Source organism: Pyrus communis, chromosome 15, assembly GCF_963583255.1.
Source record: "Pyrus communis chromosome 15, drPyrComm1.1, whole genome shotgun sequence".
NCBI lineage: Eukaryota > Viridiplantae > Streptophyta > Magnoliopsida > Rosales > Rosaceae > Pyrus > Pyrus communis.
The window spans coordinates 20,767,383-20,838,418 of NC_084817.1; the positions used below are offsets into that span (position 1 = coordinate 20,767,383).

A 71,036-nucleotide genomic window follows, 5' to 3' on the forward strand; every position below is an offset into this window, starting at 1 on the left:
TGTTTGTAAGAGAACCAGAGCAGGCTACCACAAAACAAAAGATCTTTCTAAAGAACTTTTATTCGGAACTATCATATGTCTATAGTTCAAGCCTCTTACTCGAACAAGTAAGCAAGTAAACCATGTTTTGGAAGGAGGAAATATGATGAGAGGACCAATCCACCAAACCACCTGAAATATTAGCAAACAAGACCTTGCACTATTATTCTTGTTATGTTTCCAATCTACCACTTTAACATTTTAATTTTCTTTAAGGTAGATGATTTCCACACTAATTTTCTCCGTCCGTTCGACAAAGCAATGTGATTCTGTTTCAAAACAATACCCAGAAAAGCCTGAAAATCCAAAGGAACGTCAATTTTATTTTAGTTGGTGATAGTAGGATCATAAGTTTGCCCTTTCATCTACATTCAGAATGTAATGGTTTCAGCATAAATAAAATTTGAAAATCAAGTCTGGTTAAGAACCCTAGATTTGTGGCCTTGACTGAACCACATAGATCACTCCATCTTTTACCACCCCTTCAATGTCCTGAGGATGACCGTAAATGCCTTCTACTATCTTTCCCGCCTCTGCAATTCTCGACAAGACTGAGACTTGGAAGGGTCTGTCAATAATCAACCGATCTCTCGAGTAATCCAATACAATCTTCTCCTCCTTATCCATGATCACACTGCAACAAGTTCAAAGACACATTATACGGAAAGAGCATGGGGCAACAGAGATGTAAACACACTAAGCGGTTGGAATCGATCATGGGTTCTATGTAGAATTCAAAATGCATTTTTACTATGCGAATACAAAAAGATGAAATGGCCGAATTGGCGGTCACTCTGTAGAACAGGCTGTTGAAAGGTAAATAGTAATGAATCCTTTTCAACAAAACCAGTTTTGATGAAACATTCATATGACAAAGGGACTTTTGAACAGAACAGTATCTACCTAGAACACTAGACTATGTACGGATTTGACCATTCCATCTGCCTGATAAGCTAATGAGTAACGACTGCCCGTTTCAAGAACATGTAGATTGAATGGCTACAAAAACAGCACCATACCAAACCTTTCTACATCCTTAGGGTTTTCTAGTCTTCAAAAATCTCGGTAAAACATCTAAAAAGTAGGCGAGTTTCTGATGCTTTCTCGTCTGGTCGTAGAGTAAAGAAGATGAAAAAGGGTACTCTTTGTTGTACATCTTACTACAAAATTCAAGTTCAGCACAAACCTGTCATAAAGCCCAGCACCTGCATATCCTTCCAGGTCCTCGGCATTTGAGTCTGATCTGAATATGATAGACTGCTTGCTATATAATCCTATTGGCTTGCTTGGATAACCAGTAACCTGAAAGTCAGATTCATGTTCAAGATGTAAAGTTTCATAACAACTACCATTTACATAACTTCTCTCCTGTAACCTGGATAAAGTTAATAATTAATAAAACAAGCTCAAAATTTTCATGTAATAAAGTTAAGAATTGGGCTTACAACAGGAGAATTTAGATTTGATTTTTTGGTAATGAAGCTCAAGGCACGTCCGGGATATGCACCCACCAAAGTCTCTCCCAAGCCCTTAACTATCTGTATTTGCATATAAATTGAATGAGAACAAAATTTTTATTGATTTAGATTCCAGTACATCCAACTCTGTGTGTGTGTGTGAGAGAGAGAGAGTGACAGAGAAATTTGAAACTCATAGACAATGCATACCTCTGTATATATCTCTGAGGTATCTCCTGATAGGGGATTCTTCGTGTGAATTACAAAAGCATAATCAGCGCAAATAATTTCTTGAATCAGTACAGCCATGCATATATTTTCATGATCTAAGTTAGCTTTCCTACAACTAATAAATGCTCTTTCATTCCACTTTGAAGCCCAAACCTGTTGAGAATAAGCAAGAAGAATACGTCTTTATATCAGCAATTGGCAATTTGAGATGGTTCTCAAGTCACAGTAATCTGAAAGTTTTGCAGCATTTCTAAAATACCTTCTCATATATACTAAGGACTTTGCTACAACCCTAGTTATACAAAGTGTAAGAGCCCTTATAGTTCTTTTAATGATAGTGATTGCAATTATAAAAAATGAATACTCTTTATTTGGTTTTCAAAAGTAGATCCTGCCCAAGTTACTAGAAAGTACCAGACTGTATTTTGCAAACGAAATGCCCCAAAAAGAATGACATAGACATCTAACATACAGACTTGAGAGACTTCCTACATCGATGCACTAAGATTTACATCTGCAAAAGATCAAATCACGTAAACTCGATGGACCAGCACAAAGCACATGATTGAAATTGATACCTTCTTTATTGCTTGCCAAGCACGAGTCCACCTCTCGCCACCTTCATCACCAGGCCAAGGTATTCCTGAACTTTTCATTTTGCTCTTAAGCTCATGGATCTGCCAAAAGGTAAAATGAAAGAGTAAATAATTAGGTTGAAACATAAAAAAAATAAAAACACATATAAACATCTGTATAATCCACCCACTCGAAGAAAATAATAAAGGTTACAAGAGATCCAATACAAAGAGAGAGGGGCTCTAGTGATATAGATGTTAGAACAACGTGATGATACCATCTATTATCTGTGAAAACAAAGCAACAAGGTTGCAGCTCACTAATGACACAGTGCGAAGTGTGATGAAGGACTTTAAGAGAGCATCAAATTAGTTGCGGACTCATGGATCCAGAGGGTAATCAAGAAGCAAGGATAAAGACGCATAGATTCATCCAGACTAAAAAATAAACCCTACCTGGAATAGCTGAGCAAACAGCCACTGAATACCCTAATTTGAATAAAATCCAAAGAAACCTAAGTCAAGAGTTTATAGCTTCTCTAAGAAGGGCCCAGCTAGGGTTGTTGGCCAATTTCTATGTTAAACCATATATCACTCTTCCATTTTTTTTCTTGTAATATTTGGGCATATTCTCTGAAAATTGAAGGACCATGTGGAAAAAAGTTTAAAATAGACTAATAGTTAAGATTCATTCGAAGAAATGATATCTGGAAAACTTACAGTGTAGCTTTACATCTCTACAGTTATATTTCAATGTTAGTAACTTCCCTATGGACTTGACATGCAGCAGGCAGCAACATTTACCAGGCATCAGACCAGTGTGAAAACTAGACAATACGTAGGAATGCCAACTAAGTTATCAATACAAATCTAGAAGATAGTTGAGGTACCAATGAAATAGGAGCATTCATTTGTAGAATAGTGTCTCGTATTGCTTGAAGTTTTGAGAGGTCTCCGCTCTTTACACATTTGTAAAATGAGGAAATCTTATTTGCTATATCCTGCAAAAGAGTGAAAAATTAACAGTTAATTTTGTTTTATTTTATTTTTTCTTTTCATTTAACAAATGAAATATATGAGATAAATTAAAACTGTGAACTCGAATGAAATTATGATTGAATAAATGACTGATGCAACCTTACAATGTTCAGATTTAGAAAGTAACCAGACCCATCTTCATTCCATATCCACTCAAGAAATGTGAAAACTTGTTTCAGGGCTTTTCTTTTTAAAATAATCCCTACAATAACAATAACTGAAGCTCTTGCAAATATGGACTTTTAAACTAGGCTCATCCTTCTTCCTCTATGTATGCACATGCACATGCACATGCACATGCACACGCAAACACACAAGACAGTAAAAATACACGAGGCAAATAAATTAATGAGATTCCCCTACCCTTCAGTAGCTGCTGCACACAATGGCAAGGGGAACAAAGAAAAAGGAGTGCGCAAGCTTTACAAAAAAAATGTAAGCTTGATTAGATCTGAGGAGGAGAGGAGTTATCATGTTTTTCTCCATTGTTCTTACTCAATTCAGTTGTGGTGGAAATTGTTCAAGGAAGTTAGAGCTAGTTGGGTTATTCCAAAGGGTTGTTTCGAGATTCTAAGCACCAACTTGGAGGCTTTAGGAAAGGGGAGGAAAGCTAAAGCTATGAGGGGTTGTTTGATGTTGGCAGTTTTTTGAACATTTGGTTGGACCGTAATCGAAGAGTTTTTGAGGATTATACGGGAGTGGGGGTAGAAGAACTATGGAGTAGCGTAAGATACTGGGCAGCCCTTTGGGCATTTTGAATGAGTTCAGGGATTATTCTCTTTCTCATATAGTGAGGGATGTGTTAGCAGCAGGAAAATGAATTTGGTTCAGCCTTGGTTACTTGTAAATAATAGCCCTACCTGAGATGTCATAGCTAGTTTTGCAAGATGGTGGATTTCTTATCCACTATTTTGTAATTCTTGTTATTGTTTTAATAAAATTTTATAGTTTCTTCTAAAAAAAGAAAAAATAGATGGTAGTTTATAATGCAACATGCATTCACATTAAATTTATGACAATAGGCTCTAGCAACAAACTATGGGCAAGAAAAGCAGAAACCCACAAGGAATGTCTCTTAGGAAAACTCCCCATTTTGATAGACCTTTTCCACTTAAGATTCAAAGAGGGACCTGAAGAGAGCATAATATGAGGTCGAGAATACTCAAAAACACCTTGATCACAACATTAGAATCAGCCCTTTTGTTTTCAGGTATGTGAATAGTTGTGGTTATGATGCCTACAATGTGATTGTGGTACATTATATAGACTTTAATATGTAAATCATAATAGGTTTAGGAAATATCTTCCAAAAAGGATAGGCAACCAATTATAAAAACGGCTTGATATCATAGACATGAATATGAAACTTAAGAATGAATCAAAAATATATGTGATGACTAATGCTAGCCGATAAACATTTTTGTTTTTTCAGTCGATTTGAATTAGTGAAGAAGTTGTGTGCTTTTAATATATCTTTTCCTGGTAAGAAGTTATGTGCTCCCAACTTCGCATAATCAAGCAGCCACTATTTTGAGCCTTGTGCATATGTTAGGGTCACCACCAAATTAAGCTAAAATGATGCCTCTTGAACAGAAGAAAGAAGAATGTGACAGTGGACATTTCAAAAATGTCTGCAATCAGAATTAAGTGTTTAACAAATTGATCACTTTTGAGAAAATACCTTATTAACATCTTCCAGTAGGACTTTCTCAAAGGCTCCAAACGGTATGGCTACTGACATTGGAATTTTAATCCATGTCGGCACCCTTTCTCTCAAAACTTTTATATTGAAAGATTTTGCACCAACCTATGCAATAGAAAATCATCAGATAACATGAATGCTTTAAGCTTGTATTACCTATTCAAGATTCAACAGAAATAACTTGAAAATTCAAGTACAAAAGAAAGTTTGTGGTATGTAAATGTCAGACAGAATCATTACTATAAACAGTTGCAAGAACCAAGAGATTAATTGGCCAAGGGGAAATATAAGAGAATAAAGAGATTAGTACAATACTTTGTTGCATTCTAATTTCTTGGACTACATTTAGAAAATGGATTAAAAGGTGATTAAATGTTAGTAGAATAGCTAATACTTTTGAAAGTATATGTTTCATCATAATTATGTTTCAATTATTATGATGCCACCGCAGTTTTTGTAATCTACACATAACTTGAAATGGCTTCTCCGTGCGATACAAGCAATTAAGAACATATCATAATCTGTAAGATATTTATTAAACAGTCTATGCTAGAGCAACATCATGAACAAACAGAGAATTAGATGGAGAAAAAAGTTATTCCGAGGACATACCACCTCACTAGTGAACTCCTGAATTGAGACAGCATATTTACCACAGAAGGCCTTCTTTTTTAGCGTTAATCCTGGATGATTGGAGGACTGAGTAGCAAATGACTTGTAAGAAAGATTGGAGCTACTGATGTCACTGCAAGTAAAACAAAAAAGGGTGAATTTGCAATGTAAAGAAGCACATAACTTCTAACACAGAAACAACCACTCCAGTGACCAACCTGATAATAATATTTGCCGACTTCACTTGTATTGATATTGGTTTGCCTTCCTTCAACTTGAGATCTCTGATAATATTCGGATCAAAGCATGTGGCAAAGCATACCTGCAGCATGCTCTACTCTAGTTAATAAATGTGTTGGTTTACACAAACTACGATATTGTTTTCACATCCTATCAAATGTATGCACTACAGTTTGGTTATTTGGGAATTGATAAATAAAGATGAAAGGTTATATGCCTTGTCATTTCTTGCTCTTATAGAGACATGAGATAAAACATCTGGTAAATCAGGTGTCAGAACAGCAACAACTCCATCAGGAATCTCCTCTTCTCCCGTTACTCTAGTTGCAATTAAAACGGTTGGCTTTTTATAGACTTTGTTCTGAATACTAATGAGCTCACTAACAGAATGTAAGAATCCTGACACTTCTACTGGGCTGATAACCTGCCAACTGCAAGGCACAACAAACGACAAGGAAGAGAATGACCAAAATATCAAGGCAAGTTTTTAAGGCAAAGTAATGGGAGCAGATTAAAGTGAACCTATAGCAATAAACTCAGACTCGTAGACAGAATTTTACACTTGAGCATGGAGTAATCCTCAACTTAATCTTACCTGCCCAAGTTTGCAGCTTTTCTAAGAATGGGGTTAAAGCGATTAATGAGGGTAGACAGAATAGCTGCTGATCCAGCCCTTATTAACTCCTCAGAGAAAGTATCGATCTGGAAATCAGGAAACAGATATTAAATAAAAGCTCACAGGTTGTCCACCAAGGATGCCAAAGTCAAACACCAATATCATACCGGCGATTTCTGAACACCAAGCAAATTGCCGAGATATTTTGCACTGGGCTGGATCTTCTTCTGGTAACACTGAGACCTCTCAGCAAGTACTAATTGTAATCTATCAAGAATGGCCCTTGTTTGTAAAGCCCACTGACCATCATTGGGTTTGTACAATTCGCAGGTACGGTACCAGTCCTGTGACAAGAACAAAACACCAAGATGGAGAACTGAACTCCATTAACATCAAAACTAAAAAGAGGATGAAATATCTAAATGATTGATTGCAAAAGGTTGGAAATACATGAGAGAAGCAAAACCACTAACTACAAGGTCCTCTTTTTGTCATTCTCTACATGAATCAACCAGAAAGGCAGTCGAAACTTAAATTCATGTTCAAAGAGAGATACCTTGGTACAGTAAATGAGGTCTTCATTGTCAACTGTTGACAGACATAAATTTTCGAGCACCAAGGAAATGAAGAACATAATCTCCTGTTTTTAGTTGCACGGAACAGAAGCATAAACATGTTTTGTTGCATAACTGTTATCTACATGATTATAATTTTCTGAGGTAAGCAGAGAGTATACATGAAACATAGTTTACCACTTACTGGTGGGTGTCCAGAGTTCAGATTTTTCAGTCCCCTCTCCATGGTTGTTCTGACAGCTGAATCCAAAGCAATATCAAGGAAGAGTATATCTTTCAATCTTCTGTGGTTGGTGATTAGAACAGGGCGTAGCTCAATTCGAGATTCTAATAACTTCTGAAAACACAAATCCAAACTTCACAATGATATTCCAATATAAGACATCAAAATTTGAAAGTTTGTAAAACAGAATGACCTCCATTAGTGGAACAATGTCTTCATCACCAACATGTGCTTTGACAAAGTTCAGGCACTCCTGTTATTTGATAGCAGTCACATAGGAAAACCAGTTGTATCACATTAAAATTTTCAATGCATAAGTTGAATTCAAATACAACAATTAAGTTACCTGCAACCTAGGTGACAAATCACAAACATAATTAACTCCAACCATGCTTGAGAAATTACGACTCTGAAGGTCAAAACAGAAAAGGTGTATCACTTATTAGCCAAAAGAACAAACATTTAATAGCGATGAAAGGGACGTTCAATAATCAGTGATCTTACCTCATTTGAGGGAACCAAAACTTCAATAGCTGATTCAAGGTCAGCACCTGAATGAACAGCCTGTGGGCATGATGATAATAGGAATAAGAAGTGGAAAACACATAAGCATTCTCCTATAGTTAATATGTTAGAGGAATGAAATATAAAAGCAACTAAAAGCTAAAGAAAACTTCAGGTGCAGTTAATTTGACGAGCGCCAACATTGTAAGGAGCTATCCGTTGCAATCCATCATAAAACAAAATGCCATGAAAGTCAATAATCAAGGAGACTGTAATCAAACATATTAGTTTTTCATTTCATCTATCTGCTCTACTTTCTTTCATTTTGAGACTAAATTTTGGGAAGCCCACATGCCAAACTTGTACGACAACATACCACATCCTGGGTCAGCCTTATACCAAAGCTTTGAGATCACCATTTAAGTAAAACTTTACTTATAAAGTACAATTTATTGTAGAAGGTTCATGAATTCACATCTTTAAGAATAGGCATTTCAGTTTACTAAGAAGGAAACCCTTTTCTCAGTATATGTGCACTTTCCCTATATCTGTAGCACACAATAGACCAGCACCTAACATGCATATTGGATGATAAACTTCCATCTAATCCCTACTTAGTACTAACAAATGTCAACCGAAACTCAGCTAGATGGCATCAGTAAAATATGATTGCTCCTATTTACTGTTTAGATTGCATTCTTACCTTTAATGTCTTCAAGTATGCTGTGAGGTCACGGATGAGTCCCTCCTTAGTATCAGCCCTGAAATGCGGCTCTGACACAATTGGGCGGTCATAACTTGCAAGTTTATCTTTTGTGAGACCATTGGCATTTAATGTTTTCCAATAAACACCAACTCTAAAACCAGACTTGATGAAATTTAAGAGCGCCTGTTACAAAACAGGAAGAATATATCATGTGAAATGATGAAACCGATAAACATTTGAGCATTTTTCAGTTACATAAAACACTACATGCCACACCAGTTGAACCAATATCCAATAACCTAAAACCATGTTGATGCCCAATCAGCTCTGGGTATGATACTGCACTAACGAAAACAAAAAATCGATAAATTACCATACCTCACAAATTATCACATCATCTGGGCTACTATTATTGTGCAACTTTTGGTGCCATTCCTCCATCATGCCACCCTTGCAGTCATTATTTCTCTGATGGTGGAAAATGTGCACATTATACTCAGAGGTGATGCAATATGAACTATATAATATATACACACATTTATATGCACCAAATAAATTTTAAATACCTGAATCACAAGTATTTCATCTCTAATTCTCTGTCCAACATCTCCCTGACCTCCACGACCAACATTTGTCATTAGTAATCTCACAATTTCCCGATCATTAGGCTGGTTTAAATATATTCTTTGTAGCAGATTGGTAAACCTATCCTGAGCTTCACTAATTTCACTGCAGATATATTGCAAATAAGTCAGTGCATGTCTCTGGTTGAAGATGTGCGCCATACTCGCATGGTCATTCAAAAGCTTGGCCTAATCACATAAGAAACAAAAGTCTCTACAGTGCAAACAAGGAATAACAAGGCAGGACAGAAGGGGGCGACTAAAAACACAAGTAAAAAGCTGTCTGTCAATGAAATGTCCCAATTATATGAGGAAAACTGAAACCAAATAGAGAAGGCTTTGTCAGGTCCCTTCTTAGTACAATACGTGCAGATGGATCATTCATACTGATGGAAACAGATGCAAAAATAAGTACTCAAATAACCAGAAGCTTAAAATGCCAACAGTGGGCCAGAAAGTCCTTTATAACTACTGTGTAGAGAAAATAAAAATAATTTGACATAGGACGATAACAAAAACCCATGTGGAGTCACCTTTCATCAGGAAAATAATTTATTAAATCTACAGTATGGAAATTACCGAGGTTTCACATTGTAGTTCTTGTTCCATGTTAGATGCCTGCATGACATGAACCTCAACCATACCAATATACCAACAAGCCCGAACTCCCCTTCACTTTTGCAGCGTTCTGTGAGTTCCGTTGCAATGTTGAATCTGTGTCAAATCAGTATAGTTTTGATGAAAGAATGAAGCTGAAGACAATTTTCCTATCTTATAAGAGCAACTTCACATTATTATCATATTAAGCAATTCTTATGCCCATCTAGGTGACATAAAAAGAAACTAATAACTGGCCCAATGATAATGAGCATCAAGGTTTCTCCATGCACCATGCATATTAGTTATAACTTAATTGATTATATATACCATATCTTGTCATTACCTGTGCATCAACGATCTCTCGGCCTCCTTCTCTCTTCGAGATATTTCATCAAGTAACCATTTGCAGATTCCATCGCCATTCCCACTAGCCTGCATACAAGGTGTAGTATTAGTCTTAACCATAGTTACAACACTAGTCTGAAAACTGCGTAGTGCATTATAAATGACTTGGTGAAAATTATATTTTTATTTTTTTGGTCAACAGTGAACTTTGTGTAGCCGTCACTTGGAACAAAATTTCTAATGAAAACTAACAACACAAAGGGCGAGGATTTGAACTTCAAATGTCTCCTTACCAGCTAGACTATGTCTCATTCATATTGCAAGATAAATAATCACACGACAGCATTAGTACAAAAAAGGGGACAAAAAGAAAACAAAAACCCTATCTTAAAAAATCTCAAAAAATTGAAAATAAAAAGTGATTCAGTTTAAAGAAAGAATGCTAAGCTCCATTGAAACAGGGACAGAGCTCATATGGCTATAATAATCATCTGGACTCTGGACAAGACAGGCATATACACAAGATTGTTTGGAACTAGGAGGTTCATCAATAAGGCATAATCCGCAAATGCTATCCCAGGGAATCGCAGCTCATGTCTAAATCATATAAATATAAAAAATTTAAGCAGCTAAATCGGTATGAGTATATATTTTAATTCATGCACGCTAGCAACCAATGCCATTATGGGAAACAACTATTATATTATTATTCGTTTAGTTAATTGGCAAGGGCTCATAAAAGGAGTCCTAATTCTCAGTACAAATCACATTTGATTACCTTTGCAGTAGAAGTCACTGGTGTCACACGACTCACGCCTACAAAGAAGTTTGCTCCGTTGTTTTTTATCCAAGAAGACCCACCAGACCATATCACAAATTGGATACCCACCAAATTGCTTTGCTGAAGATTAATATCTACAATCTTTTTTTTATGGTTGAAGGTAGATTGGTTAAACAATGATTTAGTTGAAAACAAAAAGAAAGTCAAAATCTAAATCACAGAATACACCCTTTGTTGATTTGCATACCTGAAAGGAACCCTTTCCAGTTGATATTTCTGTAAAATAAGTCTGACATGCTCCAGGAACTAAATTTGATTTTTTAGGCAATATCTCTGGTGGAGGAGCCTGCAAGACGTGACAAAAGCTGGACATAAGGTGAAGTACCATTCATACCTGGCAAACATATAGAAGTTTAATTATCTAGTAGATTGCATCTTACTAAGTCTGAAAACATAAACTCACCAACCAATCCCCGGGGGAACATTTGGAAACACCCCAGTGAAGAACTGTATCACCTCTCATATTTGTAGCAACCAATATGTGAAAGTCACCCCTATCCATTTTTGAAAGGACCTACAACCCACCAAAGATAGAATGAAAGTCAAAATGAAGTTTTTATTCTTTTCTTTTCACTTCTCTAAAGTATTCTTTATGAATTTCACCAACTTAAATCCTCCATGTATCTTGGGTTCACACGGGATCCACATGGTCTTACTTTGCTGGTTTCTCACATGCAAGGACTAGAATCATAGTGGACTGAAATATTTGACCGGATAACGTTGATCGAAATCAAACGGTCAATAATCAAATAACTTGATATTGATAAGTGCCAATCATATAAAAATTTCTCAGAAAATCAGACTGAGCTAAATGAATGTAATCATGCAATCTGATGTATTTCGTTTACTGTTCTACTTCAATGCTAAGCATGGCAAAAGGTTATGGAACTTACATTACAGAATGATTCTAGTTGATACAAATTAAGGGTTGAAATAGAAGAAAACTAACCACTATGTCATAGTTGCCAATTTGATAAGTTATCCGTGAGACCACATTGTCTCCTCCCATAGATTTTTCTACAAGATCCACGAGAGCTGAATTTGGCATACTAGCGTTTTTGGCAGGTTCTGTTGAATGCTTTTGCAACCACTGCTCAACATTATGTTTCCTTTTGTACGAGTATGGCATCCCACTCCTCAGTTTCTCTCCATTATTAACCATTCTTCTAGGACTGGAGGTTGAAAAACTATGCTGCAACTCATTAAAGGATATTCCCTTTGATATCTGACTTTGTAGCCCTATTAAAGTATCCCTGTAATCTTCCTACATGAGAAATCCAAAGTAACAATATGACAAAAGTTTCTAAAGAAGGAAAAAATGAGATCCCTAACGAGAATACAACAGAAAGGTATACCTTCAGCAACTTCCATACTAAAGCACATGTACAACACACATAGGTACAACAGAATGGGAGTCTATCAATTCAAAAATGGACATAGAGAATGTCATAGGATAGAGTCATAGACTGAATCAATATAATTTAAGTTCACAAGGCAAGAACTTGCCGATGAAAGAAATGTATAACCTTTTCTTGTTGTGGCGGGCTCATGGGCCTGCCCTTGCTTTTCTGTTCAATCAGCTCTTTTGGTATTGGGGGACTTAAAGTAGTTGGATCGGTCTCAGGGATTTCTACACGGAAGTTCCCGTGATTCATTTTCAACCTACCAAACACATATAAACATTTCCTTAGCATCTAGGCATGAGTTTGGCTAGACGAAGCAAATAACCAAGTGCAACAGGAGAAAGAAACCAAACCATCTCTCGTGACTGCCATCTTTAAGTACAAATTCAATAGCATGTACGTTGGGGTCCCGCAACTCGATGGTTAACAAATACAATTCTCCTTTCTGCAACTTAACATGAGAACTAAATGTAAGAAAACTACATAGTCTTGCACACAAACACACATATAGGGTACAACCCATCAACAACAGTTTAAAACTGGAAACTTTTAGCATCATTTTCCATTAGATAAAATTCTTTATCCGCTCAAATAACAACGTTTATCAAACAAGACAGTCCAACATATACAGACAACAATTCAAACTACAAGGGTCAATTCATAAACTGTACAACAAAAATATTATGGACAGGTATAGATGAATCTATATAGATACTGAATTGATTTGAAATTTGACCGCGAGTCTGCGAGCATGAGTACAAAGTTACAAACATTAAATTCAAGTTTAATCCTATATAGCAGGTGGTGTAGAACTTTCTACATATTGTAGAAATGTATATACAGTCACAAAGATAGAAAAATGAGGTTTTTAAGACCTTAGTGAATTGTGTCTGCAATGCGCCTTGCTTGTAAGCTTGTGAACCCGAAGAGCGATCAGCGGGAACGAACCAGTTCCTGTAGATGATTACCAAAATTGTATATTCCACACATACGCACACAGATATATTAACATAAAAAAAAATGGGGGTGGTGGTAAATTTACTTGTTTCCACGGAGAATGCAACCCCAGTGAAGAACCCAAGTGCTGGGGCAGTTGCTGAGCTGAAATTCAAGTCTTGCATTGCGTCCTTTCGAAGAACCCGAGACATTAATCTACCATAAAAAGCGCCAAGATATCAGAAAAGAGTAATTAATTATTAGTTAATTGAGTTTAATTAATTACCTGAAGTTGCATGCGGTCAATGAGATCAAACTGGTGGAGACGAGGAGGAGGAGGAGCAGGTGCCTGTGATGAGCCGGAAGGGTGGTTACCGGCGGCGGCCATGGCGGCGGCTCAGGTTGAAGCAATGAGAGCCTAAAAAAATCCGCGAAATTACGGAGATTTTTGTGTGGGTTTTGAATTTTGGAGAATAATATTAATAAAAGAAGAAAAGGTGGGAGAGAATTTAGAATTGGATGCTCAAGTATCGTGGAATTTGACAGAGGGACACGGAAAACGATCCGTGATTCCGACTTCCCACTCCGTTGATTCTGAAATCCTCATCTTTTAGCGATTCAAATTCGAGCAGATAGAGAGAGAGAGAGGGTGAGAGTGGGAGGGAGGAACGGCGCGCTTCAACGGTCCTAACGTTTTGTATCTTCTGCCGCTTTATAGACGTCAAAGTGGCGCCGTATTGTCAAAGTAATGCATTTCTGGTGAAATTTGGATTGATTCCGGTCCTAATCGGAATTCGACATCCCACAAGCGGTCGATTACTATAGTAGTTATGATCTTTTTTCAATCCACTGCGTTCCGGACAAAAGCATCCGTATTCCTTTTGATTTCGTATCATTAAACTATTTTGTATAAAACTTGTGTCTTTATAAGGAGTTTGCAGCTCCAGTGGTTAATAACGTTTTATCTCTATATTGGATCTTTTTTAGACCTTATTTTGAATGTCAATATGTGGCTCGTTTAGGAAGTGTTTTTAAATAATTGAAAGTGTTTTTAGGAAGCGATTCCTCCAAGAAGCACTAGTTATGTGCTTCTTGCATAAAATACTTAAAGTACTTAAAGTGCTTTTCTAAGATTAACTTACATTTTACTAAAAATTGGTTCCAAAACATTTATCTAAAAAAACTTTCAGTTGTTTAAAAGTACTTCTCAAACGAGTTAATAATATACAATAAACTAGCCTTTTGACTTACCGACTTCAATGGAACCGAATATTGATAAAGACTGGTAGCCCTCACAAATGATATGCATATGAGAAAATCGGTGGTGATAGTGGTCCTAGTGACTGCAAAGGAATAAATTCCCAATGGAGGTATATTTCTTACGAGGGTTTGTTGAGTTCTTCCAGCTCATGATGAGTTGTCTTAAGGCTATTAGGAGTTATAGTTTTAGAGGAATAAATAGTGGTCCTAGTGTGTGCAACTGAAAAGAGAAGAGATAAAGAGTGTATTTCTTGTTCTTCTTCTTTCAAGTTTTTCGTCAAATCTTAATTCTAGAGATTATGGCAAAATCATTCGTTGTACTCATTATCGATATAGTGAAAGATTATAATTACTACCCCGTGAACCATGTTAATTCTCGGCGTTGATTTGTATTGGTTATTTGTTTTCAATTTCCAAAGTTTGTTCTATTTTTCCTAAACACGATATTCACAACAGGTTTGACAGAACATGCTGCCTAAAATAATACTACCTTCTTTTTAGGAACCCTTCTCATAAATAATAGTACTTGTGTGAATATGTCCATAACAATACAAGCATCAAACTCTTCGATCGCCGGCGTGTTTCATCTTCTCAAAACAACAACAGAACTTCGAACGAAGATATATGAGCAAGCACACAACATCCTCAGTGTAACCATAAATAAGGATAGTTGTCAAAATGGAGGGATATTACAATTTATGTTCAATCTCCTATAGGTTCCAGTTCCTGCAGATAACCGGATTAACCGCTACATTTTCCTCACCCTCCATAGCAACAGATTACTAAATTCTTATTTAACGTTACCACCGTCAGTTTGGCATCTCATTGTGTCAGCAGCTTTGAGTCACATGCCACTATTTTAACACGGCCAACATTTTCCTGGTTATCCTCGTTCTTGAACAAAGCATCCTGTAAGATGAAGGTCCAAACGTTGTCGCAGAATCTATAGGTGTGCAAATGTCCCTGTGGAGGATACAAACTTCGTCAGAAATAGTTTGGATTTCACAGCCTAACTCGTATCTGTAACCTGTATTTATTTTGTGCAACGCGGTAGAAATATGAGATGCAAACAAGAATTGCAGTACGCGGGCAGGAAAGAAGAACAGCAGAATGGCAATCAAATCAAGAAGGAAATATGTCACACAACCAGTTGATAGCAGACTGCAATTTCCATCAAATCAAGAAGGAATCACGTCTCCAAAAGCCAAAAGCATACAAAAAAGCCTATCAATACTTACAGAAATAATTTTGGCATATCAAACCCGTTAACCATAATGCCATGTCCTAATATAGTATTGGATCTAAGTAAAAATAAAAAAATATGTGGCACTACCAAATACTAGATAAAGGACTTACACCCGTCTCAGAATCTACCACTTTAAAAAGTATCCAAGATATATTATGACAAGTTAGTGTCTATAAAAGATTATAAATCAATACGTTAGTATTGTTTAGTATTAAATGAACTGCTGACCCACATAACCCCTTGGCAGGCAAAGAAGTTGCCGAACTCCTGCTATTATCATACTAAGGACCAAGCCCTATGTGCGGACAAGCTCCCCAAGTGTAGGAACTTGCCAATGGTCCAAATGACACTTGTTAAATTGGCTTCTATACCATCAATGTAAAGCTTTTGTAGCATAATACGTGGAGCAGTGACTATTGACACAATTACTCAAGCAAAATACGAAGTTGGTGTTCTAGAACACATTTTGGCCTTTATACTACTAATTTAAAGCTTGTGTAGCCAAGCTAGATCAGTTATTGTTGACCCAAAACTTTCGAAACGAAACCTCATTTTTTATTGCAAATCAAACACTTGAGATTTGAAGACTCCCATAAACCCAACACAGACACACGCCTTCATGCAGCACATTCATTTAATACACTAGATTTGTTTGAATATAAATTACATACCAGTATAAAAAATAAAAAAATAAAAAAATTGGTGGCATGTTAATTTATTAAGTAAATGGAACCATCATCCAATGCTAGATTTAATAGTATGCATGCATGGAACATTCACTATAAGAGTATAGCTTAGGGGATCTACAAACACACGAAAGCGTCAGTTGTTTACATAACTCAATCTTGAAATAGGCCTCACGAGTACATATGCGCCTTTGGGGGCCCACCATTACACTTACTGTTTCTTAAGTTAATGGACGCAAGTAAAACAAGAGAAACAATAAAGGACAAATACAAACAACCATTAGTGATGTTCTTTTATGTTTGTTTTTTGACTTACATAGATATTCATTTGTTTATTCATCATCTATTATCTAGAGGGGAAAAAAGATCACAGAGGACATGTAAATACAAACAAAATAAATAAAGCACCCCTTGTTGAATGAACATACAACCAGTGGCGATAGCGAGACTTGAGATACAGTTTAAGGATCTCCTAAAAAATAGTCCGAAATAATCTAGAATCTCCCTAAATTTATTTCTTTGCAGGTTCCTATTGTCTTAAACAATTATTAAGATGTTTTGAAATTCAGATGTAAACTTCGTATTAAAAAATCAGCTTTTTATGCCTATAAGATCTGAATAGTCATAAAGTAAGCCAATCCTATTTTCATGAGAAACATTAAGGAGAAATGCTAAGGAGACTCTCAAAAGTGGGGCTCTCCATGGAATCTCTGCCACCTCATGTTTTTGGCACAATGTTTAATAATGTTGGCACGGGTATTACTAACAAAGCAATTTCGAACAAAAGGAACATTGTGAGGTGGCAGAGATTCCATGGAGAGTCCCACTTTGAGAGAGTCTCCTTGGCATTTCTCAACATTCAAATACTACTGAGGATGAGAAAGAAAACTGAGAAAAAGACAAACGAAATTTCCCTTCATTTGTTCATCTATGCCCGATAAACAATGCAGAAAGTAACATCACAAAAATCACAACTCATCCATAATTCCCATATAATCAAGATGAGTCAAACTAAAAGGTAGATCCTACGATTTCTCAAAATCTGATGCCCATAAGCTTGCCCCAGTCCGCCCAACTGATTCATAACCCGTGGCAATAAACATGCCAAAACTTCACCCAACTGATTCATTACATGATATCCGTACCTTGTAGAAGAAGCCCCGAAAAACACTGAAAACGTAAAAGAAAAGAGAAAAGGCAATGCCTCCCATGATTATTTTGTTGTGTAGACCACAGGCATAAAAGATGTAACAAGGAGAGATGCCAAAGCATACAACTATATAACTAGTCAAGATTTTTCCTGAAAGGAGGGTGTCATACAGAATGATACAAACAAGCACAGGGAAAACTAAGGCCAAAAATATAGCCACAGCAGCATCAGTCCTGCATCATATTCTTATAATTTCACATAACAATAAAATGAGACGTTCAACACACCAAAGGCACCGGAGAAGAGATAAAATTTTGAACAAAGCAGATAAACACCAAAGGTTCTCATGCTTATCTCAAAAGACACGGATCATTTCAAGGTCATTGTCAACTCTCTATCTCCCTTTTTAAACAGCAACAAATACTCACGGTGGTTGACCATTTTAGTGTTGGGCAAAGGAGAAGAAAAAAAAAGAAAAAAGAAAGCTTTTTCTCCACCAAATGCATTTGGTAAAACACCTGCGGGCTGCAGCGGGCACATCGTGTTTCCTTACATACTCTAATTCGCAAAATCTTCAACTTCAATAGTAACAAAGCAGCAAAAGATACATTTTAATAACACGAACAAGTATGCTAGAAAGAAATGGGAAGACATAATCACCCGAAGATTCAGTTCAGTACTACATAAGCCTAACTGTTCTAAGGCAAATTCATTCAAAAACATAATCATTACCACTCGGCTTTCGCAACAACCACGTTTAGAGTATCAAAGATGTAAACAAGCAAAACAAAACCCTTCCATTTAGAGACAAAGCCCACAACTTGGCCTGAAGCAATACCCAGAAATACAAAAAGTTAAAGGAAGAAAAATACCTTGATGGTGACCTTGCTCTTCACTTGGTTTTCAAGGGCTTCAGTCATCGACTATCCGCAACCCACAAACCCATCAAGAAGGTATAAAAAATAATTAAACAAACTAAATACATCAAATTCTAAATAAACAGAAAATCAAAAGGTAATATTAATACCTTGTCGAACTGAGTGAGAACTTGAATAGCGAGGTCTGGACTGAGAGTCCCGCTCTGAACCATCTCGTCCAAAGTCTCCGTTAAACACATTCCGATTGTCGACCTCCTATACAGCTCAAACGTCGCCATCTACTCGATCTGCAGCATCAACATATACACAAACAAAACCAAATATCAGCGCTGCGGAATCGAATTCCCGGGAAAACAATTGCGAGACCAAGTGTGTGAATTCGTGAGAGGAGTTGAAATCGAGAGAGGAATTGGAGTTACAGGGATTGGGGCGACGCTGCGGAAGAGTTTATCGGGTTTGGGCTGTGGAGCTTCTTCGCCCTCTCGCTCTCTCTCTCTGTGAACGTTGATTCCTCGCGAGGCGCAGAAATTTGGGGCTTTTATACCTAGCCATCGAAGCTGCCCGGTATATATAGTCGCGATGGATTGGGTAAGATGCAATGACCATTATACCCCTCAAGTCAGAGTTTATTTCTAGGAAAAATTTAAATACCGGTATCTAGTTAATTTTTTGCTTAAAAATGTTGACGCTCGTGGATGACGAATTCTTACACGATTGAGTTTACCATTTATACTTGAGTTTAAATTTAACAGAATTAGAAACTATTCATATATTATGTATGTGTTGAGTAAGTTCGTATAGAGAAAAATGATGAAGAGAAATTGAAATTAAGATAACTCACGAGTCGCAAATGTACGATCGAAATATCTAATATAGCAAAAATCAGTACGAGATCATACCCACAATGATTGATTATCCTTTCTTGTCAATTACCTACTTTAACTTACCAAACTCTAAACACTAACTAGAATAAGCAGATAACAAACTGAAAACGAGATCCTAAAGTTGACTTGAAGAAAAAATTGAAAATAGCAAAGAAAGTGAAAAAAACAAAGTTCATTGCGACGAGGGAATACTGTTGAGTTTTGGAAATCAGTTTTTGAGATCAAGAAACGACTTCACCGTAACAAAACTCATGGAAGGGCTTACAAAACCTATCTTACTATACACTCAACTAGAAGACAGTTTTGTCTCCATCTTTCATGCTCAATCTCTCTTCAGTTGAGTAGAAGTGGCATGACACTAACGCGGTAGTCAAACACTTTCTCCTCAAACACTATCTCTATCATTAAGCATAAAGTTTAAATTTGAAAGTTTATATGACACTTTGATTTCTTTTTTTCTTTTTTTTTTTTTTTTTTTGTTTTTCATCCGAAATGTCAAATTTAAATTATTATTTAATGTATTACTTTTCATAATTGTATGTTTAGTACAAATAATAATAATAATAATAATAATAATAATAATGATAAAAAACATTTATTAATCACTAAAAATAGATTTGAAGTTGCTGTCAAATTTGTCAACAACCACCTTTGTTGCCAATCCACGTTATGCTACATAGGAATTGGCATGTTATAGGTGATGTAGACTTTTTGATTCCTCATTTGGAAGTGCTCTAATCACAAAAACTTCAAATCCAATAGTCATCAAATAACGTGGAAAGATTTTGTATGTCAAACATGCACAATGACATCTTACATAGAATTTGATATCTTCTTTCAAAATGCTTAATAATCTAATCATCAACAATTACGTCATATAAGTTACAAAATTCAATTTAAAAATTTCATCCTCTAACACTACCCTAAATGATTGGGCTACAATGCACATGTCAACATGCCATAGCAGACTCGCTTTTACAAAAACTAATGAAAAATGACTTGAAAACTTTGAGTTTTAACGATAAGGACAAAATAAAAGATAAAATAAATAGTAGCAGAATTGACTTTTTAGTGTAAAAATATAATTTTTCGTTAAAAGTAAAGAGTAACGCTTTTTATTGCAAACACTTTCTCAAGAGAAAAACAGAATAATAAAAGAAAGAGAAAACCGGGCGCTACTCGTCGGAAACTCTTGAATGCATATATATAAAGGAATTTCAGAAGGGATGGGAAGCGACGGTGGAAGCGAAAGAGAATAGCAGCGGCGGACAATGGAGTGCTCCGGAGTCCTCCACCTAATCGTACTGGGATTACTATTCGCCGGCCTTCCGACGCTCTCCTACGGAAGAGAATCGTCCTCGACGTGCTTGGCGCTGTACGAACATGGTGGCGCTCCGGCGGTTTTTGAATCCCCAGAATGCCGTCAATTGAAGCACTCCAACGACTCCCAACGCACGTCGCTTTGTCAAACGGCCATGCTTCAAGGTCGAAGAAAGTACTTGGAGGATCGCATTCTCTGCGCTCTCGACGTTCGCATTCCCTTTCCTGGTCCGTCTCTCTCTGTATGTATTCTCTATATAATTAGGGTTTTCTTTAATCGTCTGAAGCTCCTGGATTATAATGCAGTTGGTATATGCTAAATTTTTTGCTGGCTCAATGGCTAAGTAATTAACTTAATTTATTATTAATCATGTTATGAGAAGGCTGATATATACATATATACATATATACATATATACATATATATATATATTGAATAATTGAAGTATATAAATATAATGTGATGATTTGGATGGAGGTGCAGGTAAAGTAGGGATTATGGAGGACGTTAGAGTTGGAGTTGCTGCTGTTTTTGATGGTCATAATGGTGCTGAAGCTAGTGACTTGGCTTCCAAGCTTTTCTTGGAGTACTTCGTTTTGCATACCTACTTTCTTCTAGATGCATCGCTTTTCGCTGCGTCACCTGGAACACCAACATTGCAAACTTGGGATGGCTTACTCGATCGGCACCAATTGGGCATTGCAAGGTGCTGCTATTTCTAAATTTTTGTATAAATAATAATTACTCTGTATATAGCTACTATTAAGTTAATAATTCTTGATTGATGATGTGATTCCTGGTTTAATTTGTCTCCGTTCCATGATAACAAGTTATTTGATTTAGATAGAGTGATATTTATGCTTAATTTATTAATGAATTCTCAGGTTTAAGCATTCGTTGCAAGGAATCTTTGACGATTCTTTTCGCTTTGACATCTTGAAAGAAGCATTGTTGAGGGCAGTTCATGATATCGATGCAAAATTTTCGAAGGTATATATATCTCTTCTAATTGGTTTTTCTCTGCTTTCTTTCAAACTGTTCTGCATATATAGTGTTCTATCTTCTTACTATTGTATTGAGGTTCCTGGTATTGATTGTTGAAGGTTGCATTTATGGAGAATCTAAGTTCCGGTTCTACTGCCACGATTATACTACTTTTGGATGGCCAAATCTTAGTTGCCAATATTGGAGACTCAAAGGCCTTTTTGTGCTCGGAAAAATTTCAAACTCCTGCAGAGGCTAAAGGTACTTTTCTTTTTTCGGTGTAAAGGTGCATCTGTTTTAGGTACCATGGTTTATTGTGAACTTTATGTGATGCTTCTTCTCTCTCATTCTCTTAAAATCATTGTATTTGTCTGCATATATGTGAGGATCATTGAGCATGGGACTATTTAGTTTATACGTGGAAAGATTAAAAGCCCAACAGAGCTTATTTACCTTCTGATGTTTGTGGTTATTGCAGCTGCTTATTTAAGAATATACATGGAGGAAAGGCGTAATGGTGTTATCTCACATCGAAGGCGCAATAAAAACTTTGAATTGGCTCCTGCGTATGAGTTGGTGCATTTATCTGTTAAGGAATTGACAAGAGATCATCAACCGGACAGAGATGATGAAAAACTTAGGGTGGAAAGTGCTGGTGGAAATGTTCTTGAATGGGCTGGTGTGCCTCGAGTAAATGGTCAGCTGGCTGTTACCCGATCTATTGGCGACATCTCCCTTAAAAGGTAAGAAGTCAAAGAATAATAGGAATATATCTAAAGTTTGCATTCCTTCTTCTCTTGATGCTATTGATCGAACAATGAAATTAAAAGATGTTCTGGTTTAAATTTCTTGTCTTTTGTGACATGTAATACTAATTTAAGCTGCTCTTGATTGTCATCAGTTTTGGCGTTATATCAGAACCGGAGTTGACAGATTGGCAACCCCTGACTGTAAATGATACCTATCTGGTTGCTACATCTGACGGAGTTTTTGAGAAGCAGAACTTGCAGGATGTTTGCGATCTGTTGTGGGAAGCACGAAGTCATCATCCTACGAAATTGGAGCTCTCTTCCTCAGGTTCATACTCATTAGCTGACCGCATTGTAAGTACTGCATTTGAAAGGGGAAGCATGGATAATATGGCAGCTGTTGTAGTTCCATTGGCATCTTCTGGTTTTTCTCAACCGGAGCCATTGCTACGTGTTTTCTCATTTGCAGCTAACAACTCCTCTTTAGTTCATACAGCGTAGATCTGTTCTATGTTTTTGCGTTCTTTCGCAACTCGCTTGTTTTTCTCTCATACAAGGAAAAATGTCAATCAAATGTACATACGTTAGAAATGACTTATACAAGACATTTTTGTGATTGATTCGACTGTTAAGATTCAGCTAGCGCTAAATCATCTGGAGCTTTACTATAAACTTTGATTGGCTATTTTTGTTTTGACAAGATGATTTAGCTTCGATGAACATGCTTAGTTCATATATGTTTCAGGCAAGGATGAAGCATGAAGATCATTTATCACCTCTTATTACTTTTGTATGCTTATGAATATTATACCAAAACTTGAGTTGCACATCCGTTACTGCACACCTTAGTTTTTTATGACATTCAAATTGAATAAATTAAAATAAACAAGAGATAGAAATAAGAAAATTTGTTCCCTAATAAATTGAGTAAATGTTGCTCTTATATAGAGATAGATGCATAACTCCAGCTTTGCTTTCTTTTTATCAACCAAATGGAACCCATTATTTATCTTGATATGAATCTTCAATTAAGTTAGCTCTTCTGCACTTGACTGCTTTCTTCGTCACACTTTACTTTGGACGTCGTAGCGGAGGTTTTATTATTCGGAATGATCTCGTGGCCTAGCCTCGTGCCCAAGTCCATTTTTTTTAACTAAAAATTCAAATTTTATCAAATTAGTAATTTCGTTTGGGAAATTGCACATATATAATATACCGATTGAACAAAAAAGTTTCAGAGTCAATCACTTACACCTAGACATTGCTACATGTGGTAATGTGACACTGATAGTAAATATTTTGATACGAAGACAATTTGTGTAGAATAAATTCATCGGTATTTGGCATACTAAATGAATAATATAATGTTATATGGAGAAACACATGTTATTGAATTATTAGATTAAAATGTTTGATATCAGTGTACTTTTTTATGTAAGTCTCTTTAATTTCAATGCATTATGTGTTATAATTTAAATAAATGATAATGACATTAAATTTACGTATCAATCTCATCATTTACTTATATGAACACAATTTGGTGTTAGATATGAGACAATGCCGGATGTCGGCACGATGTAACACATAAGACATAATGTCCATTTTTCGTTGACGTGAAAACGTTTTAGTGGACAAAAAAATAGTTTGATTTAAAAAAAAAGAGTTAAATATAGAAAGAGAAGTTAAAAATAGGGGTGTGATACCACACACCTCATTTTACTTCTCACACATCTTTTTAATTTTCGGCCGTTGGATAGGATGAATTGAAGAAAATTAATTGACAGAAATTATGAAGAGAATGTAAAAAATAAAATAAGATACGTGGATAGTACATTTCTAAAAATAAAGAAAAGCCTAATGGATGACAAAAAATGCAACATCGATTCTCACTCGACCGACCACGCAGTACTGGTTTTCTAGACTCTATCATATAATAAAGAAGGAAGCTAAGAGTGTAAGACGTGGATGTGTTGTTTAGCTGCCACGACTCTCGTGACTCTGCACACACCCCCTATAAAACATAACGTCTACTCAACTTCTCTCTCTTCACTCTCTCTCTCTCTGGATTTTGGATGAGTGCTAATCCTCTCGACTGCTCAAAGCAAAGAAATCAATCTCAAACTCGTACTCGATCATGTCTCGCCTGAAGAACGACTGCTTGTCTTTCACTGTTTCATTGCAAGAGGGTTTTCGTTATGTTAAGGCATGCTTCGTTGGTCAGGTTAGTTTGTTTTTTGCCTTAATGGCTTAGCTATTTACATACGTGAGCGTAATCACATTGGCTAAAGCGGATTTGAGTCGTCCCACCGGCTGGAACGGATGTATGTAAAGGCGTGTTCTTTCTTGTACGATATTAATAATTTTTTTGACGGTTGATTGATGTTGGAGCAGGCTAAGAAGTTGACAGCAAGGAATGAGCAGGAAGCAACAGAAGCAGAGCTTCAGACAGCCAAAATGCAAGTTGAAGCTGCTGATGCCGCTGAGGATACCAAAAAACAGACTCCATAATTCTCCCTAATGTAATGTAATTGCTCTAACAGTTCTACCTTTCTTTCTTTTGTTATAATTGAGCAGAATATATTTTGCAATTTAAAATTTTGAATTGATTTGTATTGTTTGATTTCTGAATTTCCGCTTTCAACTAAATTCTTTTGCCTCCAAATTAGATGCATTGTCCTTCTTAGAATATAAGAAGAAAAATTGTTGCTTCACTTCCTACCAATTAATTTGGGATAGCACAGCATTCACCCATTTTTACTTCCCATGTTAATTTTTGCTAAAAATATTATCAATCTCATAAATATCATCGATTTAGATGATATCATAAGCATCGTACTAAATTCCATCAATCAAATTGTTTTTCAAGGAATAGGAGAAATTGATTTTTTTCTTCAATTTATTCGATTCGATAGCAGAAAATTGAGAAAGATGTGTGAGAAGTCAAAATAGATGTGTGGATAACACTACCTTTACTTTAACTTATTTATAATGTGTAAATAATGTGCATTCACATATGATCCAACAAGTGCATAAAACACACACAACAAATAAGAAATGAGAAATCGCCAGAGAGTATGATAACTTTAAGGTATTTATACATCAAATTTTAATATTATCCTCATTAATTTGTGTTAATTAAAGAAGCGCAGATATAATGTAGGTGGTACTGGAAGAAGAAGATGATGGCCCTTCTAAACGAATATAGTCATACATAAGTCCCAGGGTCGGGCTTAAGGGTAGCCGAGGTAGACGGTCGTCTAGGGCCCCCAAGGCATTAGTTTTTGCTTTTTTCAAATCTATGAAATTAAAGATAAATTGCTATTTTAAAATTTTAAAATTACAAGAATCAAAAGGAGTTAAAATAAGGGAACTTTCATGGAAAGGGTTTGAATCAAGTGTATTTTAATAAAAAACCATGTCAAAATTTTATTTAATGAAAAAAACTTAAATTTTAATGAAAAACCCTTAAATTTTAATAGAAATGACAAAAGAACTTAAATTTTAATGAAAAAGATATAATTCTAATATTTAAAAAAAAAAAATCTGACGCGCTGACCCACACATCCTCACACTATTTATGAAACTTCTACATTGTTTATGAAAACTTACGATACTATTTATGAAACTTATTATACTGTCAATTCAAACGTGCCACACAGAGTCTATCACATACCGACCCGGGTCCCCACCACATCCAGGGCTCGACTCCACCGTAGCACGATATTGTCTGCTTTGGGCCCCGACCACACCCTCACAGTTTTGTTTTTGGGAACTCACACGAGAACTTCCCAGTGGATCACTCATCCTGGGAATGCTCTCGCCCCCAACTCGCTTAACTTCGGAATTTCGATGGAACCCGAAGCCAGTAAGCTCCAAAAGGCCTCATGCTAGGTAAAGATAAGAATATACATATAAAACTTACATGATCTACTCTCCTGAGGGATTTGGATCTTACAGAGTCTTCCAAAACATGGACATGGATGTCATTCTGGGTCGTCATCACCTTCGGTGATTACAAAACCGGTATGCGCTTTTGACAGGGGAAGAAAAGCAAGGAAAGCCTGTCGTAGTAATATTGGTGGGTGCACCTGGAACCGACAAGTCCACCTTCTGCGAACATGTCATGCACTGCTCCTCCACTCTCCCTTGGGTACACGTTTGCAAGTATATCTCAGTACTTAGTATGACACTCCGCATTTCTATTTATTTGGGTTTGTTTATGCTGTTATATTTTTGTAGGATACTATCAAAAACTGGTAAAACCGAAACGAATGCGCATTGTATAGCAAGAACAAGGGGATGAGTTTGTGAAGCTTGGTGGTAGTGCCCAGGTTGATGTTCATGCTATGGTGCTTGATCTTCCCGCCAAGCTTTGTATTTCGTGGTCTGTGAAGGGAACGGGCCATGAAGGAAACTTGCAAGGTGGGAGCGCTGCTGCGGTTGTGAATAGAAAGATGTAGAAGAAAGAACTGTCTAAACTGGGGGGTGGTAGTTGGTTAGAAGCGAAGTTGTCTGATGGAGTTTTTGGGGGGTGGGTGGGGGACGCGCGCACAGCACGATTTTTATTTTTTATGTTTTTTTATCTTTTTGTTCTTATCATTAAATAAAGTTTGTGTATGGTTTTTTTATTAAAATGAAAAATTTTGAAGTCCTTTTCATTAATTCACCTTTAAAATAATTCAACAAATATTAATTTTGAATGAATTTAAAATTTGTAACTTTAGAAAAAAAAAAAAAAAAAAAAACAACACCACATGTTAGTGGGTGGCTTATGTTTAAATTCTTATTTATTTTCAAAAATATTTTAAATAAAAATTGTATAAATAGAAAAAACTTAAGTTTCTTACATAAAAAACATACAAATGCCAATTGTCACACACCTACGCGTGTGACAAGAGGCTAGTGAAATTAATGGCATCAATCTGTCCAAATGCAATTTTTTTTTCTTTTGCTTTTGAAAATAACCTAAAAAAAAAAACAAAAACCAAAATAATCAATTCATAACTTTGTAATCCTTTTTCTTTCAACTTCCTATTCTTTCTATTTCTATTGAATATTTAAGCAACTATCACTTGGTCCAGAAAATTGTAATTTGAGGTAACCATAACTTTGAATTTAAATTTTCTTTTTCAATAATTTATTGTTAAACTAGGTTATTCTAAAATTTGATTCGCTAGTGTGTGTCGATCTTAGAAAGAACACAAGAGAACCATTTGACGTTGTTGAATTATTATATTTGTCAATCAAGTTTTTTGTTTTTTACTCTCTTGATCATCAAGTTTTATTGCTCCACTCTCAATATCTTAACTACAAACACTTAGTGTATTTGCGTCTAAAGACATGTGACATGTAATATTAAGTAATGTTAGTATATTTTTTTTCTTTTGATATTAATTTTTAATGATATTCGATGAAGAAATAGACTTTTTATATAATTAGCGGATTCTTTTTACTACATATCAATATACAAAGAGTCGGATGTCCGAAAACTTTAGGACTTCACTTTGAAAACTCGCCTAGGGCCCCCAAATTCTCAGGGCCGGCCTTCATGGTTAAAAGACTTGGAGTTTTGTCCTTAGAGTACGAAAATAAAGTTCTATGCTTCAATGTTTCATTTTGTTCAGCCTCCTTGATGTTTAATGGTTGAACTAAAGACTTAAATAAAACCTAGCTAAAACAAAATTTTCACTTTCAAGTTGCAATCCGTAGAAAATGTTAAAAGTCATAACATCTTTTCAAAAGTTCCAACCAATCCCACCATACAGTCTTAAGCCATTTAGAATCAATTAGAAAATAATTTACAAACTTTCTTCGGTGTAAAGTGAACCATCAGAGTTAAGGAGACTCGACCAAAACCTTTATCTCTCATCTCTTTTATTTGTATTCACACACTTACATGATCATTTTTTCAAAATTTTCTCTTTTTTATTAATTTATAATAATAATATTATTATTTTCTTCAATAATAGTAGTGGTGGTGCAATGTCAGTTCTCTTAAGCCTTCGATCCAACCCATGTAGCGAGCTTTAGGTCAATGACTCCCAAACCACTAGGGCTTTAGGGTGCTAGGTGTAAAACACCCCTAAGAACTTATTAACTGGAGTTGAAAAGGCTACGAAACCAACTAACCATCTTGCCCCATGCCAAAACTCTATTGTTTGATGCGAGAATCACTGTTGATTAGGCAGGACTGGTCCGCTTACTAGGTAAAGTCTCGGGTGGAACAATTATTACTTTACAACACATACTAACTTTATTTTATATATAACAAAAATTAAAATGCACTTAGACAAAAAGTAAGTGTTTCAATCTCACTCCTCATAATAAACCCTGTTGGTGTGATGTGCAAATTTTCAAAGTATACTTTATGAATTAGTGTTTAAACAACCATAAATAGAAAATACTCTATAATAGGATTAATCTTCACCATGTCCATTTATTCTAACGTTTAAAATAACTATGAATATTAACTTAAAAACAAAAATTTTTAACTGACACAAAAATATTAAATCCTAAAATTTTACTTATTTCACACTTTGAAGCATCATCAAAACCGCATGCATCTCGAGAGTGATCCTTTTCATTTAGTTTATGCGATTGGAAGCCCTCAAGAGGGTTCTTCTTTCTTTAGGTCTAGTTGTTTATAACATTTAAGCATTGGCTTCACCCCTTCGATGATTCACATGTGTCCCATTTTACGGCTCACACGCACGACGCACACGAGAGCACCAGAAACCCTAGCTATTTAATCCAACATTGGATACCCTTCTCACTTGCCCAGAGCCCAGAGCCAAACGGCTATCTTCAGTCCTTTCCCTCACTCTCTAGAAAATCAGAAAAGGCTTTCTTTTCTCCATTTTCTCTCAAGTCCAGCGCCCATTCGTACAAACCTCCCATCTGCAGCTGCTCCTTCATCCTTGATGCAACCAATAACCCAGTAACAGACATGAGCTTCCGTGACTCTATAACCCAGCCATGGTGGAGTGAGCTGACAAGCTAAGATGCCGAAGGTAAAACCCTCCTCAATTTGTGTTATTTTCGTTGCAGCTTTATGTATGTGAGTGAAATGTAGCAAGATCTAACACATGCATGTGTTTTTATCTGTATAAGGTCCCCCCAAACTTTGCAAATCTGAGAAAAACAACAGGAGTGACCACCCTGAGTCGCCAAATCCGAGAGCACAGAGGTCATCCAGCTTCCCCCAAACTTGCAATCTTAGCCGATCTACACCAAGGGTAAGAATCTCTCTCGTTTTCTCCCTGCAGTTAGCCCTGATGTGGTGGTTTCAGTGAAACTAACAAAACTAACACATACATGCATAAATCGTCTTGGTAGGTGTCATTAATCCAGAACAGAGAAGAGGTGCCGACACACACAATTGAAGGTCCATGTTCATAGATCCAAGAAAACGGAAGGTAAAAACTCTTGTCTTGACCTTTTTGAACTCCAATCTGATAGGATGCTGTTTATGTGCGAAATAAACTGGATCTAACATGTGTGTAGTTTCTGGACCAGTAGCCCGGATCTGTGTTTAAACATGGCCGCGTACAACGATTCCAAACCCAAGTGCAACTGGACAACAGGCCGCTCCTCCGTTGAAAATCCCAGATCCATTGATCTGGAAGGTATAAAATGCAACCTTGCTTGTTCTGTGATCGTGGATCTGGTATCAAAATCTGTTCAGTTCTATGGTGTAATGATTGGTGATATCTCGGTGGTCAACCTGCAAGTTTCCAATGTTTTTGAAAATTAAAAACAGAACTAAAATAAACTAGGTAAATAAAAAAAAAAACATATATATATATATATATATTTTTTTTTTGAAAACTTAGGTATGTAAATGCATCTAGAAATTTAAACTAATAATAAAATGGAAAATCAAACGAAAAATATATTAAGTAAGGGGTTTAGAAAAATTGGGTTGCCTCCCAATAAGTGCTTTATTTTAAGTCTATAGCAAGACTTGGCAGAGGCCCTGTGGCTAGATCACTGGTTCCTTCAGAGTTGATGGCTCGCTTACATTGAACTTCTCTATGAATGGTTTAAGTCGATGTTTGGTAACCTTAAATGCGAGGCCTTTACCCTTAGCCTTGATGTCCACGTCATCATTTTGAAAAACTTTAGTAACTACAAAAGGGCCTTTCCATCGAGAATCCAGTTTCCTGGAAACTTGAAATTTGAACTTAACAACCACACTTTTTTACTAGGCTGTATTTTCTCACAACTTGGACTACCTTGCAACTTTTTATTCTTGCCCTTGACATTTGACATTCGGTTGTTTTTGGTCAATCTGGTGGCCCAGATAGTTGTCAAACGAGGATGGTTCTGTATTTTACTTTTGTACATCAAGCAATTGGATTTTGTGCTGTTGCGCCTCAATACTATTGCAATCATGGCTTACATTTAAAGACTTTAGGGATAGATGGTCATTTGATGATCTGGTTTTACACTTGGCACGAGCTAAACCATCTAACACATCAATACGCATGCATTCATGTTTGTCACCTGAATGTGTGGCGACTTCAAACAAACTGAAAACAACTGTTTGATCTTCAACCCTTAATGTTAATGTTCCCGCTTCAACATCAATAAGAGTCTAGGCTGTTGCCATGAATGGGCAGTCCAATATGATGGGTGTTGTCAAATCCTCATCCATGTCCAGCACCATAAAACCAGCTGGTAAATATGAATTGCCAACCTTAACAATAACATATTCAATGACTCCTCTAGGATAGGTAATTGAACGGTCATCCAATTGAATAACGGTGGAGGTTGGCTTCAGTTTGCCTTCACCTAAATGTTTAAAAACAGAATAAGGCATTAAGTTTACACCTAAATGAATTAAAGCACAACTAAAATCACAATTTCCAATGGTGCAAGAGATAGTAAAACTTCTTGGATCTTTCTTCTTTGGAGGCAATTTGTGCAGTAAAATTGCATTGCATTGTTCTGTGTTCTGTTAGCACAATGTTTTCTGTTTCTACTAGCTTTTTCTTCTTGGTGCAAACATCTTTCAAAAACTTAGCATAGGAAGGAATCTTTTTAATGGCTTCCAACAATGGTAAATGAATTTGAACTTTAGCGAAGGTCTGTATGAAGTCTTTTAACTGCTGATTCTTAGCCTTCAATGTTAAATGTTTAGGATATGGTAATGGAGGGTCATAAACATGCTCAGAAACCTGTTTTGGTACAGTTTCTGCATTGGTCAGATTCTATTTTGCTATAGATGAAGTTGAAAGTCCTATATTGAAAATACAATTCACATTAGCAAAATTCTTCCAAAATATACTAAGAATAGGGTTAAATATATAGTATAAAATCTACTCATCAATGGTGTTGAAGACTACTCGCACCAAATTGCAGAAATTAATCAACATCCTTTTTTATGTGGTAGTTGGTTGGAATTGACATGTGGGTTAAAATGTCAAACATCACCCTTGGTAGCTTGGGTAATAAGCAGTTCAAATTGTTTCAAGCGCTTTTGCGTTTGTATTTCTACAATTTTCATTTTTCATTTTTTTTAATTAAATTGTATTCTTTAAAAAATTTAAAATTAAAAAAAAAGAAAGAAAAGAGCCATTTTAGGCTTCACCAAAAGTGTGCTCTAATTTTAGGCATTTAGGACCAGAGCATTTGATGCGACTAAGATTTTGGTGTTGAAGCAGGTTCTTTCCTTCGTTGTGGATATTTCTTCCTTTCTTATTTATAATAACTGTTTGGCTACCAACTCAAAGAGTAATCTCCCAAAAGAAAAAGTAAAATGTATAAGTTATGTCTAAATGAAATTTGTCAACGCTTCAAATGACAGTTCCTTGAGTATGATACTACCAAGGTCGGTCTCGACCACATGCCCCAGTTCTTCTCAATTGTAATTGTCAATGGGTGTAACTTCCAGACATCTGAAATTTTTAGGTCGTCAAAAGGTCAACATGAAGCTACCAAGGTCATCGTCGAACATCTCTCATTCCAACCTGTAACTGATAACCAACCCATAATTGAGCGTTTACCTAAGGAAGAGGAAGGGTCGGTTATGGATTGGGATGAGAGGTGGTCGACGACGACCTTGGCAACCTCATGCTAAGCTTCTTTTGATTACCTAAACATGTTGACCGTCTGGAAGTTGCGCTCATTGACAGTTACAGTGGAGAAGAACTGGGGCATGTGGTCGGGATCGACCTTGGTAGTATCATAGTCATGCAATTGCCATCTGTGGCGTTGGCAAATTTTGTTTAGCCGTGATCTATACATTTTACTTTTGTTTTTGGGAGATTACTCTTTGAGTTGGTAGCCAAACAATTATTATAAATAAGAAAGGGAGAAGTATCCACAACGAAGGAGTTTCCCTCCTTCACACCAAAATCAGCTCTCCTAATTGTAGTCACACTGAATGCTGTAGTCCTAAATGCTTAAAATTAGAGCACACTTCTGGTGAAGTTTAAAATGACTTTTTTATTTTTATTTTAAAGAATACAATTTAATTAAAATGCAAACGCGCTTGAAACAATTTGAACTGCTTGTTATCCGAGCTGACAAGGGTGATCATCATCTTTTTTAATGTGGTAGCTAGTTGGAATTGAGATGTGGGTTAAAATGTCAAACATCACCCTTGGCAGCTCGGGTAATAAGCAGTTCAAATTGTTTCAAGTGTGTTTGTATTTTTGCATTTTTCATTTTTTTTAATTAAATGAATTCTTTAAAAAAGAAAAGAGAAAAAAGCTATTTTAGGTTTCAACAAAAGTGTGCTCTAATTTTAGGCATTTAGTGTGACTAAGATTTTGGTGTTGAAGGAGGTTCCTTCCTTCGTTGTGGATATTTCTTACTTTCTTATTTGTAATAACTGTTTTAACTACCAACTCAAAGCGTAATCTTTCCTAAAAACGAAAGTAAAACGTACAAGTCACGGCTAAACGAAATTTGCCAACGCCGTAAATGGTAGTTGCCCGACTACGATACTACCAAGGTTCGGCTCGACCATATGCCATAGTTCTTCTCCATTGTAACTGTCAATGGGCGCAACTTCCAGACATCCGAAATGTTTAGATCATCAAAAGAAGCTTAGCATGAAACTACCAAGGTTGTCATCGACCATTTCTCATCCCAACCAGTAATCGATAACCAACCCATAATCGAGCGTTTACCAAAGGAAGAGGAAGGGTCGGTTATGGGTTGGGATGAGAGGTGGTCGACGACGATCTTGGCAGCCTCATGCTGAGCTTCTTTTGACGACCTAAACATTTCGATTGTCTGGAAGTTGTGCCCATTGACAGTTACAGTGGAGAAGAACTGGGGCATGTGGTCAGGACCGACCTTGGTAGTATCATAGTCAAGCAACTGCCATTTGCGGCGTTGGCAAATTTCGTTTAGCCGTGACTTGCACATTTTGCTTTTGGGAGATTACTCTTTGACTTGGTAGCCAAACAATTATTATAAATAAAAAAGGGAGAAGTATTCACAACGAAGGAAGGAACCTCCTTCAACACCAAAATCATGGCTCTCCTAATTGTAGTCACACCATGCTCTGGTCCTAAATGCCTAAAATTAGAGCACACTTTTGGTGAAGACTAAAATGTCTCTTTTCTCATTTTTTTTTTTAAAGAATATAGTTTAATGAAAACTATAAAAATACAAAAGAAAATGCGCTTGAAACAAAGTCGCCGGTAGCCTATGTGACCTCTTGAAAGGATCCGGTAAGAGCTAGAATAAAAATCGAAACTTCAACAATAGCGTTAACTTGTGCCGACTTTTGGGAGTACCAGCCATGAAGGGATCAGATGCAGGTATTTCCACGTTTGAAAATCAAGCTTCATTTTATATGTTTGGCTACGTGATAGAAAGTTATCAACCAAGGACCGAAACCAAGTGTCCCTATTATTTTCAACATATTTTGATTTATATATTTTGTTCTTGGAAATTGCTTTCGCCGGCTCTGATATGATGTCGCGTTGTTTCAGGTACAACGCTAAGGAACAGGTTTTTAGGTGGATTCTTAAGATTTTAATTATGACAACAGTTTTATTTTAATTTCATTTTTGGTTTGTAATTTTAATTTTGTTGAATTTTGCATGATTTTTGTGTTATGCTATTTCTCGGCCCATCACTTATATTTGAGATCATTAATTTTGCTTATAACCATGATTCAGTATCAATATTTGCCCATTTGTTTAGCCATATTATAGGATTATAGTCATAGTTAATACTTATCAAAGTTGGTAATTGGCGAGGAAAATTGCACTAGTTGTACTTGTATTTCTAATAATTGTCCATGTTTCACAAACGGTGATTAGGTTATTGAATCGATAATTTGTCATTAATAATTGGTTGATAACCAATGACTAGTTTGTTTGATAATACACACTTATTTTCACAATTTGAATGAATGATTATGATTAAATAATTGAACCAAAAATTTGCCCATTTGTTTAGCCATATTATAGGATTATAGTCATAGTTAATACTTATGAAAGTTGGTAATTGGCGAGGAAAATTGCACTAGTTGTACTTGTATTTCTAATAATTGTCCATGTTTCACAAACGGTGATTAGGTTATTGAATCGATAATTTGTCATTAATAACTGGTTGATAACGAATGACTAGTTTGTTTGGTAATACATGCTTATATGGCTAAACAAATGGGCAAATATTGATACTGAATCATGGTTATAAGCAAAATTAATGATCTCAAATATAAGTGATGGGTCGAGAAATAGCATAACACAAAAATCATGCAAAGTTCAACAAAATTAAAATTACAAACCAAAAATGAAATTAAAATAAAACTGTTGTCATAATTAAAATCTTAAGAATCCACCTAAAAACCTGTTCCTTAGTGTTGTACCTGAAACAACGCGACATCATATCAGAGCCGGCGAAAGCAATTTCCAAGAACAAAATATACAAATCAAAATATGTTGAAGATTTTAAAGAATACATCCAAATCCATCGATAATAGCTTGCTTGGGTCTTTCTTAATTTGATCTGATTGCAGATTGCCTATATGATCTGATTAGTATATACTTATATGGATGACTCATTTGGTATGTTGCATTTGCCCCGTAAATCTTGATGAGGAGCCCAGCCTTGGTAATCCATAAGAGCACTTCCACCGGAACACCATTAGGCCGGCACCCAGTCAAAAAAAGGGGTCGGGACTCAGTCAATCCGCTCCAGCCCGTTCAATTGCTTGGCACCCAGCCCAAGCTGGTCTCCAGGCCAGCCTAGAATTGACAGAGCCAGGGACCGGCCTATTAGCGTGCGTTTTGTGGGAATGGTGTCGAGGAAACGCAAGACGGCTGAGCAAGAAGAAAAGCAGTTGGTGGTGCCGGCGAAATCAAGCTGGTGACTCGTGGCGCCAGCGAGGAAGAAGGTCAAGGGAGCTCAGAAGAAAAAAGAGCAGGCGAAGAAGGAAGAGGTGGAGGCGGAAGAAGCGGAAGGGGAAGCTGTGAAGGAAGAGGAGGACAACTCCGGCGAGAGCAAGGCGGAGGTCGAGACTGAGACTGGTTGGCCCAGCTTTAGCACCGACCCAAGTGGAGAACAAGAACAAGAAGAAGAAAGAGAAGGAGAAAGTGGAGGTCGAGGCGGAGAACAAGAAGGAGAAAGGGAAAGCGAAAGTGGAGGACGACGGAGAAGGTACGGAGGCTGACGATGACAAGTCGGATAAGAGGACCATTGTAATAAAAAATAATAAAATTGACCAGTCTATTTTTTTTAGGAGTGGAGATGCTTTGGCTATTACTGTTCATTGAAGTCTATTACTGTTCATTGAAGTGGATAAATGGGCTGGGTGCTGGCGCAAAGTCTTAGGGGTGGAGTTGCTCTAAGGTATTGGTTACGCTGATTGGTGTGTTGCTAAGCTGTTCTGGTTAAACTAGTTATGTTGATGTTGAGCTAGGTACCTCGTTGTTCACTCTGCGTAATGAAATCAGACTCAGAGAAGGCTTACATGACAAGTTCAAGTTAGAATAGTAATGCCCCTTGTGGGATTCTAATAGAAATGTTGTTACTTTTTCAAGTTTCCAATCAATTGTATTATAACAATTGGTATATCTGGATGTGTTTCCTACACACCGAAAAATCATTAGAGTCAAACTGGGAATCAAGATCCACTATAATTAGGATCTACTTTTGGGTTTGGTACTTAACCATAAACCTGTGTGTGAATGCTACATTTCCAAGCCTACAAGATTCGCTTCGGGTTATTATTTTTATCATTTTTTTGTAACCTATGATCCTCGTTGCTTCAACTTATTAGTTGTGACTTGTATGGCAGGGCAAGCCTGTGAAGTTAGTGCTTATTAAAACATATGTTTTTTATGTGTACTGCTTATTAAAACATATGTTTTTTATGTGTTTAAATTTATCAAGATAGTATCTGAACCTAAAATCCCTTACTTATAACGAAGAAAAAATTTCACTAATAAGTAGCATTAAAATGAAAAGTAAAAATGTTAAAAAATAATAAATTATTATTATTATTTATTACTCCAAAAATATTACGATAAAGATATAATAACTTAGTGAAATTATAAAGCCAACAAAATTAGTTACCAACAAGAAAACAGTTATTAGCGTTGGACAGAACAGAACAGAAAAAATGATAAATGAACTCCAAAAAACTAGCTTTGCACCGGTACGCAGCGGCTCTTCAGTAATTACTCCTCGCCCCGAAACTGTGACGGTGAAAGCTGAGTGTGATCGCGCATACGCGGATAGAGTTGGAATAGTTGCTGCTTTTGATGGTCATAATGGTAGTGAAGCTAATGATATGGCTTCCAAGCTGTTACGTATTTCGCTTTGCATATGCATTTTCTTGTCGGTGCTTCGTATTCTGCTATGTTGGAGAATGCAGCCTCAAGAACAGCAAGATTGCATAATTCGGATGGCTTTCAAGATCCTCAAGAATCCGATATTACTAGGTGGTTTTTGTTTGTTTGAATAAATTCTTTAGTTTTATTTGCTTTCTTGATAATATTGTCATAATTTTGGTATTAATTTTAATTTACGTTCACTGATCATTTCTCAGGATTGAGCATTCATTGCAACCCCACTTTGATGCATTTTTCCAGTCGGACATTTTGACAGAAGCGTTGTTGAGGGCAATTCATGATATTGATGCAAAATTTTCCAAAGTATATCAACTTTTCTCTGCTTAGTTAAAAATGTTCTTTTGCTTAATGTGTTATATCCAATTACTCTTATGTTGATCTTGCTCTTATATCCTTATACTTGCCAAGGAAGCATCTGCAAAAAATATTAGTTCGGGTTCTACAGCCACGATTGTACTACTAGCTGATGGTCAAATTTTAGTTGCCAATATTGGAGACTCGAAGCCTTTTTTGTGCTCGGAAAAATCTATGTATCCTGCTGAGTCTGAAGGTCAGAGGGGTTCTATCTCGTATCTTGTAATGGAATGTTTATTGTTTTAAAGCACATGCATTTTGGGTATAATGCTGTATAATGGGAACACATATTTCTTATTTGTGTGTGCTTGAAAATGCATAGGATTTTCTGTTTAGTTTTAATTTCAAAAGATAAAATGATGGTCGAGGATATATTTATTCTCTTGTTCTCGTAGTGCAGCCACTCGTCCGAGGCTATACACTCAGTAGAGGCATAAATGTAATAATGGTCCTGATTCATGTCCAAGAAACTATGGAATGTTCGAATTGGCCAACCCTGAGGTAATGACTTTTTCTGTCAAGGAATTGACAAGAGACCATCATCCAGGCAGAGATGATGAAAAGTTTCGGGTGGAAACTGCCGGTGGCTATGATCTTTCAGGGGGTGGTGTGCCTCGTGTAAATCATATTTCACAAGCAATTGGTCGAGTCTCAATTAAAAGGTGAGGTTCAGTAACAAAAAGAAACTATGTAAACGGTAAACCCCATTTGATCCTATTGTACTTTGGCAAGAGCTTCTGATTTAGGATATGTTATTGATTCATTCTAATTTGGTTAGTACTCATCAACCTAATTTATGCTTTTACTCAAATTCTGCTTTTGCTCTTGATTGTCATCAGGTTTGGCGTTCTCTCTGCACCAGAGTTGACAGATTGGCAACCCCTGACTGTAAATGATACCTACCTTGTAGCTGCATCTGCTGGAGTTTCCAGGAAACTGAGCGTGCAGGATGTTTGTGACTTAATGTAGGCAGCACAGAGATATAGTCATGGGAGATCAGAGTTGTCTTCGCCCTGTTCATATCCATTAGCTGACTGCATAGTAAATACTGCACTGAAAAAGGGGAGTGTGGATAGTGTAGCAGCTGTAGTCGTCACATTGGTATCTCCTGGTTTTGCAGAAAGTTTGTTAAAGGAAAGATCAGTTGAAGAGAGTCCTTTAAAATTTGTTGAATGTTCAGGTGAGTTTCCTATGCTTTTAAACCTTCTTCAGTACCTTAATTTCATGGGGGAGGATTTGCAATCTTACCTTGTAAGAATGCAAGATTAAAGTGATAAGTAATATCAATTAAAGTGGTTGACTGGTCACGAGACTTGCAACCTTAGTACATTGATGAACAAAAGGTAGCATCTCATAGAAAGATATCATAGAAGGGAACAAATGACAAGTAGAATTTCTTTTGATACCATATTTAAGAACATCATCACATGAATTTTTTCCTAATGTTTTCACTGGTTAATACAGTATTTTGATAATTCTTTAATTTGCATTGATCAGGCAATGTCTCTGCATATGACCTAAAGCAAATGGAGCATGCTCATTTCGCTAATTCCAAATTTGAGAGGTTACTGGTAAGCCTTAAATCAAATTACTTTGTCATTTTACATTTTCTTTTTTCCTCCTAATGTAGACTTCCATTCTGTTTGTAGCCGTTGAGAAAATTGGATGGCTAACTGTGAACAGAATGAATACTGCTTACTTTTACCATTTTGGCTGTTCAGCAGCTTGATGAACGTGCGGATTACATGTTGCAAGCAACAGACAAGCACAAAAGTCATCTGTATGACATGCCTCAGGTTCAATCGGATACCGCTGACCAACTGTATGGTAAGTGGATGCAGGTGCCAAATCCAGGACTTCATTGCATGTTAGTTTTGGAAATATACTTAGCATTAATAACGTGTGATATTGTTGTTGCTTTTAATTAGTTCAATGGCAAGCATGTGAAGTCGCTCTACAAACCGTCTTTGAAATTTTCTCTTCTTACTATGCAATTAATTATATCGTCTAGAGTCACTCAACACACAAAAAAGCACTTAACACATAAGTGCACACACACATGCACATTCCTGATGTACAGTAGAAGCTAGACGAACAAGGTTTACCAGAATTGTATTGCATTGGTATATTTTACACACAGAAACTTTTACTGTTTCCTTTTGTTCTGATTTTAGGCGGACCTCTTATGCTGTTCCATTTATGTGATGTTTCTTCTCTCTTGCTCTCTTAAAATCATGTAGTTTTCTGCATGCATGTATGGATCATTGAGCGTGAGACTATTTAGTTTGTATGTGGAAAGATTAAAAGCACGACAGAAGTTATTTACCTTCTGATGTTTGTGGTTATTGCAGCTGCTCATTTAAGATTGCATGTGGAGGACAGGTGTAATGGTGTTATCTCACATCGAAGGCGCAATAAAAACTTTGAATTAGCTCCTGCGGATGAGTTGGTGCATTTATCTGTTAAGGAATTGACGAGATCATCATCCAGACAGAGACGATGAAAAACTTAGGGTGGAAAGTGCTGGTGGAAATGTTCTTGAATGAGCTGGTGTGCCTCGAGTAAATGGTCAGCTGGCTGTTACCCGATCTATTGGTGACATCTCCTTTAAAAGGTAAGAAGTTAAAGAATAATAGGATTATTTTTAAAGTTTGCATTCCTTCTTTTCTTGCTATTGATTGAACAACGAAATTAAAAGATGTGCTGGTTTAAATGTCCCGTCTTTTGTGACATGTAACTAATTTAAGTTGTTCTTGACTGTCATCAGTTTTGGTGTTGTATCAGAACCGGAGTTGACAGATTGGCAACCCCTGACTATAAATGATACATATCTTGTGGCTACATCTGACGGAGTTTTTGAGAAGCTGAACTTGCAGGCTGTTTGCGATCTGTTGTGGGAAGCACGAAGTCATCATCCTACGAAATTGGAGCTCTCTTCGGCAGGTTCATACTCATTAGCTGACCGCATTGTAAGTACTGCATTTGAAAAGGGCAGTATGGATAATATGGCAGGTGTTGTAGTTCCATTGGCATCTTCTGGTTTTTCTCAACCGGAGCCATTGCTACGTGTTTTCTCATTTGCAGCTAACAACTCCTCTTTAGTTCATACAGGGTAGATCTGTTATATGTTTTGCATTCTTTCGCAACTCGCTTGTTTTTCTCTCATACAATCAAATGTACATACATTAGAAATGACTTATACGAAAGATTTTTCTGATTGATTCAACTGTTCAAATTCTGCTAGCACGAAATCATCTGGAGCTTTACTACAAACTCTGATTAACTATTTGTGTTTTGGCAAAACGGCGAACATGCTTAGTACATACATGTTTCAAGCAAGGATGAAGCATGGAGATCATTTATGTGTAAGTACAGTCATGAAATCGACGACTGATTTACCTCTACGCAGATTTCAGTCGTGGACGGAATTTTATTGAGTCAGCTAGCCTTTGTATCCTGTGATCTTCTTGTTGCTTCAACTTATTAGTTGTCACTTGTATGGCAAGGCAAGCCTGTGAAGTTGATGTTTGTTCAAACATGTGTTTCCTATGTGTGTTTAAATTTATCACGTCTTATTAATTTTGTATGCTTATGAATATTATACTAAAATTGAGTTGCACATCCGTTGCTGCACACCTCAATTTTTTGTAACCTTCGAATTGAATAGATTTAAAATAAACAAGAGACGGAAACAAGAAAATGTGTTCCCCATGAAATTGAGTAAATGTTGCTCTTGGTTTTATTTTTCGGAATGATATCGTGGCCTAGGTTCGTGCCCAAGTCCTTTGTATTTTTAAGTCAAAGTCAAATTTTATCATATTAGTAATTTGGTTTGCGAAATTGCACATATATAATCTCGCACTTGAACAAAAAGGATTTACAATCAACAACATACACCTAGACTTTGCTACATGTGGTAATGTGACATTTTGTTATGTGGGCAACTTGTGTAGAACAAATTTATCGATGCGTGATATACTGTAATGTCACATAGAGAAACACATGTTATTGAATTGTTAGAGCTTTACTATAAACTTTGATTGGCTTTGTTTTGACAAGATTATTTAGCTTCGATAACATGCTTGGTACATACATGTTTCAAGCAAGGATGAAGAATGAAGATCATTTGTGTATGATTGACCAACATAACGGTATGCACAGTCGTGAAATCTGCGTAGAGCAAAATTCACGATTGACTTAGCTCTACGCAAATTTTAGTCGTGGACAGAACTTTATTGATTGAGCTAGCCTTTGTAACCTGTAATCTTCTTGTTGCTTCTACTTATTAGTTGTAACTTGTATGGCAAGGCAAGCCTGTGAAGTTGCTGCTTGTTAAAACATGTGTTTTTTGTGTGTGTTTAAATTTATCACCTCTTATTACTTTTGTATGCTTATGAATATTATACCAAAAATTCAGTTGCACGTCCGTTGCTGCACCCTTTAATTTTTTTTTTTTTTTGACATTCGAATTGAATAAATTAAAAATAAACAAGAGACAGAAAAAAGAAAATTTGTTCTTTAAGAATTTGAGTAAATGTTTCTCTTATATAGATATAGATGCATAACTCTAGCTTCGCCTTTTTTTTACCAACATAATGAAAATTTATTTTGATATGAATCTCCAATTAAGTTAGCTCTTCCAAACTTAACTGCTTTCTTCGTCATACTTTACTTAGGATGCTGTAGTGGAGGTTTTATTATTCGGAATGATTTTGTGGCCTAGCTTCGTGCCCGAGTCCATTTTTTTAACTCTAAGTTCAAATTTTATCAAATTAGTAATTTCGTTTGGAAATTGCACATATATAAGATACCAATTGAACAAAAAAGATTCAGAGTCAATCACTTACACCTAGACATTGCTACATGTGGTAATGTGACACTAATAGTAAATATATTGTTACGAGGATAACTTATGTAAAATAAATTTATCGGTACTTAGTATACTAAATGAATAATATAATGTTATACGAAGAATCACATGTTATTGAATTATTAAATTAAAATGTTTGATATCAATGTACTTATTCATGTAAGTTTTTTTTAATTTTTGTGTTATAATTTAGGGTAAATCTCAGTTTACTACTCTTATGTTTCGTGGTTTTCAACATTTAGTATATCAAGTTTTTTTCGTCCCAGAGTCATACCTAAATTATAAATTTTGGGATAGTCTCATACATCCGTTAATCAAATTATTAAGTCTCCCGTTAACTGATGATGTGACGTCTGTATGAACAATGACTGGGAACCACGTATCAATAGGGGACCACTTGAATATTAAAAAACTTAAAAAATAAAATAAAATCCCACCCCCCCCCCCCGCGTCTCCTACCTCCTCCGTCCCCCTCCCTCCCTCCCTTCCTCTCCAACCCGCATGTCCCTCCCTTCCATCTCTCCTCTGCAACCCGCAACTCCTCCACCATTCCTCTCCAAACCCCTACCCTCTTCTTCCTCCTCCTTCTCCTGCACCCCAACCCTCGTCTTTGGCGGTCCACAGCCAACCCGTCCCCAAGCCCCCCTGGAGACAATGCCATTTTCCGTTTTCGCCGATGTGGATCCGGCCTCTGCTTTCGTCGTCACTCCGCCGAGGAAGCTGCAGTCCGATGAGCTCGCCACGGTTCAGCTCTTTCAGGAGAACACTCCCTCTGTTGTTTACATCACCAATCTTGCAGCCAGGTACTATTGAAGTTTGAACCTTTTGGATTTTGCTGAAAATTGGGCCACTTTTGGAATGGGGAGAGAGAAAGAGTCGCGGAAGCGAGGGGAGGAGTCGTGGGAGTCCGGGTAGGAGTGGTGAGAGAGGAAGAGTGTTGGGGGTGGTAATTACAACAAATTATGATAAAACCCACATCAACGTTTCCACAAATTAAAAAAACCCAAGTCCTAAAATCCGGAAAGAAAAGCAAAAGTTTGAAATTTTGAATGGGGGCAAGCCAAAATTTTACATAGCAAAACAACATTTTGTGAAAAAAGCCAAAAGCAAAAAATGATGATGAAATGAATCCAAGGGAAAAGAAAGATGAAATTTTGGGAAGTACTTGAAGGACGTTTTGGCTCAAGAAGGAGTAATGGGGGCCTCTCATTTCTATGACGCCATAGCCTCGAGGTATTTCGGGACGATCTTCGTTCTTCTCGAAGTACTTTCATTTGTATGCCGCCATCGTCTTCCTCCTCAGGAATCGAGCTCACAGGACGAATCAGAGACTGAGAGAAAGGGGTGGGAGCGTGGGATTCGGGGAAGGCGAAGGTGTATTTGTTTTTTTTTTGAATAATTTATTTTTGAATTTTGAATTTTCACGTGGATTCTTTAACGGCATATGACGTTCAATCATTGTCACATAACGTCATATCATCAGTTAATGGGAGACTTAATAGTTTGATTAACAGATATATGAGACTGTCTCAAAATTTTACATTTTAAGTATGATTCTGAGACGAAAAAAACTTGATGTACTAAAGGTTGAAAACCACGAAATATAAGAATATAAATTGAGATTTACCTTATAATTTTAAGTAAACAATAAAGACATCAAAAATTACATATCACTCTTATCGTCTACTGATATGACCAAAATTTGATGTTAGATACGAGACCACGCCGGATCTCGATACGATGTAACACATAAGACATAGGATCCATTTTTCGTTGACGTGAAAGCCACGTTTTAGTGGACAAAAAAATAGTTTGATTAAAAAAAAAAGTTAAAATAGAAAGAGAAGTTAAAAATAAAGAAAAGCCTAATGGATGACTAAAAAAGCAACATCGATTCTCACTCGACCGATCACACAGTACTGGTTTTCTAGACTCTACCATATAATAAAGAAGGAAGCTAAGAGTGTAAGAGCAGTTTCGTTGTTAAGGTCCTTTCGGGCTATTCATTATTTAATTCATCTAATGAATAGTAATTATTTTTAATAAACAGTAATTACTTTTTGCGTTTCTATTTTTATATTGAATAACCCCGACAATAGATAATAAAATATCAGTATTTTTTTTAAAATAATGCAAAATAATTTTATTTGTAATTTCAGATAAGATTTTTAATGTTGTAGTACTTTCTATTAATTTTTTTTCTTTTCTTTTCACATGGCGCAACACAACATTCCAAAACTTTCATTTTTTTCTTCACATGGTGCCGATGCACCTTTCAAAACCTCTTTTTTTACTATTTTTTCTTCTTTTCACATGATGCCGATGCACCATTTCAAAACCTTTTTTTTTACTATTTTTTCTTCTTCTTTTCACATGATGCCAACGCACCATTCCAAAAGTTGTGTGTTCTTTTTTTCTTTCTTTTTCAGTTGCTCTGCTCTCTCTCACTTTGAGCTCCGACGGCAGGGCCTCAAATTCACAGTTTTTCCTTAGTTAAAATCTCTCTTTTTAATCGATTTCGTTGTAGTACTTTCTATTAATTTTTTGTTCTTTTCTTTTCACATGGTGCAGCACACCATTTCAAAACTTTCGTTTTTTTCTTCACATGGTGCCGATGCACCATTTCAAAACCTTTTTTTTAAATTATTTTTTCTTCTTCTTTTCACATAATGCCAACGCACCATTCCAAAAGTTGTGTGTTCTTTTTTTCTTTCTTTTTCAGTTGCTCTGCTCTCTCTCACTTTGAGTTTCGGCGGCAGGGCCTCAAATTCACAGTTTTTCCTTAGTTAAAATCTCTCTCTCTCTCTCTCTCGTTCTCTCTCTCCCCCCCCCCCCCCCCCAAAAACAAATCCCAAATTGTGCGATATGGGCGCGCGAGTGTAAGGAGGGGGATCACTAGTGCGTGGAGGCGAAGACGGTGTGGGGTGCGGCGACAACTGCAGTGGAGGAGGGACTAGATCTCTTTCATTTATCTGTGGGTGTATCATCAGTCTCGGCGTCGAACTCCGGCGAGAGTGGTTGAGTTCCAAGCCAGAGTTTTACATTTTTTAAATTTTTTTATTAATATTATATATTTTTATTAATTTTATATTATGACTGACGTCATCTTAACGACAGCCCACGTCACAAGGCCGTCGGGCTCTCAGGCAGGCAATCCCTACCGGACCTGTCCCTTGAGCTGGCATACGCTGGACCTTATCCGCCGGCCTATTTGACTCTATTCCATCCCTAGTCCACCGGGTAATACACCACGGTGGAACTGCTCTAAGACGTGGATGTGTTGTTTAGCTGCCACGACTCTCGTGACTCTGTGACACACTCTACAAAACAAAACGTCTACTCAACTTCTCTCTCTCTTCACTCTCTCTCTCTCTGGATTTTGGATGAGTGCTAATCCTCCCGACTGCTCAAGGCAAAGAAATTTTTCGTTAAGTTAAGGCATGCTTCGTTGGTCAGGTTAGTTTATTTCTTGCTTTAATGGCTTAGCTATTTACAGACGTGAGCGTAACCACATTGGTTAAATCGGATTTGAGCCGTCACACCGGCTGGAACGGATGTACGCAAAGGCGTGTTCTTTCTTGTGCGATATTAATTTTTATGACGGTTGATTGATGTTGGAGCAGGCTAAGAAGTTGATGATGAAATTGAGGTTCCACCATAAAACCAATTGGCAATATGGGGAGTAGCCCAAGACCATATAAGCACATAGCAAACCTTGTCCCTCACCAATGTGGGACAACTCTCAACACGCCCCCGCACGTGTGGCGGATTTTCAAGCCTACACGTGGACAACAACTGGGTGACGTGGAGCGCGTGTGGCCGTTTGGCTTCACACGAGGACAACCCGCTCTGATACCATGATGAAATTGAGGTTCCACCATAAAACCAATTGGCAATATGGGGAGTAGCCCAAGACCATATAAGCACATAGCAAACCTTGTCCCTCACCAATGTGGGACAACTCTCAACAGTTGACAGCAAGGAATGAGCAGGAAGCAACAGAAGCCGAGCTTCAGACAGCCAAAATGCAAGTTGAAGTGATACCGCTGAGGATACCAAAAACAGACTCCACATGTAATGTAATTGCTCTAACAGTTCCACCTTTTTTTCTTTTGTTATAATTAAGCAGAAGTTTATGCAATTTAAAATTTTGAATTGATTTATATTGTTTGATTTCTGAATTTCTCTTTCCAACTAGATTCTTTTGCCTCCAAATTAGATGCATTTTCCTTCTTAGAATATAAGAAGAAAAATTGTTGCTTCACATCCTGCCAATTAATTTGGGATAGTACAGTATTCACCCATTTTTACTTAATTTTTGCCAAAAATATTTGAATATCAATCTCATAAATATCATCGATTTAGATGATATCATAAGCATCATATTAAATTTCATCAATCGAATTGCTTTTTCAAGGAATACAAGAAATTGATTTTTTTTCAGTTTATTCGATCCGATAGCAGAAAATCGAGAGAGATCTGTGAGAAGTCAAAATAAGGGTGTGGATAGCACTACCTTTACTTTAACTTATTTATAATGTGTAAATAATGTGCATTCACATATGATCCAACAAGTGCATAAAAACACACAACAAATAAGAAATAAGAAATCGCCAGAGAGTATGATAACTTTAAGCTATTTATACATTAAATTTTAATATTATCCTCATTAATTTGTGTTAATTAAAGAAGCACAGATATAATTTAGGTGGTACTGGAAGAAGAAGATGATGGACCTTCTAAACGAATATAGTCATACATGAGTCCATGGAAAGGAGCCAAAGGGCTAATGCTCATTGTTTGCGTTAGAAATAGGGTATTGGCTCCTTCCACCAGCAATGTGCCTGGTATATCTATGTTATACAGCCAGTACAGACCATGGATTCCATGCCTAGCAATTGTATTGTCCTTTCCAATCACTCCGGTCGTAAACAGCGGAGGGTCGGCTTTCGAATCATTTATTTGAATCTTCAATAGGAAAAAAAACAACAAAAGCAACCAGATTAGTTAGAGCATTGGTTACACTTACATGCAATTCTACACACAACATGTACCTGTAATTCTGCAATGTTTGCAGTAGCAAGGGCTATTCGAAGTTTGAGGGTATCACTTTCACTGAAATGCTTAAGTTGAAACTTGATTTGCCATGTAGTGCCTTGATATGTGTCATCATCTTTCTTCCTATATATTGTGAAACAAAAGGCTCGAAGTTAAGGATACGGATTTAATTTCGAAATTTATTTGTTAAGTTAACTACTCACAAAGAATGACACATTGAGAAAGTAAAGCCAATGTAGGTTAGGAACTCCACCTAGGAACCTGGGCGAAGAACCAATCTTTAGTATAGTCACTGGTGCCGATGCTGTAAATTAAATCTTCATCAGGATATAACTCTTGATATCTTTCCCATAATCCGTACTGCCTGAACCTGAAAGTGTAGGTGAGAAAATGATCAAGATCTTTTATTTAGTGGAACATGAAGAAAGTTGAGGTTCCACCATAATCAAGTGGTAATATGGAAGGTAACCAACTACTTATAAGCACATGTAAAGTCCCTTTTTTTACCGATGTAGGATTAATATTCTCAACCGAACATACACACACATATAGGAAAATGTGTTAGCAAATGAAAGGATGACAAAAGAAAAAAAAAAACTCATGGCAAAATTGTTCTTATTCTAGTGACAAACAAAGAACACAAACTTCTATAAAATTACAAAAAAGTGTATTTATAAAGACCTGATCTTGAAACAAAAGGGTTCACGATTAATAGAGAAAGCCCTAATACATAAAACACCACAAAAGAATACCCTAACATAAAAATAAACCAAATTGCTAACTTGCTAACTTTTCCAACAAAATGTTCTCTTGGTTCTCTTGCCAGACTGATGTCTATATTGCTAGCTAACTGTGAATCTAGATCACGTATTCAAGCAAAAGCCAAAATCAAGTTCATGAATGGTGGCAACTAGCCATCTTATCTTTGCCAAAGATGTCTGACAAGAGAACATTTATCTATGATGTATAGTCGCTTATACGTTCACAGACTACTATAGTACTAATGTAGATTTCTGTGACTAAATTTAAATTCCATAGAGATGAAGTGGTCAGTTAACCAAGCTCGAAAGCTAACCTATCAGGATGGTTGACATAAAGTTTATTGATATACATTGGATTAGGATCAGGAATATAGAATTCAGCAGCAGAACGATCAGGGATGCCAATTTCCCACAGCGTTGGTCCATCTCTTGGAGGTTCATATACAATATCATCCACATCAATATCACCACCTGCTTATTAATATAGACATAAATTAAAGTATTGATCATAACTCAATTTTACGTAGCGGTAATTCATCAAATCTTCTGGAAGAGAAAAGTATGAGAGAGAGACCTGCGGTTATGCTAATAGTTGCGTCATATCGATAATCTCCAATGAAACCAGGACACCATGCATAGAGATTATAGTCACCCTCACGTATATTCTGAATAGAGTAATATCCTTTCTCATCTGCCCTAGTCCAGAACTGGTAGCCCTGATATATAAAATGCAAACATTGTCAACCAATTGAGTTGCAATACTCCTTCGTACTAGTTCCTGTTTTTCAAGTTCTTGGAAAACAGAACTTGCTCGGTTATAAAGTTGAGAAAACAAATCACCTTACAATCTCTTTGCCATGATCCAGCGTCTCCTGGTGGTGCCAAGCCTACATACGCACCGTTTCCAGGTATGCGATCTTTACTAACATACCTAGACATGTATAGATTTAAGTAAAATTTTGGACGAATTTCACAAAAACTGGGAATAAAAGACGGTATATACAATTCTCATGATATCTATATACTTCCAATAATCTACTAATTAGTTAGCTTAAGTAATATTACATGACGAGGTGTTTTTAATTGGGTTAAGTGCTAGTACCTATCCAGAATCTGTATTCGACCCTTAACATTACCCCGTTGATGCGGTGGCGGATAATCCTTGGAAGCAGGAAACTTGTAAGGCCAGCTTTGCACTTCTGTCATCATCTGAATATCCAAAGTAAATGTTCTAGCTACTTATTAGTTATTAGTCTTTGAATTTTTTGAACATAAATGAATATAAATACTTTTAGAGTTTGTTTAAATTAGAATAAAAAAGGTCGACCTGTTTTTTTGCATCATCCCAAAGTGGTGATGGATCAGTTGCATCGGACGCAGAATTAAGATAAATGAATACGGGGCCAAAAACTTTCTTCCACGGCTCATCTGGTTTCAGCTTCAGTACTAGGTCCTCTCCTGAATAATGAGCGCTAAGAAACATCTGCTTTGTATTTTCAACAATATAAATCAACTTATTTCTAAGAATAAATAAAGTATAATATAGTTAATTCTGTAGATTTTCAAATATTCTACTCTGTTAAGTTTTCGACGTGAGATGTATCTTGTATTTTGTAACACTGCTTGTTGTCAATGGATGCAACCAAGGGCGGAGCCAACTACTGACTGCCCTGGCCTCTAGCATTCCCCAAGTTTTAAAAGATGAAATTGTTTGCTGTTAAGATAAGCATGCTATGGTCTTTATTGCACAAAACAAAAATTTAGCCTACCCTCAATGTTTAAATTTCACTACACACTCATATTTTAAGAAAATTGAATTAGTTCACCCTTATTTAAATTCCTAGCTCTGCCGTTGCTTGCAACAATTTATTTCATTTACCGCAAGGCAAAAGGGGCCAACATGGGAGGTGAGATTCTGTTTGAGAGGTCCACCGGATCGAAATTCATCACTGGGTGTTATTTGCCAAAAGCCAACGGGTGGGTCCATACATACCCAACCATGAACATGCAGGTTTTGGTTCTCGCATGAGTATTCGTACTTATCATCCACCTACAATTTGCAATTGTATTTTTTTAATTATTAATAAATATTGTACTTATTTTCGAAAAAACTTTTGTATAGAAATTTGGTAAACCCTAACCTTACTAAACCAACCATTAACCCTAGTCTTGAACTCTGATACAATTAAGTTCAAGAATATTTTCGTAATTAACCCTAGCTAGTAGCTAGACCTCTTTATAGAGGAGGATAAATTTACCTCTCCCTTGAATTCTGGCTCTATAGGATCGACAAGAAGGACTGCTTCAGGGTAAGCTAGGGCTTGACTTCTCTCAGGAGATCGATCGTCAGGGAGGGGCATGTATCTTTGCCTGTTATCTGCTATGGCCATATAGTGAAACCTGATAAATCACCCACCAAAAATATTAAAGATAGTCAATTAGTATTCCCAGTAAATAACATACTAGCTTATATACAATTATTGTTAACGTTTCATTATTTGAACTCTAAGACTTCATAGGGCTGTGAAGCTGAAATATGATCTCTTGCAAGGAATCACAATTTTTAACAACAAAATAATCATTTTGCGTTCATACTTTCCACTACGGAGGAACAACGATTACTATTTCGATTACTATTTTTAAGTGTCGATAACAACGACGACAAATTATATAGCTAACTTGATTATTGATAGAAAACAATGAAGAAAGTTTTATCTACTTTTCTTTTCTGAGCCTGAAGACAATCCTGGTCTGTGGAAGGTTGAAAGGAGGCCATTCTTTCAAGTGCTCATAGATGGCATATGAGTAGAAGCCTGAAGAATTACGAAGCATTATAAATCTGCAAAATGTAATGTCATGTTATCAAGACTCTGACACTCGATTATTAGTTCAAGTTTTTCATTTCTTAAGAACTACGTGAATTATTCAAACCTTTTATCTATTTTGAGAGGGACAAGTTCTCCCTTTTGAGACGGATTCCACTTTCTTGTGAAGGAGATCTCTACTTGGTCCTCGTTTTCCACTCGAACCTTGAATTTTGTCCCTTTAATCCTGTACAGGAGCCACAATTATTGCTTAGAAGAGAAGCCATGAACACTACAAGAAAAGTTGACAAGATCGCCACTAATATTATTGTACAAAATGAGGTGGGTAAAGGCAATGTTCACCTTTTGCCGCTGATAAAGTTTTATCCACCTCATTTTATACCACTAACATGTTAGCGGTTATTGGCAACTTTTCTTGTAGTGTTGACTAACCGATTTGATACAAGAGATATAAAGATCAATAATTTAAAGACTCTTAGATTAAGTCCAAAGCTTAAGCTGCTATTGGATTTAGTACAATTCATTTTCTTATCGATTTAGGTCCAATGGACCTTTTTTTCTGCCACATTTTCCCTTTAAGGATTTAGTCCAATTGGCCTGAAAAACTGGATTTATATCTAGTTTTCTCAACACTTTAATAGTAGAGTAGTCTTACGTACACATCAAATGTCCCGGTTGTGCCCACACTTCCTGCTTCACTCCAAACAAGGTCCCAATACCTTCAAATTTCCAAGTTTTAGTATAAGTGAAACTGTTCATACCTAATTTTGGTACTGTTTCAACATTGATCATGAACGAAGAAAAGAACTATAAGCAGTTACATGGTGAAGTATATATACCCTCTATTTACTTCTTCATCAAGAACTTCGAGCAAATTGTCAATGCCATTGTATTGTATTTTGGTAACAATTCCATCTGGTTTTGATAACGTAACTTGGAGTATGCCATTATCCATGACCACCTGTTTGCGGAAAAGGTTCAATACAATATATTACGCATGTGACAATTTTTTTGGGGTCTCAGACACTTTATTTAGGTTAATTTTGACATAAATTACAATTTAGTAATGCCAGAAAATGCTCATTGGTGCAAAAAGATGACAGAGATTTGCTCTAATTAAGCCTCTAACCTAAATGTTGTACTTGCAATGTTTTTAGTGACACTGGGAGAGGAGAATCGAATTTGAGACCTCGAGTGAACTTATGTGAATGCTTTATTAGGGTAAAAATTTGAGTGCTTCTATTTTAATCTAACATTTGGCTAGTCCACTCAACATATAAGGTTAATTCTGTCACCTTATTAATTTTATAATCATGAGTTTGAACTCATCGCCGCTTCTATCAAAATATAATCTGGAAGTTATGTTTCACTATGATGACCACAACCATATGGTAATCATGATTGCCTGATTGGCCAGCCGGTATTATGTTGTCTGAAATTCCAACAATTTCGGAGTACACCCACACACTTGGTTTACCATGCATATTGTAAGTTTCGTGAAGTTTACGTAGAAAAAGGCCAAAAAACAAAACCCACATGACGAAGTGACGGGATCATCAAAACCAAATTAACATGAAATTAAGTAGCGCTTTATCATAATTTGCATCCTGTTAAACATCCTAAGACCAAAGATAGAATCCATTCACTTCGCTTAACGATCAATCTAATCTTGAAATACATGCATATACATTCATTAGGGTTCTATATATATAGCATGATGAAACTTACATAACGGTCCTGAATATTCAGTTGCACGCTCTGAGATGACATATAGTGAGGCTTCGATCGATCGATCTCTAGCTATAGCGATCTTACGAGCCTGCTTCTTTGGCAGAACAAAAATCTCAATGACAGTGTGGCGTTTGAGGTACTTCATGAATTGCATATATATAAAGAAGTTGTCTTTCTGCTGGTGCGGGATTTTCTTCAACTTCAAAATTAAGCGTTCTTACTTTTACTTCTCTCTTGCGTGCGAATTTGAAAAGTGGATTATTCTATGATGTGCAAAAAGCAAAAAGCAAAAAGCCGCACCAAACCCATCTGTCATGAACAATGTGTGCATATCTGTTCCTTCTTTAGGGTACAATCAAGGAATCCGTGCTATTGAAATTTGATCCAACAGCTACAAATAAAACCTCATTTTAAAAGTTATAATAACTTCATCCGTTGAATCAAATTTCAATAGTCCAGATTCTCTGATTTGATGGATTAGGAAGAAGAGATCCAGAGATAGATCATTTTCCATAACGATCTCAATGTGATGTTTTGCGAACCTCACCAAATATTCTTGATGCCTTTAAAGTCTGAAGTCGACGTCAACTGATTAAACTTTCTTAATATTGTTGCTTGCACGCTGAAAAGCTGTATGGTGATTAATGTTTGGTGACTAGTTGAAGTTTCATTTAAGTTCCAGTTTTAGTAAGGAACTAGCAATGGTGCCCGCGCGATACTGCTGGCGTGAAATTCAACATGTTCAAATGCATTCTTAAGCAGTATCAATTTGAATGCAATTAATCAAAGCACAGGTTGCAGCATACCTTGTAATTTGTCCAAGGTGGAATTATTTTGTGATAAGGTATTGGAAAAACAAAATTCAAATCTATTATAGAACAATATTCCAATCAAATAGATATGGGATCACATTGACCATAAACTATTACAATATTCCACAGTTCATTACATTAGCATTTCTAGCCATTAGAACCTCGAAGACATAACTAATCAGTGTTATAGAAACTTACCACGAAATTAACAAAAGAGAATAGAAGACCGTAAGCTTCATTCGGTTTCATAGCATATCATATTCGTTTAAGAAAACCTCCTTGTAGTTTGTCGTTCAACAAATCCTACTCAAAGTAAAAATAACAGTAATAACTCACAGGAGCATAAAGTATAACCATTAAATTAAATTCAATAGAACATAAAATATAATGACTACTATACGTATAACTCCATAAATTCCTTACCACGCAAACCTTGGGAGGTCCAATAGGTCTAAAAGTCTCAAAACCCTCTCCATATTTAGCTTCAATGCCTGAAAACACTGAAAAACGGAGGAAAAAACATAAATTCATCAAAATTCCTATCTTATTTACACATATTTACAACTATGTTTACCTTGTTCTTAATTGCTAAAAGAACTGAATAGTTTCTTCAATCGATTCTCAAATGCATTAATAAGATATGTTAAAAACAAACATATGTTGATCTACCAATGTAAGTGTACCATGAGAAGAAAAACTAAATTTTCAATTGCTCATCAATAATTAAAACTGACATATGTTAAAGGATGCATATGAGAAGAAAGTAGACTTTTCAATTTGCTCATCTCACATTTTTTATTAAGTTGATTCACCAAGGTATCAGCCAACATCACATAAGAATATGCATATTCCAAGAGGAATGTGACTAACCAGAGAGATTGGTGATGGCATTTGAGATAGCAAGGGCAGTTCAGACACCTTTCCTTCATCCAGACATGTCTCCTCCGAGTAACAGCTTTGCGAACGTCTCCATCATTTAAACATCTGCAATCACAAAATAAATACGAAATAATTAAAATTTAAAAAAACAAATAAATCATGTTAATTAGAACAGAATCAGATAACAAAATTTTCAGCTGCACATAAATTGGTATGTATTTTCACTGAGTTTTCAGGATGTGAATACCACTGGACATCCCCTAAATTTTCTCGGAATTGTTTAGTGAGCAAGAATTTCCCAGAAGCCCAAATTTAGAAAGGAAAAAAAACACATTTAAACATAAAAAGGAAAAAAGATAAACAAAACAAAATGAAATACCAGATAAAACACTCAATTAAAAATAACTAGCAGAACAAAAAGCCAATGACAAAAAATATGACCATATGTAGCAAATCCAAAGCACACCCTAGAATCTTAATAAAGATAGAGAAATAAGAAGCAGCTTTCAAATAAAAAAAAAGGACATAAAACTAATTTAATAGTACCTAATTTAGCATGTGGGGGATTCAAATTGGATGTTCATCACTAATAATATTTCACACTGTTTACAAATAGGTAAACTGTGTCCTAAATGATGTTTGCATACTGTCTTCTACTCTACTCTGTCCAAGTGTATATCGTGTTGGACTCAAACCCAACCTTAACCTGCAAAATTAAAGTTAAAATATTTTTGTTTCGAATGATCTGATACCCGAGAATAGAAAAGGATATATGATAATAGAGAAAGGCCAAAAAGAAGAAACACCCATTCACTAAACCATCCCTTCAAATCAACACACAGTCAGCATGCAGATAAAGATCGCTTTGGACATAAAGTCACGCAACAATGGGAACATGACTACCCAGATAGAACTGTGATTAACTCACTCTATCTGTAAACAAAAGAAACCCAAATCAAGTTCAGTAAGAATTATGCACGACCTTTTTGAAAACTATATAATGAATTATAAAAAATTGTTAAACAAACATGGACTGGAGGTTATCTTAAAATTTATTTAAATGGAAAATGGTAAATTTGGTTCACTTGAGATGCTAACCTTTCAAAATGCAATACTAATAAAAGTTGCACTTGCATATTAGGATGAAATACATTAACGCTTACACTTAATCAGAAAAAAATAACAAAATTCTAATTTGTTTTTCTACTCAATGTTCCAGGAAATTGCCTAAATAGCAATGAACAATTGCACATGGAGCCTACCTTTTGAGTAGCACTTGAAAGCTCTCTTTGAACTCTCGTGTGCTCATATGAGAGGGAATTTTGTTGTTGCTCAATTTCAAGTCTAGCCTCTCTTTCCCTACAGAAGTTAACTAAATTTAGCCACATTGAATATCAAACCCATCTAATTATCATCTTATCCAACTCTTATTTCGTAAATTTCTCTTGCAAAGAAGCATAGTTTTTCCTGAGCCCCACAATAATCTAATTCAATTCCTCTTCCTTGCTTTTCAATAAGATCCCTATTATCAAACAAACACAATTACTGTAGTAAACAACTTCATTGATTATTCAAACACACAAAAGATGTTATTCATACCCATTTCACTGCGTTGCCGCTCTAACCATGAAAAATTAAAATTAATAATAATCGCTCAAATCAATTACAGTATATCACAAATTATGCCATTTAATAATCAATAAATTTAAGAAAATTTAAAATGAAATCAAAATCCTTAAATATCCTAATTTTTTCGAATTTCGGAAGCCAAACAATAAAAAAAAAGAAAAAAGAAAAGGAGATGAATGAGAAATGAAGGTTGAGTAACTAACTTGTCAGGATTTGGATAAGAGGCAGGAAGAGAAGGCCATGATCGGAATTCAGTATTCCTCTTCTTCTTGTAATTTCTGTTTCTCCTTTCAGATTTCAAATACAAAACCACCCATACTTAAATCAACTTAATTCCTGTAAAAAGTTTGGTATAAAACTTTCACGACACTTGTATAAAAATCCAGCATGCATAGTTCTTTTAAAATCAACACATAACTTCATTTTAAACTTGTGAAGGCACAAACTTAATCAATTGATTTATATTTAAATAGAAAGAAAGTAGTAGTCAGTTTTACCTATTTTTTGTTTGGTCACTCCATTTCTATTTTTAATTAGAAGCTTGTAACTTTTATGCATTTTCCTATAATTTTTACTTCCCTTCCCTTCCCCTGCTGCATAAATAGTAGAGTAGCTCTCGTTTACCTACAACAAATTAAAAACCATTTGGAGAAAATAACCAAGCATTTGGTTATTAGATTCTTAGTAGGCAAAGCAAGAAAATTACACATAACGAAACTATTGAAACTTTAAAACCCACTTCCCAAATTAGATTCTATGACTGGCTAATGAGCATATCGATTTAAACTATCATCCCAAACCTGCAATGCCTGAGGTTTTTTTTTTTTCTAGACAGTCTAATTAATCATTTTTAATAGAAGAATACAATTCATATAACAATAATTAGTAGAGAAAACAAACGCAGTAATGTAAAAATCATGGGGTTACTTGAATTTTGAGGGCTGAGGACGATCGCTTAATAGCACCAAGTTCCATTTTTAGTCAGAGTCCGAAACTGAATTTGAGACTCTTCTAGGTTCCTGTTAACAAACATAACATGGTGGACCAAATTAAAAACATATTTAAACCAAAAATTATAATTTGAGTTTTTCTAATTTTTTTCTATAAGAATTCTCATAACTCTAAACAAAAAGAAATGTTTACTGCAATTCTCATAATTCTTATAATTTGAGGTTAGATTGCAGGACAACCAACCTCTACTCGTTTTCTAGCAAATTTGGGGTCCTTTGATTTCTAGACTTTGAGTAGAAACTGATTATACCATGGGCTAATATTCAAGTACCACAAAATATAATTTGATCGTAGTAAGCTTTTCGATTCAGTCCAAACGAAGGTATTATATGTTCACATATATATATATATTCACAACCATAAAAAAGAAGAAAACAACTCTTGGTGCAGAGCAAAAATGAAGCTGAAGCGATGATCAACACGCGGAGAGCATTTGGGCTGAAAAAAAAAAAAATCAAACGTTGGATTCGAGGGCAAGAAGGTCATTTCACTACAGCAAAGAGGGAGAAAAGAACTGGGAAGGAATGGGAGGGCAGCTTGGGGAGTTCACTGCTGGTGAACAGTGCTTGCTCTCACAGGATGAACAGTGTTTTCTGCTGAACTTTAGTATATAGATATAGATAATATATATTTTTTTCCTCCCACCTCACATCATGACCTCACACTTTCAGATTGGACTATCTTTCCTATATATATTTCTCCCACTTCGCATTTATTAGCCCTTTTTTGAGGAATGAGCCTTCATTACTACCACCACCACGACGTAACTGCAATGGCAATGACATCTCTGTTTTCCTGTCTTTTTCTTAAATGGAAGGGAACGATCAAGACATGCTCATCAATTTCCTTGGTATGCTAAACAAAAAAAATATTAGAAAACAAAAACCAAACACATCAAATCAGCTTTTCATATTTTTTAATCATTTTTTTCTCTCTAACCGATATCTTTATCATTTTATGCAATTGTGGCATCCCTTCTGTCCTCTGTCTTTTCAAGGAATGGGTCTTCGCATTTATTATCTCTTTTGTGAGTAGCTTTTTTCTTTCGGCTTTTTTTCAAAGGCTTCGGATGTAGCACAGAGGGGAGTAAATGCTGATGAGAGACGCAAGACCTCGAAGATTGTTTTTTCTTTTCCATGATGACCAACACATGCATACAAAGGGTAAAATTGTAAATTTACTGTACAGAACGGAAAAAAATAGCTGTGAATGGGCAGCAGCGCAAGGGCAGTTCCGCCAAAACACCGTTCGTGTATAGTGCTTTTCTACCGGGTTTTAGTATATAGATAATATGAAAAGGGAAGGTAGAAGTGGGAGGGAGAATGAAGCAAAAAAAAAAAAAAAAAAAGAATGTATGAAACCAAACTGTTTTTATAAGGTAAGAAACATTAATAATAAAAAATGATACTCGTATGACATAGTGTACTATCATTTGTATCATCTCTCTAATAAAGTTGGGATCCACATGCGTTGATTGATCCTAAATCAGGAACATCATAACAATAGTATCATGATTACAACTACAATAAAAAAATATAATATAAAATTATAGCCACATAATCACACATACCAAAATGAAAGACAATGCTTATGGGGGACAAAACAATTTGCATCATATTTTGATGAATTTGCAAAAGACAATGCTCCATCGACAAAGAAGTCTTGCTAGCCATGAGGCATCAGAAAAATCTGCTCATAGTTCTTTGCCAAGGGAAAAACACACATAATAAAAAAAACACAACACAAAACAAACTCCTTGGAAGTACGATTTCTAAACCATGAGAGACCTACACGTAACCAACAGGAAAGATAAACTCACAAGGCGTAAACTCTATAAGATGGACCCAACACCATCAAATACACAAGGTAAACATCGTACCATTCACCTGAAGACCTTGAAACGAGAAACAATAAGAAAATAAGCCTATGAATCAAAGCCACTACAATTGACGTCCACAAGGGAAATATTGCACCACTTTGTGATGATTTTGCAGTTGTTAAGAAAACCCTCTTATTTCGTGTCACTAAATTAGTCTAATATATGAAATATTTGTAAAATATCATCTTATGATTAAACTTTATAACACACTTCCAACAAATGGCTTAAAACCATTTCAAGAGGTTTAAGTTGATGGGGCTTTCAATGGATCATTGAAATTTGGTGGCGTTGGTGTTGTGGTTCGAGACAAAGCCATAGCCATAGGATTGTTTGTTTGTATGGTCTCTCATATCACTAGTCCAAAGGCTATGAGGTTCATGTCATCAAGGGAGGGTGTGCATCTCACTTTAGAGCATCATCAAAACCGCATGCATCTCAAGAGTGACTCTTTTCAGCTAGTTCATACGATTGGAAGCCCTTAAGAGGATTCTTCTTTCTTTAGGTCTAGTTTTTTTTATAACCTTAAGCATTAGCTTCGCTCCTTCGATGATTCACATGTGTCCCATCCTTCTACCAATGTTGTGGCACATCGTTTGGCCAAGTTGGAATATGTATATCCTTGATTCGATGACTTCTATATATCATCTAGATGTACATTTTAAAGATACTACTTATTAAGTAATAAAATTGCTACTGTATTCTCCTACATAAAAAAGTATTACCACCTATAATAAAAACAAAAATTAATTACATCTTGTTGTAGGCCTATTTAACTGAGCTATTCTAGGGGAATAGAGAGGGGAGGCCGGCAACAATAAGAGATAGAAGAGAGAGATTTAATTGTGAGGTGTGTGCTGTATCACCCCATTGTGCCTTTATTTATAGTAGTAGGATAAGTTAAATCCTTACCCTTTTAGGATTACAACTCTAATAGGAATTAAACTACTAAAGGGAATATTCAAAGATACCACTAGATACATTATGATTTACACAATCACATTCTTATTCTAAATATGACTGCAACACTCCTGCTTAAGTGTGTAAATACTCAAACAAAACATCGCATCAGATCTTCAGCAGATAAGGTAGAATAGTTGATGAAGTTGGCACAACGGGCAAATGTGAGTCTCAAATTTAAGAAAGTATACATTGGTAGTAAAACTCACAAAACCTCACTATGGTAAAACCCAAGGCATGGGGAAAACCCATAGACTAAAGAGAAAAGTGAGAAGTATGCATAATGTCTAAAAAAAAAGGTCAAACATGACGAAAGTAGTGAACTCAGTGGAGTATGATCATCCCAGATGGGTGCCTCGTCAAAACCTCGTTAGGTAGCAAAAACCTAGTGGGAAAAATGCTTCTAATCGTAGGAAAAAGAGTACATTAAGATCAAGTGAGTATGCTTCAAGATACTCCCCTTAAGTTAGATATAACTTCCAAATAAGAGAACTGCAAGCAATTCAACTCAGATAATTTACGTATACTGATTCCTTGGACAAGCTTCTGAAAAGTTGACTTGGGCAATAACTTGGTAAAGAGATTAGCCAGGTTGTAACTTCAACGTTCTGATGATGTTGTTGCTGGTGAGAATAAAAGAACTTCGGCGCTATGTGCTTGGTGTTATGTCCATTGATGTATCCCTTGTTTAACTGCTCGATACATGCTGCATTGTCTTCAAAGATCATCGTAAGAAGGTCAATAAAAAAAGTAAGACCACTAGAGCTTTGAATATGTTCCATGACTACTCTCAACCAAAAGCACTCACGCTATGCTTCATGCAGGACGAGAATCTCATCATGGTTCGAAGAAGTCGCAATTAGCATTTGTTTGGTAAAACTTCAAGAAATAACGGTGTCTCTAACGATAAAGACATAGCCTGTTTGGGAACTTGCCTTATGTGGGTCAGACAGATATCCAGTATCTGCGTAACTAATAAGGCGGGAATCAACCTGAGAATTGAGGGGTGCGGTAACTCTCGAAGATTCGTGGGTGTAGAACAAGCCAAAATTCATCATACCCTTGAGGTAGCGAAAAATGTCTTTAACACCATTCTAGTGTCTAGGTGTGGGCGCATTGTTGTATCTAGCCAAAAGATTAGCAATGAATGAGATATCGGGCCTAATGCAGTGGGCCAAGTAAATAAAACCCCAATTGCACTTAGGTATGGAACTTCAGGTTCCAAAATATCTTCCTCATCTTCTTTTGAACGGAAGGGATCTCGTTTAGCATCTAGAGTTCGAACGACCATAGGTGTACTCGAAGGCTTTGTTTTATCTTTATTAAAACGTCGAAACACCTTTTGGGTGTAGTTCAATTGATGTACTAGGATTCCATCCGAACAATGCTCGATCTCCAGGCCAAGGCAATATCAAGTTTTCCCAAGATCTTTCATCTCAAATTCTGATTTCAAGTGAATGGCAATTTCCTTAAGCTCTACGGGAGTTCCAATAAGGTTCATGTCATCGACATAAACTGCAACGATCGCAAATCCGGAATATGACTTCTTTATGAACATGCATGGGCATAATTCGTTGTTCACATAACCCTGACTTGTCAAATATTCACTCAGGCGATTATACCACATCCGCTTGAATTGTTTCAATCCGTAGAGTGATCTCCTCGATCTAATAGAAAAAGTGTTTTGTGGTCTAGAACTATTTAAACTAGTCAATGGAAGTCCTTTTGGAACTTTCATGTAGATTTTCGTATCTAAATCCCCATAAAGATATCTGGTTACCACGTCCATAAGCTGCATATTCAGTTTTTTCAAAAACTACCAAACTAATTAGGTAGTCGAAAGTTAGAACGTCAATTACAGGGGAATATGTCTCTTTGTAACCAATCCTAGGATGGTGAGAAAAGTCTTGCGCTACGAGGCATGCTTTGTATCATATTATTTCATTCTTCTCATTATGCTTCCTTACGAAAACCCACTTGTAGCCCACTGGCTTCATATGTGGTGGAGTAGGAACTATAGGTCTAAACACCATATGTTATGGATTGCTTGTTTCCAGTTTGACCAATCTGTTCTACGTCGGCATTTATCAACAAAATGTGGTTCAATGTCATTGCTAAGCATGATGTCAGTAGCTACTATGTACACAAATGCATCATCGACGATCATCTCATTTCGATTTCAAACCTCATCCAATACTTCACAATGGACCGCAATTTCGCGATTCTCGGGAGGTCGGGTTGTCTCGTCTAAGACATCACCGTAATCTAGAATAACCTCATGCATTGGAACACATGAGTGAGCGATGGTCGGATTCAAACTAGGGTCACTAGTTGGTGCCGATTTCCTCTTTTGGGGTTGTGAATCCTTTAAACCAAGGGGTTTGCCACGCTTCAGGGTCGGAGTAGATGATTGGCCAACCGCCAATGTACCGGGTCACGTGGAAGTTGTGGCCTCCCCACATTCGGGGAAGGTCCTGCCTTCCCAGGCGGTGTTACGACGTACGCGGGGTACGTTTATCCTTGCATGTGCGTTTGCAGCAGGTATATGTGATCATGTCACCTTAGCTAGATCGGTAAAAGCATCCGGCATGCTTTGAGCAATGCTCTGAATATCTATAATTTGTCGCACCTTAGTTTCAGACTAGGCAGTGAGGGGATCTAAATGAGACATAGTGGGAACATACCACAACAATTTGCAACGTTCTCCAGGAACGTTAGCATGCTTATATCCCCCTAATGACGAGAAAATTGTCTCTTCAAAGTGACAATCTGCAAAACGTGTGGTAAAAAGATTTCCTGTCAACGGCTCTAAATAACGAACAATTGACGGCGAATCATAACCGATATAGATTCCCATTTTTTCTCTAAGGACTCATTTTGGTACGTAATGGCGGCGCTATTGGCACATAAACTACACATCTAAACACACATAAATGCGAGACGTCAGACTCGTATCTTGTAACCAACTGTAACGGTGAATGAGGTTAGGTAGTGGTGGGCTTCAGGTGGACCAGCATAACTGTGTGCAATATTACATAGCCTCAGGCAGATACCGGCAGTTTGGTTCGCATAACCAAAGTCTGAGCTATCACTTGAAGATGCTTTTATGAAAGTTTTTGCCAGGCCATTTTGGGTGTGAACTTGGGGTATATGATGTTCCACATCAATCCTTACTGACATGCAATAATCGTCAAAAGTCTGTAACGTAAACTTTCCAACGTTATCCAGTCGAATTGACTTGATCGGATACTCAGGGTGGTAAGCCCTTAGCTTAATAATTTATGCTAGGAGTTTTGCAAATGCAACATTACATGTGAACAATAGGCAAACATGTGACTATCGTGTCGATGCATCAACCAACACCATAAAGTATCTAAATGGTCCGCATGTTGATTGGATAGGTCCACAAATATCCCCTTGAATCCTCTGAAGAAACTTAGAAGGGTTGTGAATAATCTTTGTATTTGAGGGTTGAGTATTCAACTTCCCCAAAGAACACGCTTTGCATGGCAGGAATCAAACGGAAGGATGTAAATGATGCCCATGTGATGATTTGAGGATACGGTGCGTCATGTCACATCCGAGATGTCCCATACTATCATGACAAAGCTGCAAAATGCTCTGGAACTTAGGCACAAGGCAGGCCACATGGTGGACTTTTATGCCGCGAATGGTTGTGATGTACAACCCACTCGGGACACGTTCCAACTTCTCGTGAATACGCTTTTGGCCATATTTGTACGACATGATACGAAGAAATTCAGAACCATTATCTTCAGTTGTTTCAATATGATATCTGTAAAACTCAGCAACGTTATTTCGGAACGTGGAGAATAGAATGCCTCTTTAATGGTTAAAACAGTACCATTGGACAACTTGATACGGACCTTTGTGTATCCTTCAATCAGGTTGGATGGGCCTGAGAGAGTTGTCAGAGGTGCGTTCTTAGGTACAAATTTAGTAAAATAGTGATGCTCATGCAATATGGAGTGCGTGGTAGCATTATCAGCCAAACAACTAACTTCCCCACTAGACATATACTTAGAAATAAATTGATTGAATTGGTCACATGCATAAATATAATTCCATTAATTCAATTCATCAATTTGAGAAATAATATCTATAAAATAACAATCCTTAATTCAAAACAAATCAAAACCAAACAAATTATTTCAAATACTTAAAAAAAATTGTCCAAAAATTAAACCATAAACCTAAAAATTAAGGGGGGGGGGGGTCCAGCCACTCCTAGTGGCAACCCACTAGGGGTAAAACACCCTAAAAACATGTCTAAAATTTATTCGTCCATAGGAGCTGATGCCCCCTGAAAATCTGATATCTCCATAGATGTAGTAGCATCTTCTGGATTTTCCACATGCGCAAAGTTAGACTCATGACGGGAATGATATTTGGCAATAGCCTCGGGGGTAGCTCTACATACGCGTGACCAATGATCATTTGATCCACAGCGGTAGCACATGTCCATTTCTGTGGAAGCCGATTAAACGATAGCTTTTCCCTTGTTCTTGAAGTATGGGGCCTTAGTGGCAAGGGGTTGGCTCTTTTGGGTCAAATTTCCTCCCTTGGGTGGGCCTTGATTATGTGGACCTTGGGATCGTGGTTGGGCTTGCCACCCATTGCCACAACCACGATGATTTTTGCGACGTTTATGGCTGCTAAAATTGGTCGCATGGGCTTCAAGTGCGGTGTTCAAGCTAGTAGGTCAAGCTTGATGATTCTTCATCAAAAGTTAGTTCTATTTTTCAGAGAGAAGTAAAAAAGAGATCAAATCCAAAATTTGGTGAATTTCTATGCCCTATATTGTTGCTGCAAGATAATATTGGTGGCATGAAAGGTCGAATAGATCTTTTTCAAGAGATCTGATTCGGTTAGTTCCACTTTACAGAACTTAAGTAGTGATCAGATTCTACAAACTTTAGAGTTGTATACATTCACAGACTTAAAGTTTTGAAAGCGAAGATGGTGCTAGTCGTGTCTTGCTTCAGGCAAGTAGATGTCTTTCTGGTGATCGAAACGGTCGGCCAGAGCAAGCCAGATAGTGCGCGGGTCATCATCATCAAGGTACTCAGTCTACAGAGCATCATGGATGTGTCTTCGAATGAATATCATTGCAATAGCTTTCTGAGCTTCATCGATAGGTTTATTGTCGGTATGTGCCTCGATAGTAGCTCTAATACCCTTTAAAATAAGATGGAGTTTCACGTCTTGAACCCACTTCAGATAGTTTCTTCTAGATACTTCCAGAGCGGTGAAATCGAGCTTGTTTAAGTTCGACATGTCCCTAAAACAGAAGGTACAACAAAAACGTGTTTAGTTATATGGTAATCCATAGACATACATCGTAGAACATTCGGGTTCTATAGATATGTATTGGTTTAATTTAAGCATGAAAGCTACAAGTTTAATGTGGTAAGTTTTGAATGAAACTTCGGGTTTCAAAGGCACTAAATATGAAACTACAGGTTCAATTTAGTTTTATGAATGATTAGTTCATAAAGGAGAGATTCCTGCAAGAACACATAATGCAATATGTTGATTTATGCTGATTTAAGTGTAGTCGATTTGAGTTGCTTCGGAAACTCAAGTGTGAGAGTTTCGGGACTACAAAAGGATGTCAACGGTTCAAAGGATAAAAATAAATTATTGAATCATTAATATCCAAAAGTGATCTTCAGGTCAATAATTTTAGAATAATTATCAGATTAATGGACTGCAAGTCACTTTTAATTAAGTCAATAGATTGAGACAAAACGGGGTCAATTTTGGAAGCAAAATAATGACAAATGGGTCATATTAGCTTCAGTTGGTGATAAACCAAGTGATAATTAAATTAGAATTAATTAGCGTAAATCAAAGCTCCCCAAAAAATATTTTGGGCATGATTTATAATGCGGGGATAAAAAAAATTGGCTTTGGGTCGAAAAAATAACCCAGGAGTGGACCCTACAGATTTGGCTGCGGTCGTATTGGGTCATGGGAGGGCTGCAGGACTCGGGCCGTGTGGTCTGGGGAGCATAGCAGCCAAGGCTACTGGTATTAGGCTAAGAAATTGGACACGGGTGTAGGCCAAAAAAAAAGTTGGTTGTGAGTTGGTCTAGGGAGCCCAACTGAAGCTGGGTTTGGGTCAAGGCAAGCAAAGCCCAATAGCAAAAGCTGCGGCCAAGTGGGCCGATGCGAGGTCAAAGCCCAGCAAGCGGCATGGGCTTGCTGCAGTCGGGCCTAGGGCGCTTGACAAAGCACAACAGCACAAGGCTGCTGGTAAGTTGGGCCGAGAACATATGGATAGGTCTAAGAAAGGCTGCAGGGTTTCTAAGGAGATGGGCTGGACTTCGTGCCTGGGTAAGCTGGCCAGGCCGAAGGCCTAGTGTGTCCGTGTAGGCGCAGCAAAATCCAAAGGGCTGTTGCCATAGTCCTGACGTTGGAACGACATCATCTTGATGGCGTGCTTGACGTGGTTGGGCTGCAGGCCAGCGTAGAGGACAACGATGGTGCCACAATGGTGATGCGGCGACTGTGCCGCACAATTTCCCAGAATATATATATATATATATATATATATATATATATATATATATATATACGCTACTCTGTTTTTATATGTTTTATTTCTGCACTTTAAATTCTATGGACGGCTATACCGCCTGCTGCTATTTTATGTTTTACTTCCGCACTTTATATTCTATGGCTGGCTTTGCCGCCTGTTCACATACTTGTATCTTATCTGCATTTCTTAATCGTCAGTCCTCAGTTCTTCTTTCTTCCAGCCAAACAGTAAGACGTGGTCCAAACAATAAGTCCCAGGAGAGGCATGAGCGGAGCGCATGAGCGGGGGAAGAGTCTAGACATACGAGGAAGGTGAATCTTTTAAGTCTTGCATATAGTTTACTTGTTTTGTGGATATCATGAGTAGATTATTTAGATCTAGTTCAATGGCCAGCACTAGCTCTAGATCCAACTTAGGAACTATACCTGACATTGTCAATGAAGAACAAAAACTGGATTTTCAAACAGACGAAAGTATTGATTTTTCCGACTGGAACATTCCAAAAGTTTCAACCCAAAATATTTACAAGAAAAAATGGTCTTTGACCTCTTTTAAATCCGAACATCACGTCAAAACAGTTGAGAAGGCTTATGCTCTTAGCAAAGAACATGAGACTTGTCAATTATTTTCTCCAGAACAAATCAAAGCGCATCGCAAAAACGGTCATAACTATCTTCACATTGGTTTAGTTCAAATCGCGGTTAAACCTTTAACACGAAAAGGTCTTAATACGTCTATTCTTTTATGTCTTCGTGACGCCCGATTTACTGATTTTAACGATAGTATTCTTGGAATGATTGAATCAAGTCTTTATAACGGACCTATCCATTTTGATTGTTTTCCAGATCTCACAATAAGTCTTTCAGACCCACATGTTTTAAAAGCTCTTACTCTTAATATCAAAACCTCCGGGTACCAAGTCCTGGAAGGAACACAACCTTTGGCACTTATTTTTAGAATTTATTACAAAGTCACTGGCACAAACATGAATTTTCAAGCTTTGAACAAAAGTCCTCGCGACCACACTCTTTTAATCCAAACAACCCAAGAAAGCGCAAACATAAGAGTACCAAGAACCATTAGGTGGTCAGACATCAGTCTCCCCTCAGATTGGTGTTTAATTAATGAAAGGAAGCCGGTTTCCGTTCAAAACAGCCTCGTTAATCTTGACAACATTGAACAATATTTTGACGGCATAGTTAAAATCAATTTTGATCGTCCAGCAAGAAAATCTTGTGAATCAGTTTTGTCACACAAATCTTTTACTCCTAGCAGACAGTCTTTTTCTGGATCCACGTCAACCGATAGACTGGGTCGAGATCAAGATTTGATCAAATCTTTAGTAAACAAAAAGTTAAAAGAGCAGGAAGCTGCACAACAAGATTTAGTCAATGATTTACTCAAATTAAAGTCTGTCGACACTTCTTCACAAGTTGCACATCCTGTTTATCATCCTCCAAACCAAGAAGAACCCACTTCTCCAACTCCTTCTGATTTTGAAACAACATCGGTGAATCACCAATTACTTGTTTTAAACAAACCACATAAAATACGATGGAGGAAGCTTAAAGCTGACATCGCTTCTGAGGAAAACATCCCCAGAAGAAATATTTTTAGAAAAAAGTATTATGATGAAGAAAAGCTAGCCATATATGCCGAATGGAAAGCTTTTGTAGAACAATACCAATTTGAAATATCTTTCTTTAATTTTATTGAAAAACATTATGAAACAAAAAACAAAGTTACGGTTGTTACCAAAGAAAATTGGGTTAAGGAAGACAAAACTTTGGTTTCCTCTAGTCATCCTCCCAAAGAAACTATTTTAATTTCCATTGGTAATACCAACATTCCAGCAACCCCTTTCAAGATTCCAAAAGAAGATTCTGGTTTTAAACCTGTCATTGAACAGAATAATTTTACAAACCAAAGTCTTCATACTATTGGAAAACAGTTAGACAAAATTGAAACCAAAATCGACAAATTGTCTCAACCAAAATCTTCTAAAAAAGAAAAACCTTTAGTAAATTTTACTGATACTTCTTCAAGTTCCACTGCTTTAAAATCCATGACTACTTTACAAAAAATTGATCATATGCTCACTGAGCTCAAAAAAGAGAAAGTTGTTAGTGTTTTGCAAAACAATGATGTTTCTGTCGAAGAAGAAAACACATCTGATGCAGATTCTTCTCAGGACACGGAAACTAGTTCTGCTATTCAAAATATTGAAAATGTTTTTCACAACATTGATCTTCAACCAACTCTTGATTTAAAACGTATTCGTACTCATCCGGTCAACCCTACTTCTCTCACAAAAAACTGGTATCCCAGGCCAACTCCTCCTGACCTTCAATTTGAAGAACGAAATATTCAAAATCAATTTTCAGTTTCAGCCGACAAACTTTATGAGTGGAACATAGATGGCTTATCCGAACAAGAACTTTTGAACAAACTTCAAGACATGTCCATGGTTGCTAATAGCTACATTTCAAATCACAATTTTACACAAACACTAATCGTTGATCTTCTCGTCACTGGTTTCATTGGAATGCTTTATTCTTGGTGGGAGAAGCACTTAACTTCTCAGTCCAGAGATGAAATACGCTTTGCGGTCAAAAACGATGAGGAAGGATTTCCCATTTTTGACGAAACGATAGGACAGGGAATACCCGACGGAGTAAATACTTTACTTTATACGATTATAGAACACTTTATAGGAACACCCAGCAACGTTATTACGCGTATTCACGACCAACTGAGTAATTTAAGGTGTCCAACCTTAAGTGATTTCAGATGGTATAAAGATGTTTTCATATCCAGAGTTATGCTTCGGGAAGATAGTAATCAACCTTTTTGGAAAGAAAAATTTATCAATGGTTTACCAAATCTTTTTGCTCACAAAATTCGAAATGTTTTAGTAAATGAAGAAAGTGTCATACCTTATCATACCCTTACTTATGGTAACATAGTTAATGTTATTCAAAAGGAAGGATTGAAAATGTGTATCGACATGAAGATTTCAAAACAAGTTCATAAAGATAAATCTATTGCTAAATACGAACTTGGAACATTTTGTGAACAATATGGTTTACCTCCAATCGCTCCTTCGAGTAAAAAGAAAAAAGCCCAACAAACCAGCAAGTTTTCTAAACATCAATCCAGATTTTATAAAAACAAAAGATCTTCCAACAAACCTTTTCAGACAAATAAATTTTATGAAAAACCATCTTCAAACAAAAAACCTTTTCGAAAGTCTAAAAAGGATTTTCAAAATAAAAAGGAAAAGTGTTACAAGTGTGGTAAATTTGGTCATTATGCAAATGAATGCAAGGTTAAAAAGGTTATTAACCAACTAAAAATCTCTGAAGAAGAGAAAGTTCAACTTATTCAGGCTTTAGAAATTAGAAATACCGACTCTAGTCAATCTGATAAAAATCTCGATTTTTCCGTCTCCGACTCTAGCAGTTCTAGCGACGTCTCCTCGCCAAACATTAAGTTTGGGTGCACGGACACTTGTTGTAACAAAATTTCAGTGCTTAATAAGCAAGAAGAACAAGAAGAGTTTTTAATGGAATTAATTAGTAAAGTCGATGACCCTGATTTAAAATCTTTTTATTTGAAAAAACTCAAAAATTTGATTTCTTCTCATGAACCTGGCACTAGTCAAATTTCTTCTTAAAAGATTTCTCTCAGTACCACTTTGGAACGTTTTAATAAACACAAAAAGGAGATCACCCTCAAAGATCTGCAAAAAGAAGTTAATCAAATCAAATCGGAAATTAAGTTTTTAAAATCCGAAAATACCGAAATTCGTTCACAACTCAGTAGAGTACGTACGCAAGAGCTCGTCCAAGAACAAAATGGTTCTTCCTCAAATTCCGATTCCGACGCTCACTCAGCTAAATCTTCTTCTTCAAAAGAACTTGTTTTAAGTCTTTTAGATAAAATAAGAATTCGAAAATGGTATTCTAAAGTTACGATAGTAATCGAAGATTTTCATTTAGAAACCATCGCTTTAATTGATTCAGGTGCAGATTTAAATTGCATTCAAGAAGGATTAATACCTACTAAATATTTTCACAAGTCTACGGAAACACTTAGCGCTGCAAATCAATCCCCGATGAAATTAAAATATGAAATTCCCAAAGCCCATGTTTGTCAACAAAATATTTGTTTTAAAACTCCATTTGTTTTAATCAAAAATATTTCTGATCCAGTTATTTTGGGACTCCCTTTCATTGCATTAATTTATCCTTTCAAAGTTCATCATAACTGCATTTTTACCAAGGTTTTTGGCCAAAAAATTACTTTTGAATTTTGCATGGAAACAGATCTTAAAAAGTTAAAACAACTTCAAAAAGATAATGTTTCAAAAACCCTCAACCAGATTACTGCAAAATCCCAACAAATTGCATTTCTACAAGAAGAAATTATTCACAAAAGAATTGAAGAACAGTTGACG

The 71,036-nt window shown here is 36.4% G+C and overlaps 5 protein-coding genes, 2 long non-coding RNA genes and 1 pseudogene across 10 annotated transcripts; 4 read left to right on the forward strand and 4 right to left on the reverse strand.

Moving 5' to 3' along the window:
• Positions 1-354: 354 nt before the first annotated feature.
• Positions 355-14,146, reverse strand: LOC137717647 (alpha-glucan water dikinase 2). Of its 2 annotated transcripts, none has more exons than XM_068457069.1 (31): positions 13,553-14,146; positions 13,373-13,482; positions 13,206-13,284; positions 12,684-12,775; positions 12,454-12,589; positions 11,877-12,191; positions 11,331-11,441; positions 11,115-11,213; positions 10,865-11,008; positions 10,085-10,173; positions 9,721-9,855; positions 9,085-9,247; positions 8,897-8,986; positions 8,516-8,701; positions 7,813-7,872; positions 7,655-7,717; positions 7,502-7,561; positions 7,270-7,422; positions 7,067-7,150; positions 6,678-6,854; positions 6,490-6,596; positions 6,112-6,325; positions 5,873-5,976; positions 5,658-5,787; positions 5,022-5,147; positions 3,193-3,303; positions 2,306-2,404; positions 1,707-1,880; positions 1,485-1,577; positions 1,226-1,341; positions 355-673 (listed from the first exon to the last, which is right to left on the reverse strand). In XM_068457069.1, exons 1-31 carry the CDS (start codon positions 13,652-13,654, stop codon positions 469-471), a joined length of 3,927 nt encoding a protein of 1,308 aa, XP_068313170.1. In that variant the 5' UTR covers positions 13,655-14,146; the 3' UTR covers positions 355-468. The 2 variants fall into 2 exon arrangements, with proteins under 2 accessions (XP_068313170.1, XP_068313169.1); XM_068457068.1 differs by having other exon boundaries at positions 5,655-5,787.
• Positions 14,147-15,151: 1,005 nt separating this feature from the next.
• On the reverse strand, positions 15,152-19,028 carry LOC137718470 (transcription initiation factor IIA subunit 2). Its single transcript, XM_068458027.1, has 4 exons — positions 18,906-19,028; positions 18,636-18,773; positions 18,481-18,531; positions 15,152-15,489 (listed from the first exon to the last, which is right to left on the reverse strand). The coding sequence occupies exons 2-4, from the start codon at positions 18,762-18,764 to the stop codon at positions 15,349-15,351; spliced, it is 321 nt and encodes a 106-aa protein (XP_068314128.1). The 5' UTR covers positions 18,765-18,773; positions 18,906-19,028; the 3' UTR covers positions 15,152-15,348.
• A 1,613-nt stretch (positions 19,029-20,641) lies between these two features.
• On the forward strand, positions 20,642-22,925 carry LOC137717169 (probable protein phosphatase 2C 51). The gene is made up of 6 exons (XM_068456473.1): positions 20,642-20,918; positions 21,175-21,397; positions 21,576-21,681; positions 21,795-21,936; positions 22,154-22,418; positions 22,577-22,925. Exons 1-6 carry the CDS (start codon positions 20,642-20,644, stop codon positions 22,923-22,925), a joined length of 1,362 nt encoding a protein of 453 aa, XP_068312574.1.
• Positions 22,926-24,558: 1,633 nt separating this feature from the next.
• LOC137717171 (uncharacterized) lies at positions 24,559-25,030 on the forward strand. Its single transcript, XM_068456474.1, has 2 exons — positions 24,559-24,645; positions 24,816-25,030. Exons 1-2 carry the CDS (start codon positions 24,559-24,561, stop codon positions 24,930-24,932), a joined length of 204 nt encoding a protein of 67 aa, XP_068312575.1. The 3' UTR covers positions 24,933-25,030.
• A 4,175-nt stretch (positions 25,031-29,205) lies between these two features.
• LOC137718510 (uncharacterized) lies at positions 29,206-34,583 on the forward strand. 2 transcript variants are annotated; one of them, XR_011065892.1, is made up of 5 exons: positions 29,206-29,434; positions 29,535-29,659; positions 29,760-29,839; positions 29,928-30,049; positions 34,376-34,583. It is a non-coding gene; the product is annotated as an uncharacterized lncRNA (long non-coding RNA). The 2 variants fall into 2 exon arrangements; XR_011065894.1 differs by lacking the exon at positions 34,376-34,583 and adding an exon at positions 31,767-32,769.
• Positions 34,584-37,014: 2,431 nt separating this feature from the next.
• Positions 37,015-41,212, forward strand: LOC137717172 (probable protein phosphatase 2C 51; annotated as a pseudogene).
• A 5,848-nt stretch (positions 41,213-47,060) lies between these two features.
• Positions 47,061-52,884, reverse strand: LOC137718508 (uncharacterized). 2 transcript variants are annotated; one of them, XM_068458066.1, is made up of 15 exons: positions 52,843-52,884; positions 51,954-52,075; positions 51,774-51,833; positions 51,221-51,340; positions 51,009-51,128; positions 50,548-50,689; positions 50,169-50,339; positions 49,617-49,772; positions 49,392-49,498; positions 49,130-49,220; positions 48,864-49,005; positions 48,604-48,760; positions 47,782-47,898; positions 47,525-47,651; positions 47,061-47,438 (listed from the first exon to the last, which is right to left on the reverse strand). In XM_068458066.1, exons 1-15 carry the CDS (start codon positions 52,882-52,884, stop codon positions 47,175-47,177), a joined length of 1,938 nt encoding a protein of 645 aa, XP_068314167.1. In that variant the 3' UTR covers positions 47,061-47,174. The 2 variants fall into 2 exon arrangements, with proteins under 2 accessions (XP_068314167.1, XP_068314168.1); XM_068458067.1 differs by having other exon boundaries at positions 51,936-52,075.
• A 676-nt stretch (positions 52,885-53,560) lies between these two features.
• LOC137718511 (uncharacterized) lies at positions 53,561-54,783 on the reverse strand. The gene is made up of 3 exons (XR_011065895.1): positions 54,528-54,783; positions 54,081-54,157; positions 53,561-53,960 (listed from the first exon to the last, which is right to left on the reverse strand). It is a non-coding gene; the product is annotated as an uncharacterized lncRNA (long non-coding RNA).
• Between the last annotated feature and the right edge of the window lie 16,253 nt (positions 54,784-71,036).

Excerpts from the sequence above, each read along its gene's own strand:
- LOC137717647 (XM_068457068.1), bottom strand. The coding sequence starts at position 13,654 with ATGGCCGCCGCCGGTAACCACCCTTCCGGCTCATCACAGGCACCTGCT. Across the intron at positions 11,009-11,114 it reads CTGGAAAGGGTTCCTTTCAG|ATTGTAGATATTAATCTTCA; the intron begins GTATGCAAATCA and ends CATAAAAAAAAG. Across the intron at positions 1,578-1,706 it reads CCTCAGAGATATATACAGAG|ATAGTTAAGGGCTTGGGAGA; the intron begins GTATGCATTGTC and ends ATGCAAATACAG.
- LOC137718470 (XM_068458027.1), bottom strand. The coding sequence starts at position 18,764 with ATGGCGACGTTTGAGCTGTATAGGAGGTCGACAATCGGAATGTGTTTA. Across the intron at positions 18,532-18,635 it reads TTCTCACTCAGTTCGACAAG|TCGATGACTGAAGCCCTTGA; the intron begins GTATTAATATTA and ends GGTTGCGGATAG. Across the intron at positions 15,490-18,480 it reads AGAGCAAGGTCACCATCAAG|GGACATTTGCACACCTATAG; the intron begins GTATTTTTCTTC and ends TATCCTCCACAG.
- LOC137717169 (XM_068456473.1), top strand. The coding sequence starts at position 20,642 with ATGGAGTGCTCCGGAGTCCTCCACCTAATCGTACTGGGATTACTATTC. Across the intron at positions 20,919-21,174 it reads CGTTCGCATTCCCTTTCCTG|GTAAAGTAGGGATTATGGAG; the intron begins GTCCGTCTCTCT and ends ATGGAGGTGCAG. Across the intron at positions 21,682-21,794 it reads TCGATGCAAAATTTTCGAAG|GTTGCATTTATGGAGAATCT; the intron begins GTATATATATCT and ends TGATTGTTGAAG.
- LOC137717171 (XM_068456474.1), top strand. The coding sequence starts at position 24,559 with ATGTCTCGCCTGAAGAACGACTGCTTGTCTTTCACTGTTTCATTGCAA. Across the intron at positions 24,646-24,815 it reads AGGCATGCTTCGTTGGTCAG|GCTAAGAAGTTGACAGCAAG; the intron begins GTTAGTTTGTTT and ends ATGTTGGAGCAG.
- LOC137718508 (XM_068458067.1), bottom strand. The coding sequence starts at position 52,884 with ATGTCATCTCAGAGCGTGCAACTGAATATTCAGGACCGTTAT. Across the intron at positions 51,129-51,220 it reads CCTCTCAAAATAGATAAAAG|ATTTATAATGCTTCGTAATT; the intron begins GTTTGAATAATT and ends TACATTTTGCAG. Across the intron at positions 47,899-48,603 it reads TATGTCAACCATCCTGATAG|GTTCAGGCAGTACGGATTAT; the intron begins GTTAGCTTTCGA and ends CTACACTTTCAG.